Source organism: Musca autumnalis, unplaced genomic scaffold, assembly GCF_047663935.1.
Source record: "Musca autumnalis isolate F117 unplaced genomic scaffold, ASM4766393v1 scaffold_2, whole genome shotgun sequence".
In the NCBI taxonomy this organism is placed as follows: domain Eukaryota; kingdom Metazoa; phylum Arthropoda; class Insecta; order Diptera; family Muscidae; genus Musca; species Musca autumnalis.
In genome coordinates, this window is record NW_027411755.1 from 141,361,759 (window position 1) to 141,433,847 (window position 72,089).

The following is a 72,089-nucleotide window of genomic DNA, read 5'->3' on the forward strand; positions in this document are numbered from 1 at the left end:
AAAAAAGTCTATAAATTTTAGCAAACAGATGACCATGGCGCATGCACATCTCTCTCTATAGAGAAAGGTATTGGTGTTTACAAACACAAAGGAAACTATTTTATTGAGTCTTAACATTGCCTTCCCAAGTTTAGGGTTAAATATATCAAACATTTTATACGAAAAATATATGCCAATAAAAAAGTAGTTTTGTGATTTCACGCCTTAATTAAATATTACTAATCATAAAAATATATTTGAAAATATTAACAAATAGCATAATTTGTGATTTTTACAACGTTAGTGGCTCCTAAACTTTGTATATCTATATTTTAAGTTTGGAAAGTTTCTACTGAGAAAATATTCCAACATTTTGGCTTTGCCCGAAACTTTAAACTTGTTTAACTATTTAGTGTTATCTTAATTGAAAGGCTTTAACCTCTTATCACTATGTTTGATAAACTACTTAATATTCTGAGGCGTGAACGCATATGTAACAGCAATATAAATATCTAGGCACATACATATCTATCACGAAATTCGCTATAAATACAAAATTTTGTACTACATCTGCACAGTTTTTGGGAAACCATTTGAAAACTAACAATTCTTTTCGTCAAAATCTCACAAAAATGGCAAGAAAATTTGCCTTCACACTTTTCACATTTTCGCTTATAATAGCGTTGAGTTCTGCTCGCATTGTGGATGACTTCGGTTTTCACAATCCCCAAGTTTTAGCTGGTCAAACGGTGGGAACAAAGAGTACAGCTATAATAGGATCAATGGGTGAAGGCAAACCAACACCGGAAGAAGAAAAAGATCCCGAATTTTGGCGTACCATGGCAAAAGCTAAACATAAACAAAGCCAAGAATATTATCATGTTTCTGGGTGATGGCATGTCCTTGTCTACGGTGGTATCGGCACGGATTCTGAAGGGTCAACGAAAAAATCATACAGGAGAAGAAGATGCCTTAAGTTTTGAAAAATTCCCCCATATGGCATTGAGTAAAGTAAGTAAGACATTTGCCAAATTCAACATATCGAAATTAATTATACTTTCCATTTGTAGACATACTGTGCCAATGCCCAGGTGCCCGATTCCGCTTGTACCGCAACTGCATACTTGTGCGGTGTAAAGGCAAATATTGTGACCATTGGTGTAAGTGCAAATGTGGAATACAACAACTGTACTGCCAGCATGGATCCAGCAAATCACGTATCTTCCATTGCTGCCTGGGCTCAAAAGGCTGGCAAATCAACTGGTTTTATAACCACAACAACAGTAACTCATGCCAGCCCATCTGGTACGTATGCTCATGTTGCTAATCGCATGTATGAGAGTGATGCCGATGTCATGTCCTATGGACAAGATCCAACCACATGTATGGATATGGCTCAACAGCTTGTCACCCAAGAACCTGGACGTAATCTTAACGTCATTATGGGTGGTGGCATGTCTAAATTTATACCCAAAACCGTGATAGATGCTTTCGGTGAGAATGGCATTCGTGAGGATGGTAAAAATCTTCTCTCCACCTGGCAAGCTTTGCATCCAAATGGAGTTGTTGTTACAAATCGTACACAACTCTTGAATGTTAATACCACCAATGTTTCACACATAATGGGTTTATTCAACAGTAATTACATGGATCTTAATTCCATTTCTGATAAAACAAAACAACCCACATTATCGGAAATGACCGAGACGGCTTTGAAACTTTTACAACGCAATGAACAAGGTTATTTCATATTTATCGAAGGAGGTAACATCGATACTGCCCATCATGCAAATCTAGCTGCCATGTCATTAGATGAGACCTTGGAATTTGAAAAGGCCATACAGTTAGCCCGTGACATGACGGATCCCAAGGATCCCACTCATTGTAGTTACATCCGATCACGGACATGGCTTAACCATTAGTGGTTATCCCGGTCGAGGATCACCAATATTGGGCTTAAGTACACATGATGTGGGCTCAGATGGTTTAAGGTATTCCACCCTCAACTATCCCATAGGACCAAACCAATATGTCGATGAAACCGGAAATCGTTTGGATTTGGAACAAATTCCTCGTGATATTTGTAAGAGACTTGAAACAAAACATCATCATCAGTATATTAATGGTTTATCCTTTTATTATTATTCATTTTTACAGATACCGTTTATCCCAGTCAAGTTAAATCCTCCATGGGTGTTCATTCGGGCGATGATGTTGGAATATTTGCTTCGGGACCATTCGATCATTTATTCACCGGAGTATTGCAACAGAATACAATTCCCCATTTGATGGCTTATGCAGCTTGCATTGGTGATGGACCAACAATGTGTGATGATAGGGGAGTGGTTTAAATGTGCATCTTCATTTCTCGTTGCCTTATTGAATGCTGTGTAGTTAATAATATTTTAAAGTTATATTGTAAAACATACTATATGCTTTGTACGAAAAATAAACACGAGTTTATCTACTAATTCAATATTGAAAATGAGCAATTTTGTTGGTGATATAATCAAATGGGTTAAAATCTGTTCTAATACAGATTGACATTTGTAGAGTGTTGTTGTACCTACACCACAATGTGGAAAGGGTATTATAAGTTTGTTTTGCTAAAAAATTCATGTAACACCGCGAAATATTCGTCGTAGACCCCCAATGTTATATACCATTTTTCCTATCACGACAAGATAAAGCGATATAGCGATGTGTGTCCGTCCGTCTGTCATAATAAATTGTAATCAAACTCTAGGCCGCAATTATGGACCGATCTCACGAAATTTGTTATGGAGGTCGGTTTAACATCAGAATAGATCGCTATTGATTGGTGATGATCGTGACATATTTAGGGTTAAATTTTTATCTGAATTTGTATCTGCTCTGTAGATCGCAATCATAGTCCGATCAGCGTGAAATTTTAAATATGGTGTGAGCTTATGACAGAAAAGAAGCTTGCAATTTTACATGATGATCAGATTGTTTTTAGCGGATGCAAATTAGAAAACATTTTTGTATATATCTTATATCTTTATTCCTGGTAGACACATTCCGCCCACGTGAGTTATTTTTAACCTTTCGACCTTTCCATAGATGTTGATTGATGTAGATTATATTGATGTTAATGTACGAGCCTAGTACATACAGAAATTCCACAGTTTTAATTGTGTGCATAGTAACCATAACCACGCTAGAGTTCGCAGTTATAGTTTAATACTGACAAATTTTTACACGAGTTAAGAATTTTGGTCAAGGAAGATACCAACAATTTACGATAGGTTAGGTTTAAGGATGCGCAGCCACCTAGTAGTATAGGTGACTGCTTCACTCGGAGACCCTTGGTCCATTGTGTTCATCCTGTGTAGGTTATAGATGAAGATTTAAAGATGTGAGGATGTTGATGCGGTATTGTGGGATGAGTATGATGGGGTAGAGATGATGGTGAAGTATAGGAGATGATGAGTTGATGGTGCAGTGCTGATAGGATGAACATGTAACGATGAGAGGTTTGATGCCGAGGTATAGATGATATTGTGCTGGAAAAGTAGAAAAAGTCTGATTAGTATTTAATAGTTAAGGAGCTTTGCCAAGTCATGATATCTCATATCTACCTAGTATTCGGTATTTCCTTGTTTGCAACAAGGGACACCTACAAAGCAGATGTTCGACAGTCTCTATCTCCTCCGCATCTTCGCATAGTGTGCAGTAGTCAATGCCACTGTCGTCCCATTTTGTAGTTAGAGATCTCACTCCGCAGTGACCTGTTATAAGTCCAACCGCAATTTTCATCCCTGACTTATCAAGTGAGAGGAGGGACGTCGTTCTCCGACGTGAGACCACAGGACAGATAGCCTTGGGTACCCTACAACCAGGTTCGAAAAGCCATCTTTGATGTGCCCTCTCATTGAAGATCTCCCGAAGTTTGCCGATGTAGAAGCGCATCGGTGGCCAGACGGTTTCATCAACTGATAAGTCGATAGACTTAGAGCCACCTCGAGCTAGTCCATCTGCTACCTCGTTTCCCATAATGTTGCTGTGACCCGGAACCAACATATCGTGTATATCCTGCAGAGCTTTCCTGCAATCAAGAGTAGCTCTTGAATTCATGGTCCATGACTTGAAAGCCTTGAGAGCCGCTTGATTATCGACATATATAGTCGCCGGTCCTGTAAGACTGCCTTCAAGCCCTTTAACCAATTCAGCTGCTTTCCTGATAGCAAGAATCTCCGCCTGAAAAACACTACAATTATCGTTGAGCTTGAATGAGTTTTAAATTAGTGGATTCTCGCAGTAGACGCCAGCGCCAGTACCTTCTTCCATCTTGGACCCGTCAGTGAATATTGCCAGACCGTCCAGAGGACGGGAAAATGAACCCCTGACAGCAGATCCAAAGTCTCTAGACCAGTGTTAGTCCAGGAACCATCGCTTTGGTTGATACTACCTATGGATTTTGGGTCCTTAGATAGTATCTTACGGAACCTGGCAGCTTCACTAACTCCTTCTATAGACTCACTGAAACTAACGCAAGAATTTCGCTTAACTTTCTTGATTTCACTCTTTTACTTATTGAAATCGACCTTGTAGGCATCCCAATCCTTACTGAGTTTCGTCTTACGGGCTTTAATGTAGGTTGGAATTTCTTCCCCGGATAGGTGATTGGACAGGAGTCCTCATAGCTCAACAGGAGAGTTTTGGTTAGGGAATCTACAGCTCTCTCGACTTCCTCGACAGTGTGGAAAGTATTACTTCCACATCATTTTGAAGCCGTCAGAGCTTCGAATTTACCCCAATCCGCTCTCCTGGGATTTCTATATTTGTGTTACCCCGAGTATGGAGATTTAAAATAGTATCATCTTGTGATCCGAAAAGGAGAACTTTTCCGATACCTTCCAATTCTCTACATCAGAGTCGTCCATATTGGTGAGGGTTATGTCAATGACTTCCCCCCTTAATCTATTTTGAAACGTGGTAGTGTTACCCCTATTACAAATTCTTAAATTAATTTTTAAAATAAAATTGAAAATGTACTCACCTCTGGCGTTTGTGTCACTGCTTCCCCAATGGAAGTGGTGGGCATTGGCATTACATCCAAGGACGATCCAGCCCATGCTCCCTAGTTCATCCACTAGATCCTGAGTGACCTTGCCTGGTGGTTCGGGGTCTTCATAAGGCAGGTAAATCGAAGACAAAACCAGCGCTAATATCACCTCTACTGTAATTGGGCAGAAGGATTAGGTTAAGATTCTTTTTAGCAACTATACATGTCCTCACCTTGTCCCCATTCGAGGCCGAGAAAACAGAATAGTTCTTGCCCCTTAGCCCGCTCACCTTATTTTGTATAAATTTTGGATAATGAGCGGATAGTTCTTAGCGGGTGAACCTTTGTGGGGAAAATATTCAAATTCAATTTTTGGTCTATATTTTATTTCTAGTAGACATATTTCGGCAATCTGCGAAAATAAACTTGAAAACCGACATGAATATAGCGGCTATATAACTGAACTGCCTAACATATAAGTGTTTTTTTATTGTTGTGATTTTCTTGCATAGAACTATATTTACATTCCATATTACAAAATGTCGCAATCATGATAGTACATACATATGTATTTATATTAGGCAATTTTCAGTTTGTCGATGAGAGGGGGTGTTGAGAGGCAATGGGTTACCATATGCTTCACCTCTCTCTCTCCTTCAAACTGACAATTGCCGCAAGGAAAATTGTCTAATATAAATATCGACATAGAAACGTTTTCAAATCAAGACAGAAGGATTCCAAGGTTTTTAAATTATTAGCAACTAACAAAATGCCCGCTACTTCGTATGTAGAAAAGGAATAATATACAAATAATCAATATATAATATGAAAATGGTGAACACTGAACATTTTGATGTACTAATAATACCTATTTTAATTGCATCCAGAAGGCCTGCAGTTCGATTCCTAGGCCAAGCAACATATATTATCCCTCAGTAATGTTGGCAACATTTCCTGAGTATTTCAGCCATGTAAAACTTCTCTACAAGTGGTGTCTTAAGACACGCCGTTCGGACTCGGCGATAAACAGTAGGTCCCATATCGCTGAGCTAATATGAATCTTAGTGTGATCATTGATATGAGAGAAGCCTTTCTTGTCCTTTTGGGATGTTTGTGGAACAATTAATTATATATTATTTTCCAACCGAAGTTGCTCTAATTTCAGAATTTGTGATATCAACATGTAGAAAAACGTCTCGTTAACATAAAACTAATAGTACACTATTCAGTAGAAAAGGCTGATTTTCATAACAAATTTCATTTGTCAGTTCACTCTTCAATATTGTACGACCACATCTAACAGTGAACCTGACAAATAAATAATTAATCAGAATTGTACTTCTATTCTTTAGCCCATTACCAAATTTATTGCACTTTAGAACTTTTCGCACACTTATTTTATAACTCCAGTTTCATTGCTTCACCCAACACTAAATTTAGCACCAATTTACACTTCTCGTATTTCTAACACAACCTGAATAACTCAGCCCTCCGCGACCTCCATACCTTAATTCAGAATTTGTATCCATTTCAAAAACTCATATAAACACCAACACAGATCCTAATACAAAAATTCGAAATTCCAGTTATATCCCTTTATGCAACACCAAAACGGTATAAAATTTAGTACTTATAATATGCATAAGTTTCAAAAATTACACCCCTATATCCAAAACTATATCCCAACCGCGATACTCATTTACAGCTTTATATGTTCTCCCAAACGTCAACTGATATCCTTATACCGAATTTCACAATTTCAGCTCTATCTCTTGACAAAATAACAATTTGAACAAAATTCTGTGCCATTTAGTAATTTTCGTACACTTATGGTACGTATATCCACAACCACATCCATATACCCTACACACCAATGTCGACCATATACCAAATTTAGTACCATTTAATACTTTTCGTACGAAAGTACGGACTTTAATAACTATTTCTATCCTCCGCTCCAACAGTAAACTTAATTCTATTTTTCAGAATTTAAGCGCGATGCGTGCACCACATCCAAACTGTAACAAATCACTCACTCACTCACTTATCACTAAGCTCTTTTATATATAGATTACAATTATGTACGGGGTCTTGATGTTTTTGTGATACCTTTGGTAAAAAGTAATACAATAGTACCTCGAAATATTGGTATTTTTGCATTGATCGATTCAATAAAAATCTTCGAAAACTATTCTTTTAATATTTGGGCCAACGAGATTATCGAAATGATGATTTTAGACCCCAAGTATGTTTGGACGAAATCCATTTCATACAATTTTGAGTCGATTTACCCATGTTCGTCCGTCTGTGTGGCTGGCTGGTGCGCACGATAACTTTCAAAGGATCAAGCTATTTGATTAAAAATTTAGGTCTCGTAAATCTTGTCCAAACTTTAAGTTCGAAGATGGATCATATCGGTCTACCCCTTCCGTTAATTACCCCTACAAAAGTTCAAAATTGTTCGCTTAGATTATCCAGAAGGGACTAACCGAATTGGTCCAAACTTGGGATGTGGATGGACTATATCGGTCCACTCCTTTGGGAAAAGTATAGTTCAACAGCTCTTCTCGAACCGTTTTGAATTTGTTTGAAACATTATCGCCTTGCGGAGGTTACATTTTTTTTTTTTTTTTTTTGATGTCCATACTTCCATAACTCTCGAAGTGAGAAACCGGTTTGGTCTCAATTTTGTACATCGTATTATTTCTTAGAGACATGGATTGCGTCCGAATATGGACTACATCGGAACACTCCTTCGGGTGCCTCCACACAAATTTTGGAAAGGGTGCCGTTGAGGAACCGTCTCGGATTTTTTAATTTTTTTTGCATTTTTTGACTTTGTGAACCTTTGCCCAAAATTAAAAAAAACATAGAGATGTTATAAGTATTGGGTTTACTTATTTCTTTGTGTCCGAGGCTGAGTGATTATCTCCGTCTGCACAGCTGACTCATACATTTCAGAGTTGAAGTTTCTAATGTATGATTTTTTAATATATCCACTGTATCTACCTCAAACGGATACTGACATTTTGAAACCTGAAAAATTGGGTTTTTTGAAATTTTGCTCTAATCGGGACGGACAGCTGGATTGTCCTGAAAGCTTATTATTTGATTGTAGTACTCGCGATTTCGCATTTTTTAATGTATAGCATGAGGGTGTAGCCCTCACAGGATCACAGTAATCTGCGCCCAAACACGAAATTTTTGTGCGTACATTTTTCTCAAAAACCTATTTTTTTGGTTTAAAATTTACAAACGTCATTCGATTTCCGTGGAAACCCGCGTAAATTTAGTTTTTTACGTTCTGAATCTAACAAGGCACGAAGAATCTAAAAATCCAACCACTAGATCGGCGGATATGATACCCCTCAAATTTGAAAACGTGCAAAAAATTATTTTGAAAATATCGCATATTAAAACGCGTTTTGGATGTGTCAGTTCTACTTAAATAAATAGATAGATACGCGTGTTTAAACTGCGCGAAAACAGATAATTAAATAATAAATTTTTTCTAAAAATTGAGTGCGATGCTAAATCCACGGTTTTTGATGGATCGCATTGAATCGGCATAGAATGATGTATTTTTTAATGGTGATTATTGAAATCAGATGCGCATAAAATGTAAATTAACTTCGCGGAAATTATGAACATTTTACTGTATTTTGCACCCTAATATGCAGCAGATGCTACATCGTGGCCGCCAAATAGAATTTGACAAACTGTACATCAAATAAAAGGGATTGATTCGCTGTGTTGGAAAAATGGATGCGCATCATGTCATTTTCATAATTACGCGGTTTATATGCGTCTCAAATGTTGTAATATTCAATATAACATTATTTTAACGTTATGTAACAATTGGAATTCCTTGTGATTTAATATAAAGTTCTAATAATATTATCCAATAGGAAAACTATAAGCGAAAAATTTGTTACAACGGAATATCATCATTATTGCGTGAAATTTTGACGAAAATGCCGAAGAACTCAAACATTTTTTCGCCAACTTTTCCTATAAAACCATAAAAAAATAAAATTAGAGTAATATGATTTTAATTTTTTCGTAATATTTTCTTCGTATTTTTGCAAATAACATGAATACTATAGCTCCAACCTTCACAACTTAGGTTTCATTTTATTCCTCAAAATGTCTGGATGCTGTTATAATTTTTTTTATATATTTTTCGTAAGTATGAGCGCTATTGTTTCAAAAATAACAAATTTGATTTTTCGCGAATCCATTGAGGCTTTTTTGCATCATCGCAAAGGTTACGAATTCAGTTAACGATAATAGGATATAACAGCTTACTATATTAAGCCGCGATTTTTTTAGAATTTTTTCTAATTATCATAATTAAAACGGTCATATCTTTTGCGCGCAACGATCAAAGTTAGTAACGAATACAGATTTGGAATGCTGATTTTTTTTCTTAATCTATGTACCATACTGATGTAGATTTTTTTTTTTGATTTTTTTGAAATGGAAAAAACAATTTTAGAAATTTTTCCTGATATGTATGTTCTATATCTCTGGTATGTTACCACGCATTTCAATTTGTGTATGTATGACCGGACGGCTAAAATATGTCGGAATCATATACAAGAAATTCCTTCGAAAATAGTGCCCAGTGTAGTGGAGTAGGGTATCACATGGTTGACCCTGTCCGGCTATAATCCTCTCTTGCTTGTTATTTAACTTGCTTTGTTGTCTGTATATTTCAAATCTAGTATCTTGGTAAATCAAACTAAAACTTTGCACACTTTTCAGATTTGGATGACAATACACAAATATCAAAAAAATTTACTAAACAAGTAAGAACGGCGTTAACTTCAGCCGAACTTTTTATACCCTCCACCACGAACTGTATTTAAGTAAATATGAACAATTAGTAACTACTAAGCATTTTCTCCACGTTAAGTATACTACCTTGGAGAAGAATAATATCTTGAATGATGATAATCACTTTAAACTGATAATTTTCTGTGTGGAGATTTTCTACCCATTGAGATTTTAAAATACATACCAAGTTACATACAGTTCAGAAGGAAAATATAGCAATACTCTAAAGAAGAGCTCATCGTCTTTCTTTCTATACTGTACCAATTTATAGCAGTCTCGTTTCGAAAAATTTGACAAAACCCCTGAAATACATAAAATTGGGTAATACCGGTTCATGGGGGTTAGACTAAAACCTACATATATGTATATTAGGGTAAGGCGATTTGAACATCATAAGGTGCGCTTCGCGTTTCTGATTCCTGGGATTGTACTGAGCAAAAGAAAATCCTGAGCAAAAACAAGTAAGAACGGTATTAAGTTCGGCCGGGCCGAACTTTTTATACCCTCCACCACGAGTTGTATTGTAGTAAAATAGAATGAATAGTTTCCTTTCGTGTATGACGTAATACTAAATTTCAGCAATTTCGGTAAAACAATGTGAAGCACGTCGATCTATACCGACAAATTTCTGACGGAAAGTTCTTAGACTCAAAGAAGACTAAATACTCAAAGAAGACTAAATACTTGTTAGAAAGATATTATTTACCCATTAAAAGAAAAGAGGATCCGTAGAAATATAACCTTTAGAAATTAGAAATTTTCACTACGATTACCGTTGTAAAACAATAAAACGAAGTGAAGTTTTTCTAATGCTTTTGCGAAGTGCTCGAGAGTTCTTAATTATTGTCTTGTCAGCTGTTATTTGCAAAAATATCTAAAAAACGTGCATAAAAAACATAGAGTCAATATCGGGAGGCTTGATTTTCACCGCAGATATATGCTTTAGTACATGACGAAATGAAATTTTTTCATAAAATTTTTTAACCTTATTCTTCAAAAATATCATATTTTTTCCCCGAAATGAACTTCTGTGTTCGTTCCTGCTCTAGTCGAACAAATGAATATGGATGGTATATGGGAACACAAAATCCAATCAACAACCAATTCGTTAGGAAAATTGGACTAAAATCTTAAAAAATATTAAATTGGGTTGTACCCTTACATGGGGCCTATGGCAAACGTGAACGTATGCTGTCTGATTTTTTGCAAGTAACGATTTGTACTTGTTATAATGTTTTGTATCCCTGGCTAAAATCTTTCAAAATATAGACAATCCGTGCGTGCCTTTCTATGGGGGTTATATAAAGACCTATACCGACAAATTTCTGGCGAAAAGTTTTATACACCCAACGAAGACTAAATACCGAATCTTAGGCCACAACCTTCAAAATACCAATAATCAAAAGGTACCGTTCTATGGAGAATATATGAAGACGTATACCTATACCGACAAATTTCAGGTGGAAAGTTTTGTACCCCAAACGAAGACTTAACATCAAATTTCAGCCTTTTCAGTGGAATATTGATGCCACAACCTTCAGAATACCGAATGTCGGGAGGCACCGTTCTATGGGGCTATATTAAGACGGGGACCTATACCAGCAAATTTCAGAGGGAGAGTATAATATTCCAAACAAAGACTAAATACCAAATTTCAGCCATTGCAGTGGTATATTGAGGCCACAACCTCCCAGGGACGTACGCAGGATTTCATTTCGGGGGGCCCAACTTGACCAAAAATCATGAAAATTGAAAATGGTGTGTAGCGTAACGTAAAGCTTTTTTAAGGGTTTGTTGTGGATTTTATATAAAATATTGATAAGAAGTATATAAATTGAGTAGAGAAAGCTCACAATATTTAGGATACAATTTTAACTTCTTACAAAGTATAAAATATAAGTCCTCCGATATTCAGAATTGAAAATAAACCATATCGAACCACGTTCGGTATAGTCGCCATTTAAAAGTTGCGCCCCGTTTTCAGTATTTTGGACCTATATAATTTAAAAATACAGTTCCACGTTATGGTATATCACAGAATTTTAAAAGCACAGAGAATTTCCATTATTTCTGCTATCGCATGATTTTCAGTATTTCAAAGCTCTTAATCTAATTTTTAGAGTATCAGCTGTGATACAGATTTTGGGATTATTTTTTGTTGAAGAGCCTCCATGCAGAAAGTGGTTAAAATAAATCCACGTTTTAATGCAATCCACATAACTATATTCGCGAGTAGGACGAATTGAGTTATACAGGAGTTATAGTGTATAGGGGTATAGTTCGACCCGAACATACTTCTTTACCGTTAAAAAGAAGAATAAATCGAATCCGCGAGCACAGATTGGACTTCTATATCTAGCTATTGTGTCGATAACCTAAGAATAAAATATTCTTTAATGCATTAAAAACGCCAAATTTGATTTTTTACCAGAAGTGATACAGACGATCGGAGTACTGTTTGAGACTACAAAACTCATGTTTGGGCTATGCCACAGCATGGTCGAACAAATATCTCAGAAACAAATATCAGAAACCAATCGGCAAACTCTATCTAAGTCATGACAAAATAATATAAGTCACACTATATAAACACGGTGCGCCTTAACTAACTTTATATGAAAGGTACTTACACCTGAAGCTACAATGTTCATAAATGGGAAAAAAAACAAAAAATGGGACTAAAGAAAATGTTGTAACTGTAAAAATTCTCTACATGATTGGCCTTTAGTACTTTTTCCTAAGTTTTACAATTTTTGATGAAAATGGCTTACACCTGGAATTTTTTTTGCTGATTCTGAAACAGCAATGTTCATAGATGATAAAAACCCAAAAACAAGAAAAAAACGTTGGAGGAAATTTTAAATAAATCGAAGTCAAAATTCACATTTGTAGGTTTATTTGAGATTTTCAGGATTTTGCTGGGAAGCGGCAAGTCCTATCAAAATACGACTAAGGTATATGTTGTAGCAGTGAAAATCCTCTACAACATTTTCCTTAGTCCTATTTCGATAGGACATGTCTTTCCCACGCAAAATCATGAAAACCTAAAAAAACCCCAAAAAAATGTGAACTTTTACCGCGATTTATTTGAAAATCCATCCGGCGATTTCTTTAGTTTCTGATTTTGCTTATCTATATTATGTAATAATTATTCACTAATAATACCTAATAAAACCCTTGTCTATTGACCACTTGTGCCCAAAAGCGTTTTATATTTATAATAAATTTTGATTTCGGAAAAAATAAGTCAAAAAGTATACATCGCCTTTGCCGACAGGATTTGTGTGAATTTGCGACTATAAACAAGACTACAAATGTCGAAAAAAGGTCCAAAGGATCCTCGAACAGTCTTTACACTGCACTTATGTTGAATTTTGTGAGGGACGCACATGAAGATGTTGGCTACACATATTCTCTTGGAACTTGTTGTACGTTTGGAAGTATTTGAAGGAGTGGACCGATATAATCCATACTAGGTTCGATATATTTCTGGAAGAAATATTGCCATGTGCAAAGATCAAATCGAATCGATTACTGCCATTCTAGCGAATGTTGAACTTTTATAGCGGAAGTACCGATACGACTTAAATTTAATTTGTACAAAATATTACGAGATTCAAAACTTGGACCATCCTGCCAGACAACTGAGATACAGACGGACGGGCTGTCCGTCCAAACATATGTGGAGCCTAAAATTTGAATCGTATCAAAGTGTATATTATCTCATAACCCTAAAGGCTGAGGGTACAATTATACTTTGTTTATGATAGGGAAAAAATGCAAGGGGTTATGCTACATATACCAGATTTTAGCAGTTTTTGACGCACACAAAGTAATTTTTCTTCATTATTTTCTCTTCTTGTTTAGCAACAAATAACAACATTTTGGTGAAGGCAGCGAAACAAATTTCTAATTGGCTTTCAGTATATAGTCCACGAAGAACCCCTCATACATTTTGTCCAATAGACATTTTTCATGCACCTCCATTCACACAATACTGAACTCGTAATTATTTTGGATACAGGATGAGTGTAAAGTCTCGAGACCTCAATATAGCTTGAATAGGGCATAACAAATATGGAGTATATTTATTACGGAATTCGTATTTAATAGTGGAATGATGTGACATGAAGAATTAATTCAGATTTCATTGGAAGTAACTCCAAAAAAGAGGATACAAACAAAAAATTTGAAAAAACAAGTAAGAGCAGGCTATAGTCGGACAGGCCGACCATGTGATACCCTATACCACTATAGATTTGCAATATCTTTCCTCCATGGATAAAGATATAACCTGTACATTACAAATTTTACCAATTTTCACACAAAAGTTTTGGCCCATTTAACCCGCTAAATATTATCTGATATTCATGTTGGTTTGCACACGCCTTCTCCATCATAAACTTAACCTTTGTTTAAAATTTCGCGCCGATCGAACTATTATTGCGACCTACAGAGCGGCTACAAAATCGACCAAAAATTTTGTTTTTGGTCCATTTCATCCCTTTAACATTTCACGATCATCGCCAAAAACTAATCAGTTCTATTCTGGTACAACCCCGACCTTCATACTAAATTTCGTGACAATCGGTCCATAATTGCGGCCTGTAGCTTGATTACAATTTTTAATGGACGGACAGACGGACGGACGGACGGACGGACACACATAGCTAAATCGCTTTATCTCGTCGAGATATGAAGTTTGGTATACCACATGAGGGGTCTACGACGAATATTTCGCGGCGTTACATGAATTTTTGGGAAAACAAACTTATTATACCCTTTTCCACATTGTGGTATAGGGTATAAAAAGTTGTTGGAGTAGTTTCAAAGTAAATCTGTATATATTATTGGTATGCATATTTTTATATTAGTTTTTAGTTTCTTGGTTTTACATTATATTTTTCGAATGGTTTTTCCTTTTTATTTGGTTAAGCAATTCTTATGCATTTTGTAATTTTCACTGATGGGCCGGCCAAGGGGCCGGGCAACCTCCAGAATACCGAAAGTCGGGAAGTACCATTCCATGGGGGGTATATCGAAACTTAGACCGATATAGCCTATTTGCAATACCAAACATTCTAGCAGTAACTGAAAATTCTGTACCAAGTTATAAAGCTCTATCTTCAAAATTGCGAGCTGTATCTTGATTTCAACAGGCGTACTGACGGACCCACGCACATGGCTATTGCGACTTAGAATTTTATGCTGATCAAGAGTACATATACTTTATAGGGTCTATAGGGTACCATTCAATGGGGGATATAATAAAAAGTGGAGCGATATAGCCCATTTTCAATACCAAACATCCTAGGAGTAATAGAAGCTTTGATGCCAAATTATAAAGCTCTGTATCTTGATTTCAACAGACAGGCAGACGGATGTTAGAATTTTATGCTGATCTGTATATACTGTATTTGGTCTCGGACGAATATTTCGATATGTTACAAACGGAATGACAAATTTAAGGGGTGACCCTCAAGCAAAATAAATTTATCGATCGGCATATATTTTTGTGGGCTTATTTAAAACATAAAGATATAGTCCTTCATCCATCGATTTTACTCAAATGGTGGACCAACAAAATCAAAATTTAAATTTTTGGCTTAAAAAATTACTTTTTAAAAATAAAATCTATCGATGAAGGACTAGACTTCGATGCCCTTGATAAATTGTATGACAATTGGTTCATTAGTTTTCGAGCTAGAATTTCAAAATGTCATTTCGAGAAAAACACGTTTTTAGTTTCTATGTTGCATATAAAACACAATAAATTTATCCCTTCCAAAGCTCATATCTCGGGTAATTTTGTTCCAATCGACTTGACAATTTTACCACATATTCTATGCTACTTCTACTTGAAAATTTTTCGATTTTCTGAAATGTACAAGTGGGGGTCACCCCTTTATTATACCCTCCATATTATGGTGGATGATATAACAAACATAAAACAAATAAATTTTCTGATTTTAGGTATTTGAATAGCTAAATTTTTGTGACAAAGATAGCTGATTTCGTAAAAAAAATATTATTTCACTACACTCTTGGTGTTGGGCGAAACTCAACACTTCTTACTTGAATATTTTATAGATGCCAGAGATAAAAACATAGTATGAGAAATTATTTTATGTTATCACTAAAAATCAGATCATAACTTTATGCTATTTTATAACAAAAACGTGTGTTATATTTTTATTAGCATGAACATCACGTTCTAAGGTAGATTTTTTTGAGTAAAAGGCTTGATTTGGAATTAAAACTAAGATTTAGTCTACGACCATTGTTTCCATATGTTACAAACTTTTGCCCAAGGTATAGGGTACCAATTGATCGGCCCGTCCGACTATACCCAGCAAAAATTTGGATCCGTTAGCCATTATGTAACCCATTACAAAGTAACGTAAACAAAAATAACTACTTATATTACTCCTTACTAAGTTATGAGTACGGTGGCACAGAGCGTGTGTGTCTGACTACAAATCCGAGGGTTGTGTGTTGGTGGTGCACATGCAAGCGTTTAAACAACTCTTAATGTTCGTACTCGTGGCACAGTGTGTTTGGCTACAAAGCAGAAGTTCGTGTGTTCAAATCCAGCAATGATCGACATAAAATAAAACAAGTAAGCCAAGGATATAGTCGGACGGGGCCGACCATGTGATACCCTACACCTTTACCCCTGGGAATTAGCTTTTCACAAATCAAAATCGGCTACTTTGCCGATATATGTCCTCAAAGAATTAAAATATCGACCAAAAATAAAATTTGTATATTTTTCATACAAAAGTAATGGTCCATTTCACCCGCTAAATAATATCAGATTATCATTCAAAATTGTAGGCATCTTCTTTGACCTAAACTCTTACCCGGTGAAAATTTCCGTGACTATTGGGGTAAAATTGCGACCTCTAACGAGTTTATGATTACACTATATACGAATAACTAAAAATATTGGGATGTAACTCTGTTATCTGACAATGCACACCAACACAACTGGCATCAATTGAAAGGTCAAGCGTTCCATTTCCAAGGGTAGCTTACTTGTCCGGAATGTATCTTCCAGGAATAAAGATATAAGTTGTATATTAAAAATTTTCACAATTTTCACACAAAAGTTGTGGTCCGTTTAACCCTCTAAATATTATCTGATCGCCATCTCAAATTGCAAGCTTCTTCTCTGTCATATACTCTTACCTTATATAAAATTTCGCGTTGATCGGACTATTATTGCAACCTACAGAGCCGCTAGAAAATTTAATAAATATTATGTTTTTGGTCCATTTCACCCGCTAAATATTTCTCGATCATCACAAATAAGAATAGGGATCTATTCTGGCCTGAACCCGACCTCCATACAAAATTTCGACGATCGGTCCATAATTGCGGCCTGGAGCGTGTTTACAATTTATAATGGACAGACGGACGGACGGACTGACGGACGGACTGACGGACGGACACACATCTCAAAATCGCTTTATCTCGTCGAGATATGAAGATTGGTATACCATATTGGGGGTCTCCGACGAATATTTCGCGGTGTTACATGAATTTTTACCAAAACAAACTTATAATACCCTTTCCACATTGTGGTGTAGGGTATAAATAGGAAGTATGTTAAATTTGAAAACAAATTCTACCTCAACTATTCTAAAAATAGAAAGCATTTTTTTATCTTATAGCTAATTTTTCAACCTCCAGTGGCCATAGAATAACTAGTGCTACATGCCCTTGTTAAAATAATGGGTTAGTAGGTGGTGTGTAAGTAGTTACGACTGATAAAAAATACTATAAAAAATCATTATTTACTAAGGATTTTTTTGCTGGGTAGCCCTTTCAGACATGTTTGAATCTAAATTTTAGGTGCTACAAATTTCTACAGAGAAAAAGTAGGACTTTTTACAAATTGTTGTTGCATACTACTTGCCAAACACCTCATAACCCTAAATTAGGGACGTACGCAGGATTTCATTTCGGGGGGCGCCCAACTTGACCAAAAATCATGAAAATTGAAAGTGGTGTGTAGCGTTACGTAAAGCTTTATTAGGTTTTGTTGTTGATTTTATATGAAATATTTAGAATACAATTTTAAATTTTTACACAGTATAAAATATAAGTCCTCGAATATTTAGAACTGAAAATAAATCATATCGAACCACTTTCGGTATAGTCGCCATATAAAAGTTGCGCCCGTTTTCAGTATTTTGGACCTATATGATTAAAAAATATAGGTCCACGTTATGGTATATCCCAGAATTTTAAAAGTACGGAGAATTACCATTTTTTCTGCTATCGCAAGATTTTAGCTAAGTCGTGACAAAATAATATAAGTCGAAAATTTTCATGATTGTTGTTCCGGCTGCATTCTTTATTTTTGGTATAATGTTAAAGAAGAACACGGTGCGCGCCTTAACTAACTTTAATTGGAAGGTGTTTACACCTGGGAAGTTTTTGCGTATTCTGAAACTATAATGTTCATAGATGAGAAAAATCAAAAAAAAAAAAATCGCAGTAGGGATTTTCAAATAAATCGCGGTCAAAGATCACATTTTAGGGGTCTTTTAGGTTTTCACGGTTTTGCTTGGAAATTGTTAGTCCTATCGTAATAGTTGTAAAAATTGTTGCAGATTTAAAAATTCTCTACAAGATTGGCCTTTACTACTTTTTCCTAAGTTTTACCATTTTTTACAGTGTTTTATTTAACTTGCCTTGGTGTGTGTTTAGTTCAAATCTGGTAACTCATTTTTAACACGGTTGCAGTTGACCAATCGAACTAAAACTTTGCACACTTCTCAGATTTGGATGACAATACACGAATATGAACTCAAAACCAATATTGGTCCATTTTTACACTGTTTTACAGTGTTTTATCTAATTTGCTTTTCAAATCTGGAAACTCATTTTTCACATAGTTGCAGTTTACCAATCAAACTTAAAATTTGCACACTTTTTAGATTTGGATGACAATACATGAATATGAAATAAAATCTAATATTGGTCCATTCTTACAGTGTTTTTACGGTGTCTAACTTGACCCCCTTTTCAAATCTGGTAACTGATTTTTAACACGGTTGCAGTTGACCAATCGAACTAAAACTTTGCACACTTTTCAGATTTAGATGACAATACATGAATATGAAACCAAAACAAATATGGGGCCATTCTTTCCTATAGCCCCCATATAACGATACCACCCGATTTCCGGTATTTTGCTTTTCAAATCTGGTAACTCGTTTTTCACGCAGTTGCAGGTGACCAATCGTACTTAAACTTTGCACACTTTTCAGATTTGGATGACAATACATGAATATGAAATCAAAACTAATATTGGTCCATTCTTACAGTGTTTTTACGGTGTCTAACTTGACCCCCTTTTAAAATCTGGTAACTGATTTTTAGCACGGTTGCAGTTGACCAATCGAACTAACACTTTGCACATTTTTCAGATTTAGATGACAATACATGAATATGAAACCAAAACCAATATGGGTCCATTTTTTCCTATAGCCTCCATATAACGGTACCACCCGACTTCTGGTATTTTGAGGATTTTGTCTTCGTTTTTAGCCCGAATTTGCTGTAACTTGGCATTTGGATTTCTCAATGGTCCCCACTAAAAATTGTGGACGTAGGTCAAGGTTTAATATAGCCTCCATATAACGGTACCACCCAATTTCAAGCATTTTAATCTACATTTTCTGCTCAAATGGACTGTAACTCGGCATTTGGGGATCTCAGTGGTCAAAAATGTATTTACTAAAAAGTTAAAAATAAAAAATAATTTAAAAAAATTAAGTTTCAGTGTTTTATTTAGAAATGCACTTAAAACTAAAAAATAATTTGTCCCTTAGCCACAATATATATATTCTTTCTCATGATAGAATCTCTCAAATAAAACGCTTGCCGTTTAATTTTGCCACCATTCATAATTTAAATGCAAGCGTTTTATTTGAGAGATTCTATCATGAGAAAGAATATATATATTGTGGCTAAGGGACAAATTATTTTTTAGTTTTAAGTGCATTTCTAAATAAAACACTGAAACTTAATTTTTTTAAATTATTTTTTATTTTTAACTTTTTAGTAAATACATTTTTGACCACTGAGATCCCCAAATGCCGAGTTACAGTCCATTTGAGCAGAAAATGTAGATTAAAATGCTTGAAATTGGGTGGTACCGTTATATGGAGGCTATATTAAACCTTGACCTACGTCCACAATTTTTAGTGGGGACCATTGAGAAATCCAAATGCCAAGTTACAGCAAATTCGGGCTAAAAACGAAGACAAAATCCTCAAAATACCAGAAGTCGGGTGGTACCGTTATATGGAGGCTATAGGAAAAAATGGACCCATATTGGTTTTGGTTTCATATTCATGTATTGTCATCTAAATCTGAAAAATGTGCAAAGTGTTAGTTCGATTGGTCAACTGCAACCGTGCTAAAAATCAGTTACCAGATTTTAAAAGGGGGTCAAGTTAGACACCGTAAAAACACTGTAAGAATGGACCAATATTAGTTTTGATTTCATATTCATGTATTGTCATCCAAATCTGAAAAGTGTGCAAAGTTTAAGTACGATTGGTCACCTGCAACTGCGTGAAAAACGAGTTACCAGATTTGAAAAGCAAAATACCGGAAATCGGGTGGTATCGTTATATGGGGGCTATAGGAAAGAATGGCCCCATATTTGTTTTGGTTTCATATTCATGTATTGTCATCTAAATCTGAAAAGTGTGCAAAGTTTTAGTTCGATTGGTCAACTGCAACCGTGTTAAAAATCAGTTACCAGATTTGAAAAGGGGGTCAAGTTAGACACCGTAAAAACACTGTAAGAATGGACCAATATTAGATTTTATTTCATATTCATGTATTGTCATCCAAATCTAAAAAGTGTGCAAATTTTAAGTTTGATTGGTAAACTGCAACTATGTGAAAAATGAGTTTCCAGATTTGAAAAGCAAATTAGATAAAACACTGTAAAACAGTGTAAAAATGGACCAATATTGGTTTTGAGTTCATATTCGTGTATTGTCATCCAAATCTGAGAAGTGTGCAAAGTTTTAGTTCGATTGGTCAACTGCAACCGTGTTAAAAATGAGTTACCAGATTTGAACTAAACACACACCAAGGCAAGTTAAATAAAACACTGTAAAAAATGGTAAAACTTAGGAAAAAGTAGTAAAGGCCAATCTTGTAGAGAATTTTTAAATCTGCAACAATTTTTACAACTATTACGATAGGACTAACAATTTCCAAGCAAAACCGTGAAAACCTAAAAGACCCCTAAAATGTGATCTTTGACCGCGATTTATTTGAAAATCCCTACTGCGATTTTTTTTTTTTTGATTTTTCTCATCTATGAACATTATAGTTTCAGAATACGCAAAAACTTCCCAGGTGTAAACACCTTCCAATTAAAGTTAGTTAAGGCGCGCACCGTGTTCTTCTTTAACATTATACCAAAAATAAAGAATGCAGCCGGAACAACAATCATGAAAATTTTCGACTTATATTATTTTGTCACGACTTAGCTAAAATCTTGCGATAGCAGAAAAAATGGTAATTCTCCGTACTTTTAAAATTCTGGGATATACCATAACGTGGACCTATATTTTTTAATCATATAGGTCCAAAATACTGAAAACGGGCGCAACTTTTATATGGCGACTATACCGAACGTGGTTCGATATGATTTATTTTCAGTTCTAAATATTCGAGGACTTATATTTTATACTGTGTAAAAAATTAAAATTGTATTCTAAATATTTCATATAAAATCAACAACAAAACCTAATAAAGCTTTACGTAACGCTACACACCACTTTCAATTTTCATGATTTTTGGTCAAGTTGGGCGCCCCCCGAAATGAAATCCTGCGTACGTCCCTAATTTAGGGTTATGAGGTGTTTGGCAAGTAGTATGCAACAACAATTTGTAAAAAGTCCTACTTTTTCTCTGTAGAAATTTGTAGCACCTAAAATTTAGATTCAAACAAGCGTTTTATTTGAGAGATTCTATCATGAGAAAGAATATATATATTGTGGCTAAGGGACAAATTATTTTTTAGTTTTAAGTGCATTTCTAAATAAAACACTGAAACTTAATTTTTTTAAATTATTTTTTTTAGATATAGAAGTTTAAAATGGGACAATGCCAATGGAGGGATTTTTAAATAAATCGCGGTCAAAGTTCATATTTTTAGGTTCATTTTAGATTTTCCAATAAAACGTGAACTTTGACCGCGATTTATTTGAAAATGCCTCCGACGATTTCTTTTTGTATTTTTTTTTTATCTATGAACATTGTAGTTTCATAATCCGCTAAAACTTCCCAGGTGTAAGCACCTTTCATTTTAATTTATTTAAGGCCAACGTGAGAAGTTTAATTAATTTTTTTATTGTATGAGAAGATGTTTTTGTACTCGATGACACGAAACACTTTGCTGGACTCAGGTCTTGCAACTTATTGGAACTAGAATTCAAACATTTCTTAAATTTGTATTTTTTAAAGCCTAGTTTTGAAAAATAACAATCGATCCTTAAGGAACGGAAGTACCGATATGACTTAAATTTAATTTGGACAAAATATTACGAGATCCAAAACTTTGACCAAATCGGTTGATGCGTTCGAGAATTATCATGCGCTCCAGCCTGCCGGACAACTGAGGTGCAGGTGGACGGGCTGTCCGTCCAAAAGTGTATCTTATCTCGTAACCCTAAAGGCCTGGGTACATAAGCTGCCTCGCCTGGTTGCCTTGCTTTCCTGCTTCATTTCTGACATAACAAAAATAAAAGAATAAAGAAGGAAAGGGCAAGGGCAAGGCAACCAGGCGAGGCAGCTTATGTACCCAGGCCTTAAAGGCTGAAGGTACAATTATACTTTGTGGATGATAGGGAAAAAATGCAAGTGAATATGCTACGACTGCATATATACACTCCGGTTCATCTGAATAGAACCAACCAATACTTGTCTACAAATACCGTTATATCAGACGAAAGGAGAGGAATTGTAAATTATATTTTTGTGGACGTGTAGAGTATATAGTAGCCGATATTTTCAATACCTAACATGTTTCACATATGTGTCATAACGGTACTTTTTACTCCCTTTATGAAAAAATGTCAAAATATTAGCATTTTTTAATGGTTCGCCAGGATAGAACCACCCTAAGAATTTACACAAATCCTTTGTTAGATGTGGTAAACTTTACCAAAAAACTATTTATAATTATAAATAAATGCCGTGAGTGTTAATTGCTATCAAATATTGTGCAAAAATTTGTATTAGGGTCTTGAAAATTGATGAAAATCGATGCTTAGAGCTCCAAAAAATATTTTTATGAAGAAATCGGTAGAAACAATTTATAAAGACAAAATTTTATACTGATTTATGTTCAAAATTTTGTATACTACAATAAACTTATAAAAAAGTCACATTTGATAGGTTTATAAGTCCGAAACAGAGGAAATATGGTAAAGATAATTCAAAATTCTACCTTTCCAATCCAAAAATTGATATTTTATCTCAGGAAAGTAAATGAAAATCGATGGGTTCCGCCCAGTTTCGTTGGCTGTGGACATCTACAGGTCCAAAAAATAAAGCAAATTCCACCGCCGAACGCTCCATGTCACCATCAAGTCCTTGGAATTTCAAAAGGTTCTAAGACATTTGATGTGAAGAAACATCTTAGCGATAGGGGAAGGCACACGTTAATTTTTTCGAAAGGAAAGGGTTTCATTGTGATGGTTATGATGTTCACACATCTTTTACTCATAGTATAAGTACCGAAAAAATATTTCTGATCCGTTATTACACAAAAAAGAGCGCGTTTGTTTCTGTGCTTTCCATGTCATACGATATCTTCTTAATCAAAGCCCTTGATGTTGACATGCAGCGTTCGGCGGTGGGATTTTCTTTATTTTTTTGGAACTGTAGATGTCCACAACCAACGAAACTGGGTGGAACTCATCGATTTGCATTCACTTTCCTGAGATAAAATATCAATTTTTGGATTGGAAGGGTAGAATTTTGAATTATCTTTACCATATTTTCTCTGTTTCGGACTCATAAACCTATCAAATGTGACTTTTTTGTAATTTTATTGTAGTATAGACAATTTTGAACATAATTCAGTATAAGATTTTGTCTTTATAAGTTATTTCTACCGATTTCTTTATAAAAATATTTTTTGGAGCTCTAAGCATCGATTTTCATCAATTTTCAAGACCCTAATACAAATTTTTGCACAATATTTGATAGCAATTAACACTCACGGCATCTATTTATAATTATAAATAGTTTTTTGTTAAAGTTTACCACATCTAACAAAGGATTTGTGTAAATTCTTAGGGTGGTTCTATCCTGGTGAACCATTAAAAAATGCTAATATTTTGACATTTTTCATAAAGCGAGTAAAAAGTACCGTTATGACGCATATGTGAAACATGTTAGGTATTAAAAATATCGGCTACTATATACTCTACACGTCCACAAAAATATAATTTACAATTCCTCTCCTTTCGTCTGATATAACGGTATTTGTAGACAAATATTGGTTGGTTCTATTCAGATGAACCGGAGTGTATGTATATTCATTATGGAATTCGTATTTAATAATGGCATGATGTGACATGAAGACTTAATTCAGATGTCATTGGTAGTTTCTCCCAAAAAGAGTATACAAACTAAAAACTTGAAAAAAATCTTACAAAATGTCATAATGATGCATATTTTCTGTACAGAAACTTCAGAAAAATATAAGTTTTCATTTGAAATCTCCTAACATACAAAATATTTATGACAAAGAAAAAATTTAATAATTGGTAGCTTAATAAATTTTGTTCGACCAAACCATTTGCGTACGTCCCTGACCCTAATATCCAACAAGTAAGAACGGCGTAGAGTTAGGCCGGGCCGAACTTTTTGTACCCTCCACCGCCGCTGTATTGAAGTCAATATGAACAATTAGTAACTACTAAACTATTTTTCTACGTTAAGTATATATCCTTGGAGGAGAATAATATCTTCACTGATGATAATCACTTTATACTGATAATTTTCTGCGTGGAGGTTTTCTACCCTTTGAGATTCCAAAATATCAAGTTAAATCCACTTCAGAAGAAAAAATGTAGCAGCACTCTTTAAAAGGGGCAATCGTTGTTCTTTCTGTCCTGTGACTGAACAGAATACCAAATTTCAGTCATGTCGGTGGGAAGGTACCATTTTATGGGGACAATATGAAGACGTGGACCTATACCGAAATATTTCAGGTGGAAATTTGTATACCCCCAGCAAAGACTAAATACCAAATTTGGACATTTCAGTGGTATATTGGTATCTCCATAACGAAGACTAAATACCAAATTTCATACTTTCGGTGGGTTATTGAAGCAAAAGCCACCAAAATACCGAAAATCGGGAGGAACCGTTCTATGAGTGCTATATGAAGACGTGGACATATACCGACAAATTTCAGGCAGAAAGCTTTATACCCCCAACGAACACTAAATATCAAATTTCTGACTTTCGGTGAGATATTGAAGTTAAAACCTTCAAAACAATAGGGAGCGGGGTACTTCCCTATGTCATATTTAAAAAACGCCACGTCTTTATGAATTAAAATCGAATGCCGTCATAACTCAACATAGGTTTTTATGCAAAGAACGTTTTACCACGCCCACTTTTTTCAATTTAATTTTTTTCTGCAAAAACTACTGAACCGATTTTCCTGAAATTGCCAGGGAATGACAGGAATGGCTCCCGAAAAAAGGCTACATATTTTATTAATTCGAGAGGGGGCGGGGTACCTCTTTAAAAAAACTATATTTGCAAAAATAACGCATGTATAGGTTTAAAAATTTACGGATTAATCTACAATCTAGGTACTTCTTTGGGGCCTAAAGGCCCGACGACGCCTATTATTTTAAATATGTTATATTTCCAATACTACTGAACCGATTTCCATCAAATTTGCAGAAAATGTTCAATGTTTGCCATTGTTGTGTATATTTTATGAATTTCGAGCTTTCCAAAACTACTGAACCTAATTTCATGCACTTTTCAGAAAATGTTCAGGAATGACCCGTGGTCCAAAATGCTATATATTTGTAGAAGAATTTCGGGGGCCTATTGTTCTAAAATCGCTATATTTGCTAAAGTTATGAGTGCATCGGCTTGCAAATTATTTTTTGTGACAACGCCACTTCCTTGTAAACGTGGACAAAAATAGAAGGATTTGTCCTAGTACTTATGAGGGCATAGGAATGAAAAATACCAACTTTGGTGCATATCGGCTCAGATTTGGATATAGTCCTCATATATATCTTTCCCCGATTTTGCTAATACTCAGTCAATTTTAAGAGAATAGCCTTCAAGTTAAATATCTGATATTTTCTTATGCCCCTAATTTTTTTAACGATTTTGAAAAAAATCGATTCAGGTTTGGATATAGCCCCCATATATGTATATCTTTCCCAAATTTTACAATAAATCGGTCAATTTTAATTGAATATTTTTCAAAATTAAAGCCGATGTTTTCTTAGGTCGTTGATCAGTTTAATCGATTTTGACAAAAATCAGTACGGATTTTAATATATATATATCAAGGTTTTTTTAGAAAATTAACTTATGTTGAAACTGAGGTATGAGGTATTGTTACTCGGGAAGATTTGTAATATACCATGACCTGTGAAACTTGCATTTTTCGTACATACTGTTTATGAAAATGTGGTTGTGTCTCAAAGAATCGGATTTTGTCGGATGTAGTTTTTGCATAATTTTATTCGAAAGGGATGTCGGTTTCATGTAACAAATGGCCGAAGCTCCAGTTTTTAGATACACTCCATGACAGAAGCGACGTATAACATGATATTGATCCAATCAACATAACGGTAGTTTATGTATGAACATTTTATGTAAACTTTTTTGTTCGCAAAAAGGAAGACTATTGTTCATTCTTTAATTCCCAATTTCAAAGTTTTAATATTTCTATTAACTTGTTTAAATACAGTTTCTTGAACATGTTTTCCTTTTTTATATAAATTTCAATATAAGCTACATACGAACAATTTTCTATGTTTGAGCAGCTATAACTTTATAGTAACAGCATATATCGACAAAATTCTTTCACGATTGTCCTATTTGAAGTGTTCTCTATGAAATAAAATCATAAAATTGTAAAAAAGTCGAGAACATATTTTTCTATTTTTGTCCACTTGGGCACCATTGTGCAACGTCGTAATTGACGCTTCTTAAAACATCGTATGAGCAATTATTTTATGTTAGCACTAAAAATCATATCAGAACTTTATGCTATTTATTTATTTTAAAAAAACCTTTGTTATTTTTTATTAGGATGAACATCACGTTATATGACAGACAAACCCTGTTTAACTATATTTAGATAATACATGTATATAGCATGAAATTTAAACAAATATAAACGAAATGCCGAAAATCGGGAGGTACCGTTCTATGAGGGTTATATGAAGATGTGGACCTACATATATCGACAAATTTCAGTTAAAAAGTTGTATACCCCCAACGAACATTAAATACCAATCTTCAGTCTTTCGGTGCGATATTAAGGCCGCAACCTTCAAAATATCGAAAACTGTGAAAAACGGTTATATGAAGGCTACATGAAGACTTTGACACAACAAATTTTAGGTAGAAATTTTTATACGATAACCAAATACCAAACTTCAGCAATTTCGGTAGGATGGATATTGAGGATAAAAGCCTTCAAAATACCGAAAATCGGGAGGTACCATTCTATGGGGGCTATATAAAAACGTGGACCGATGTAGCCCATTTTCAATTCCAAACATCCTGGGAGTAATAAAAACTTCTATACCAAGTTATAAAGCTCTATCTTAAAATTGCGAGTGGTATCCTGATTTCATGAGACGGACGGACGGACATGGCTATTTCAAATTAGAATTTTATGCAGATCAAGAATATTTCGATGTGCTGCAAACGGAATGACAATTTTAATTATACCCTCCATATTACCATCACATCAAATGTAAAAAGTATTATAATATTTATAAACAGACATTTGGGTTGCTCTAACATATTGACTGTGCCAAAAATTTAAACTTGTTTAATTATTTAGTCTTATCTTAATTGAAAAGCTTTAACTTGTTATCACTATGTTTGTTAAACAACTATGTATTCAGAGGCGTGAACAAAAAGAAAAACACTATAAATACCAACATTTTGTATTACATCTGCACAGTTTGTGGGAAACCATTTGAAAACTGACAAATCTCTTTGCCATAATCTCGCAAAAATGGCCGGAAAATTCGCCTTTACACTTTTTACCTTTTCGCTTATAATAGCGTTGAGTTCTGCTCGTATTGTGGATGACTTCGGTTTTCACAATCCCCAAGTTCTAGCAGGTCAAACGGTGGGAACAAAGAATACAGCTATAATAGGATCAATGGGTGAGGGCAAACCTACTCCGGAAGAAGAAAAAGATCCCGAATTTTGGCGTACGTTGGCAAGAAACGAAGTTTTGAAAGCACTTGAGTCCCAAAAGCTAAATGTGAACAAAGCCAAGAATATTATCATGTTTCTGGGTGATGGCATGTCCCTGTCTACGGTGGTATCGGCTCGGATTCTGAAGGGTCAGCGAAAAAATCATACAGGAGAAGAAGATGCCTTAAGTTTTGAAAAATTCCCCCATATGGCATTGAGTAAAGTAAGTAAGACATTTGCCAAATTCAAGATACCGAAATAATATATTTTTGCCCATATTTAGACATACTGTGCCAATGCCCAGGTGCCCGATTCCGCTTGTACCGCAACTGCATACTTGTGCGGTGTAAAGGCAAATATTGTGACCATTGGTGTAAGTGCCAATGTGGAATACAACATCTGTACTGCCAGCATGGATCCAGCAAATCACGTATCTTCCATTGCTGCCTGGGCTCAAAAGGCTGGCAAATCAACTGGTTTTATAACCACAACAACGGTAACTCATGCCAGCCCATCTGGTACGTATGCTCATGTTGCTAATCGCATGTACGAGAGTGATGCCGATGTCATGTCCTATGGACAAGATCCAACCACATGTATGGATATGGCTCAACAGCTTGTCACCCAAGAACCTGGACGTAATCTCAACGTCATTATGGGTGGTGGCATGTCTAAATTTATACCCAAAACCGTGATAGATGCTTTCGGTGAGAATGGCATTCGTGAGGATGGTAAAAATCTTCTCTCCACCTGGCAAGCTTTGCATCCAAATGGAGTTGTTGTTACAAATCGTACACAACTCTTGAGTGTTAATACCACCAATGTTTCCCACATTATGGGTTTATTCAACAGTAATTACATGGATCTTAATTCTATTTCTGATAAAACAAAACAACCCTCATTATCGGAAATGACCGAGACGGCTTTGAAACTTTTAAAACGCAACGACCAGGGTTATTTCATATTTATCGAAGGAGGTAACATCGATACTGCCCATCATGCAAATTTAGCTGCCATGTCATTAGATGAGACCTTGGAATTTGAAAAGGCCATACAGTTAGCTCGTGATATGACGGATCCCAAGGATACACTCATTGTGGTTACATCCGATCACGGACATGGTTTAACAATTAGTGGTTATCCTGGTCGAGGAGCACCAATATTGGGCCTAAGTACACATGATGTTGGCTCAGATGGTTTAAGGTATTCCACCCTCAACTATCCCATAGGACCAAATCAATATGTCGATGAAACTGGTAATCGTTTGGATTTGGAACAAATTCCTCGTGATATTTGTAAGAGACTTGAAACAACATATCATAAGTTTATTAATGGTTTAGCCTTTCATTGTTATTCATTTTTCCAGATACTGTTTATCCTAGTCAAGTAAAATCCTCCATGGGTGTTCATTCGGGTGATGATGTTGGCATATTTGCTTCGGGACCATTCGATCATTTATTCACTGGAATATTGCAACAGAATACAATTCCCCATTTGATGGCTTATGCAGCTTGTATTGGTGATGGACCAACAATGTGCGATGACAGAGGAGTGGTTTAAATGTGCATCTTCACTTCTCGTAGCCTTATTAAAAACTATGTAATAAACAATTTTTCAAAATTATGTCATAGAATGTGTTATATATTTTTGTCAAATATAAATATATGGGGATTTCTGATTGAATTTGGAAACTTTTTCAGAAAGTGGTTTTTGATTTCCTTTATTTTGACAAAACATTTCAGTATATTCTGAGATTTGTTTTTTTTTTGTTTTTTGTTTTTTGACTAACGGTTCCATAGATATCGCGCCTTGAGAAATTCGTATTCTGTATAAACTATATGAAAAGAAATACTTATAACTTCTTTAATATTGGTCCAAATAAAAAACATTGTATTTTTTTATGTACTGAAGCAAACCATTAGTTATATTTTATGAATTACCTTCTTTTTATTTTATCTTCACATTTGAATTCATTGTATAGTATGTAAGTTTTTACATAGTTCATACAACTCTGTTTATCTTGATTATGTTTTAAAAATTTTAACGGTTTCTATGCAACCCTGTACATGTTTATGTTATCAGACTTTTCCATTACAACCTTGTATTTACTACTAAAATACACATATATGACAAAACGACATTTTCGCTTCTCAAAACGAGTACCTAAATAGAATAAAAGTTAATAAAATCGCTTTGAGATCAACCTTTGAAAAACCAACTAGTCAACCAGCTTTTGATAACCAAGTGGAAGATACCAACCAAAGTACAAAGTTAAATAAAAACATCATGTAAACATCAATAATCTTAATTTTAATGGTAAAATGTGAGCTGCAGCCGAGGACACAAATACAAAATTTACTGCGACGCGTACTTATCTGGTGACTGTCAGTTGGCGCATTTCAAAATCCGTCCAGACAACGCGTTACAATGGCAATCCAGGGAAGTTTTGCACTATGCGATCAGAATCCATTGACAATCATACAGTACGCAGCATTGTTGGATTGGCGTAAAAAAGAACGTCAACTCCTTACACACATGTCAACATGTAAAAGCACAAGCAGCAAAGAACCGAGCACACCAATCGTACCGACATCGTAACGAAATCGGAACAAAATTCGGACGATACGACCGATATCTGATCCGAAATCGCCACGATATCTTAACGAAAGTAGTATGAAGTGGTTGACATAATTTCGGAACGAAATATCGGAGCTACATCGGATCGATTTCGGTCTGATTTCGTACAAAAAATGAACTATTTCCTCCCGAGAAATCGGAACGAAATCTGAACGACTTTGCTTCCGAAATTGTTCAGACGTGTCGGACATCAGACATTTGGTTTGCTGGGAACACACAGCCACATTCATCTTTAAGAAAATGAGGGATGAACAACAAAAACTACATTGTGATGATGTATTTAAACAGCCACACATAAAACATCAACAACGCACAACTGTTCACCGACGCACAACAGCAACTTGGACATCCACAGGTCTTGACGCAATTTTACGCCAGATGACATTTGCCGCCATCTACACCGTTATTGTTATGTAATTAAAGTCTTAGCAGATTGAAGAACCCATAATCAGATGAAGAAGATATCACAAAACATGGCGTCCAAAATTGGAGAAGTAAGGCAAAAGATCGGTGCGTTTGGAAATCTATTCTTAGTTCGGCTTATGGAACAAGACGTTCTGTTTAGTATAAAAGCCATCTAAGTAAGTAATAATCAGATGAAGTCTGTCATAGTCGATTCAACAACCACAATTCACGATGCAGTTTTACTCCAGGGGGAGGTTTCAAAGGAAGTTTGGTATATTATGTGGACATCCAACAGTACTACTTCGACGCCATCTGCAAACAACAACCATGCATCATCGTATGAACGGGTTAATTCGTATACGAAATTGTGAGAGCGAACAACGGAATTAAAGTACTGGTATGAAGTTGGCAATATCTTCACATTTGAATTCATTGTTTAGTATGTAAGTTTGTACATAGTTCATACAACTCTGTTTATCTTGATTATGTTTCAACATTTTAACGGTTTCTATGCAACTCTGTACATATTTATGTTATCATACTTTTCCATTACAACCTTGTATTTACTACTAAAATACACATCTATGACTAAACGACTTTTTCGCTTGTCAAAACGAGTACCTTTGAGATCAACTTTTGAGAAACCAACTAGTCAACAAGCTTTTAATAAGGGTTGGACATTGTACTAGTTGAGAAACCAAGTGGAAGATACCAACCAAAGTACAAAGTAAAAAAAAAACATCAATTATCTTCGTTTTAATGGACATTGGGTATAACATTAGACGAAGAACTGCTTCAGTACTATTTAATCAAAAATAGTAAAAGAGTTTGCACAGTGGGCTTGGGTGTAATTGTCGCGATTTAATATTAAAATCAAATTTTACCAATGATTGTACTTTTCGATTTTATTGAAAACTAGCAGACCCCGGTTCGCGTTGCTGGCCCGTCGTAATGAGTTTTAATGACAACTTTTTATGGACTTTATGCTTGACAATTCAAAAATAGGTATTTTCTACTTTACTTCTTCGGCCCATTGTCAATCCGAGGGGGTTGTAATTTACCAACAGATTTTGTTTTTAGCCTTTCTTTTCTCTTACGGATTTTTTCGCCCATTGATGCTGTTTAGGATTTATTATCGTCCATATCCCCTGTCTTTATCCTAAAGCGATCTAATTATAAAATTTAAGAAAATGGTTAAGTCGAATTCTCCGTCTTATTGAGACTTATGTTTTAGTTGTTCATGGCTGATGGACCGTTTAACTTCAGCATTTAAGGCAATTTGTAAATATATCGTTTTTCTTGATCGGGGGAGCAACCGCCGTTGTCTCGAAAATTTATTTGCAAACCGATGCACTCATAAGTTTAGCAAATATAGCGAATATAATACAATAGACGCACAAATTCGCCTACAAATATATAGCATTTTGGACCACGGGGTATTCCTGAACATTTTCTGAAAATTGCATGAAATTAGGTTCAGTAGTTTTGGAAAAATAATGTATTGCAAAGAGTTGGCGTTGTCATCAGTTTTCAAGATATAAAATATTTAAAAAAGTGGGCGTGGTATTTTTGCTCCAAATATGTATCTAGGATACACACAACCCAATTGTCTCCCAAAATGTATGCTGAAACCGATATAATCATATGTTTGGCTTATACATATAGCCTTTAAAACAAAGGCGTGGGAAAGGTACGCCACCTCCTCCGAAATTCATAATCCGGACACTCGTTAATCCAGACAACGCGGTAATCCGGACACTAGAATTTTTTACATTGGAGACTCGGTAATTCGGACATCTCACATTTTTCGTACCTCGATAATCCGGACATCAATATTTTTCCTATCTTGGGCACTAGATTCTTATTTATTTCATTAACGTTTTCGTTCTTAGCAATTGCAATTGGTGTATAAATAGGAAAAATTTAAATTTTTCAAAGTTTTCTGTCCACATCTCGTCTCTCTGGCTAGCCATTGTTGACTCAGTTATACAGTAAATATGGAATTAACTATTTGAATCTGTCGAATGATTTTTTTACAATTCAACCATCGATGGCTGACTATGATGAGCAAAATTGTTGTATTGTGTTCTCGTTAGTATACAACCAATCGATTTCAATTCCACTGCCTTATTCGAATGTTATAACATTTATATAAAACAATACCTCTTTTGGATTCGACGACAAGGTAAAGTCAGTTGCTGATTTTCATAGAAATGGCTAAAATATATTCACCATAATGAATTCTGAAGTTATGTCTCAATTTGCGAGAGGCTCATGTTCCATGGACATTGAAATCAATATGTGTACAGTGGCTACGAAGTTTAGCCTTGAAAAAAAAAACTAGGAATAAATATAAGACTGGTTTTAACTCAAAGGGAAAATATCGATGTCGGATTTTTTATGCGGCACACTCCTAAAATGTTTAGTTTTGTTAAAAATTATAATTGCCAAAGGTTGAGCTCAATCGGAATATGTTAACACGTGCCACGTGGGGCCTCAAAGTTTCCATGGGCCCTTTATATAGCTAATATTAAAATTCCTCAAAGTTGAAATCATCAGCGGGGAATCGGCATCTGGAATCATATGATTATGTAATGTAATAAATAAATATGGATGTACCATATTTCAAATATACATATGTATGTATGTAATTACCAATATTAAATGCGATTTCGGCGTACAGAAATAAAGCCCCAAGAAATAACGCCCCAAACGGGAATGAAAATGGACCCCAATTTTTGGGGTGTTTTTACAATTTGAAAAATTGCCCCAATACAAAAAGGGCCCAAACTATGAAATTTGGTCCCAAAAAAATATTGCAAGTATGCCCCAAAATTTCATTGGGGCCAAAATGCATTTTTGAAATTGGGGTGCATTTGCAAAATGCATTATCACCCCAAACAACGAAAATGCAATTAGGCCCCAAAGTATGCTTCACGCCCCAAAATATTTATTCACTTAAATTTGGGGTGTAAATGAAGCCCTAAATTTGGGGTGTAATTTCAAAAAATATTTTTAAAGATATTCATTCAATAGTTTGTAATATGTAACTAATTGATGACTGTACTTTTTTACGATTGTAGCATGTTAAAGCCACCTAGATACAAGCTCTTATTTTCAAGTGTACTAGCAGGCGTCTATGAATGTGATAAAAATTAAAATTTTAAATAAAATTAAAGACGATTGCGTAGGAATCGCAAAATCTTTGGGAAGTGGATCGTCGGTATCAAGTACCGTTCGTAAGAAGAAATATTGTGATAAGTGAGTATTTCTGTACCAATTTCTATATACATATATGTATGTATATATTTTTATAGTTTTCAGCAAGAATCACAAAGTATATATTTTAACAAAATACAAAGAAGTTTGCATCACATCGTTAGCAAAAAATTTGTGTCGGCTCCAAAAACTCCCCATCAAATAGTTGAAGCATTCATGCTCGAAAAGGTGTGGACAAATTTCGGTCTGACCAAAACCAAACAAACCCGAGACAGACTTTAACTACTCCATATCTCCAAATCAAGTCAAACAGAATTAGAAAGAAATGGAAAGTAGCTGAAGAAAAATATTTTAAAAAAATAATTTAAAAAATCAAACAGAATTAGAGAAAGTGGAGAGTAGCTGAAGAAAAATATATTTAAAAAAATCGCGCGATTTTTAAATATATTTTTCTTCAGCTACTCTCAATTTTTTTTAATTCTGTTTGAATAGATTTGGAGAGAAAAAATATATTTAAAAAATCGCGCGATTTTTTAAATATATTTTTCTTCAGCTACTCTCCTAATTCTGCTTGACTTGATTTGGAGAGAAAAATATACTGAAAAAAAATCGCGCGATTTTTTTAATATATTTTTTCATTCCAAATCCATTCAAACAGATTTAGAAAAAAAGGGAGAGTAGCTGAAGAAAAATATATTTAAAAAAATCGCGCGATTTTTTAAATATATTTTTCTTCAGCTACTCTCCCTTTTTTTCTAAATCTGTTTGATTTTTTAAATATATTTTTCTTCAGCTACTCTCCATTTCTTTCTAATTCTTTTTGACTAGATTTGGAGAGAAAAAATATATGAAAAAAATCGCGCGATTTTTTAAATATATTTTTTCTCTCCAAATCTCCAAATCAAGTCAAACAGAATTAGAAAGAAATGGAGAGAAAAAATATATTAAAAAAATCGCGCGATTTTTTTTTAGTATCTTTTTTCTCTCCAAGTCAAGTCAAACAGAATTAGGAGAGTAGCTGAAGAAAAATATATTTAAAAATTCGCGCGATTTTTTCAAATATATTTTCCTTCCTTCCTCTGTAAAAAAGGAAAAATAAATGCCTTAGCATTTTTAAATAGGATGGTGTTTGAAGAAAACGCTATATGCACAAATATGCTCCCAATGGAAGATGAGGTATATAAATTAAACATTGTTAATAGGTGTATCTTTTTTACTTTCTTAATGTTGCTGAAACATTTTTTCAGCAGCTTTTCCTTTACACAACTGTCAAAATCTGCAACATTAGTAATAATTATTACCAATTATTATTACTTATCATATAATTTTTTGAATTCTATGAAATAAGTGTTTACTTTTTCTTATTATTACTAAAAATTATTGTTATTTTGAGTCCTTTAATTTTTTTCGCTTTTTTCTTAATAAAGTTTTCGAAATTGCACCCCATTTTTTTATCATATCTTAATAAAAACTTTAGAAAATGCACCCCAATTTCTTGTTTTTGTTAAACACTAAAATATATTTAGGCCCTAAACCTGTGCAAAAAGGCCCTAATGAAAAATTCAATTAGGCCCCAATATTATTTAGACCCCTATTTGATTTTCAAATTTTCGATTTACTTGTTGTGAAGACAATTTGGCCCCAACAGTTGAATGAAAAAAGGTCCCAAAAAGACGAAATTAGACCCCAAAAGTTTTGTTGTTGTTTTTCATATACCTGTTTGGGGCCTATTTTCATTTTCAATTTGGGGTGTTATTTCCTGGGGCCTTATTTCTGTACGCCGCGATTTCTTCTTTGTCCAATAAAAAAATTCCATTCACCTTTTCGATTCAATTATAAAATGTATTGTACATTTAATTTACTAAAAAGCACCGTTTCTTTAAGAAAACACGAAACACTGATTTATTCCCTCACTTTACCGTCTTTACTCCACAATGGCGTTTAAAAAACTGAAAAAAAAGAACAAGATAATTCATACCATTTTTTCTTTTCCTCTTCGCTTGCTACGTTGGTTAACAGCAACAAACCAAGAAACACACGTGTTTGACGCATACACGCCATCAAACCGCCAAAGCCCCCTTCTTCGCTTCTACGTCTTCTATTATAACATTCCGCAGCCACGAGAGCACTGTTGTTACTCTCTTTGACAAACATCCTCTCTCCACCCATAAAAAATGTGTTCTAACATAAAAAATATGTTGGTACACAAACAAATAAAATTGAGATATGTTACAAAATGTTGCAAACATATATTTGTTTGGACGCAAACAAATTATGTTTGGATCCAAACATATATTTGTCTGCAACCAGTTCCAAACAAATATTTGTTTGGATCCAAACAAACATTGAGCTTTTGCTGCAAATTTGATAGAAATCGGTTCAGTAGTATTGGAGATATAACATTTAAAAAACAGGCGTGGTCGGGTCTTTAGGCCCCAATGAAGTACTACATGCGTAATATTTGCAAATATAGCGTTTTTTAAAAATATCGCATTTTAAGAAGAATTATGTTCAAATATATTTTTATCAGTCCACATTATGCTCTGCCATAATGAATAGGAGGTTAATGATTTTTATTGAAAATCTAATTGACAATTTTTGTAGCTATGCCTTATCAACCGAGTGGAATAGCAAAATGTGACTTCATATATTTTTTTTCTCATTCTAGAGGTTCTAGTCTTAATAGAGAACTTGTTTTTACATCGAAATTGCTCAGAAGATGAGGATTTGTGGGCATAAGTAAGATTAGATTTGCAATTCTGCTCTATTTGCTGGAGACCAATGTCTGTAATTTCACATTTTCTGCCTAGATCATGAATATTTACTGCGCTTTCAGTATTTTGATATTTACTATGAAGATTTTGTCAAAATAATTATAAGAGGACCGCGGATTCAACCTCAAGATGAGACCGTCGATGAGTTTTCTGGCGCACTGTGTACGCTAGTACAGAGTTATTATTCAGCAAGGACAGTATATTCCAATTTGTCTCTCATAAATGTTGATGGAATAGCTGTGATGTTTAGTAGTTACGTATAGATATATATTTTATATATTTTAGAAGAGAATACCGTGTTGTTGCCTAAGTAGCCCTACAAATATATTACTTATCTTTCACCCAGTGTAAATCAAAACGGTATGGCAAATTTAAAATACCCCATCTTATTATGGAGTGTATAAAAATAAACAAGCAAAAACAGGGTTAACTTCGGTGGACCGAACCGAACCAGTGGACACCAGTTGTATTGGCTTGTTCGCCACCTCAAGGTTTATTCCTAGGAGAAGTGGAATATGCTGCCTAAAGAATATCAATTTCTTTTAAACAAGCCTTAATATCAATGAGCCCTCACTGTTTTCAACCCATTCTTACTTACTTACTTACTTAGGTGGCCCATTACAGAATATTTGTTCCATAGACCGAACAAAGAAAAGATCTCCAATTCTCTCTGTTTAGTGCTTCACTTTCTGCAATACCGGGCCTTGTCATCTCTTCATCCACTTGTTTGCACCATCTATTCTTTGGCCAGATAATTCTGCGTGCACCGTAATGTGGCCCGAATTTATACGCCTTTTTCGCGGGTTCATCGTCGGTCATTCTTATTATATGGCCTAGCCAACGCAATCGCTGCATCTCGATACGTTTAACTATATTGATGTCGTTGTATAGCAGATACAGCTCGTGGTTCATACCACGTCGATATTCACCGTCAACGCAGATCGGTCCGTAGATCTTTCGAAGAATTTTTCTCTCAAACACGCCAAGCACTGCCTCATCTGCTTGCGCAAGTACCCAGGCTTCGGAACCATACATCAACACGGGTAGTATAAGTATTTTGTAAAGCGTTATTTTTGTTTGACGAGTTGTGGCTTTGTTTTTGAAGTGCTTAAGTAAGCCAAAGTAGCATCTGTTGGCTAATACAATTCTTCTTTTTATTTCACAACTGATGTCGTTTGTTGTGTTTACGGCAGTGCCGAGGTATACGAAGTCTTTTACTACCTCAAAATTATAGGAACCAACTTCAACAGTTGGTCCGATCTCAATGTGCGCATTGCGCATCGACACCATCAACTTGGTCATCTCGCCGTTTACCGCCAGACCCACTTGAGCAGATTCTCCTTCGACCTTCATACAGGTATCGGTTACTTATTTTACTGATCGTCCCATGATGTCTATATCATCAGCATTAGCAAGTAACATGTGGCTATTGGTGTAGATTATGCCACTTATTTGACGTTTGCCTCTCGTATAACCTTTTCTATCAGGATGTTGAAAAGATCACACGAAAGGCTGTCTCCTTGCCTGAAACCTCTTTTGGTACAAAACTCTTCGGAGAGGTTCTTTCCTATTTTAACTGAAGATCTTATGTCAGTTAGATTAATTTTACAAATCCGAATGAGCTTTACGGGGATACCAAATTCAGACATGGCTTGGAATACCTTTGAACGTAGCGGACTGTCGAAAGCTGCTTTATAGTCGACAAAAAGGTGGTAGGTGTCGATCTGCATCTCCTGGGTCTTCTCCAGGATTTGCCGCAGGGTAAATATCTGGTCAATGGTGGACTTGCAAGGTCTAAAGGCCATCAGCTCCTGCTGCCTTATTATTTTTCTTTACCTCATCTCATCCACATCGGGCTATGTTTGTTTTCGGGAATGTTTGATCCACCAACGAAGACTAAATACCTAATTAAAGGCATTTCGGCGAAGTGACCCAAACGAACTAAAGGCATTTTCGTTGTCCATGGATCCCAACACGATAGAGTTTTGCATCAGAACGCTTGAATCTGGTCAACTTTTGTAGCACAGTGCCATTTATCGACATTTTCCGAAAAGTTTGGATCTTCTCAAGGCCAATTTTTCTCTTTGCGTTGGATCGAAAATCTCAATGGTTTGGCTATTTTATCCCAAATTTCCAAAAACGTGGATAAAAAAACTTAAAGTCAAAATCGGGAGGCTCGATTTTCACCGTAGACCTACTGTCTCAGTTCAGAAAGGTAAAATTCTGAGTCGATCTATGAATCCGCAATCACTCAAGCATTCACAAAAAATGAAGATAGTACGCTGAAATTTTGTGAAGATGCGTCTTTTATTTGCAGGCACGTCCACGTTATGGAGTATAACGTGCTCGAATTATCAGTAAATTGACATTTAAATTCATAGTGACCAAAAAACTTATCTGCCAAAAATTATGGCATAAGTCCATGTTTGGTAAGGCCCCCATATATCGGTACCTCCCGATTTTCGGTATTTTCAGGATTTTAACAACAATTTTTAACCAAACTAACTGTAATTTGGGTGACGTAGGGGATGGGAGATACCAAGGAACGGTCCTGACCGGTTTTAACATGGCAAAGCCCAGGATTAATCTTGGTCCCTCTTTCATCTCAAGTGGACACTGACCTCCCCGTGGTGTCACCTGGGGAACTGCCTTTAACACCCGTTAAAGGTAGTGAGCTAACATGTGCCGCGCGTTCACCCATAAGAACGTTAAAAACTTGGGTTTGGGCGTCGGGTTAGTAACCCTCCCCTAGAAAAAAAAACAGCCTACTATGAAAAAACGAAAGAAAAGAAAAACAAACCCCTCTAAAGTTGACGAACCCCGCAAACGTTTTAAGGACCATGATCTGCGAATCTGCACCTGGAATGTTCGCACTCTTTATAGAGAAGGTGCAGTCTTCGCATTGGCAGACGTACTTGGAAAGTACAAAGCCGATATTACTGCCATACAGGAAATACGATGGACTGGGAAAGATGTCACAACAACACCTAAAGGTGACGCACTGTATTATAGCTGCCATGACACAAAGCATGAGTTTGGTTGCGGTTTTGTAGTTGATCGGAGGTTAAAACATCTGGTCTCCAGCTTCACCCCAGTGAATGAAAGACTTGCTACAATTCGATTTAAAGCAAAATTCTTCAACATCAGCTTTATCTGCGCTCATGCCCCAACCGAAGACAAGGACGAACAGACCAAAGATATATTCTACGAGAGCTTAGAAGAAACATATGACCGTTGTCCTGCCCATGACATTAAAATTGTTCTAGGCGATTTTAATGCCAAAATTGGAAAGGAGAATATCTTTGGACAAACAGTTGGGAAATTCAGTCTACATAGTGAAACATCAGACAATGGAATGAGGCTGATAGACTTCGCAGCGGCAAAAAACATGGTAGTTAGCAGTACCAGATTTAAGCATCTCGATATTCATAAGGGCACTTGGCTGTCTCCAGACCAAAGAACAATAAATCAAATTGATCACGTTGTGATAGATGGAAGACATTCATCGAGCGTGTTGGATGTACGATCGTTCCGAGGAGCAAACATAGATTCGGACCATTACCTCGTTGCAGCAAAGGTACGTACCCGTCTAAACGTTGCAAATAAAGCACAGCATATTCCACTCAACTGACCCAATTGCTTAATGATAGCGCTTCTCGTCCCGATAACATATCAGCACAATGGCAAAATATTGCCCACTCCATGCAAACAGCCGCAAAATCAGTACTTGGATACCAGAGACCTCCACCAAAGAATCCGTGGTATGACCAGGAGTGCCGTGCTGCTACCGAAGAAAAAAATGCGGCATATAGGGCTACTTTACAATCAGTAGCAACGCGTAGCGCACGAGAGAGGTATCGGGAGAAAAGGAGAGAGGAGAAACGTCTTTTCCGCAGGAAAAAGAGAGAAATGGAAAAGAGGGAGTGTGAACAAATGGAGATGTACAGGAGACGGAACGAAGTCCGAAAATTCTACCAAAGAGTGAAGCATCAAACTGATGGCTTTGGTACAGGAATATCCTCCTGTAGAGATCAACAAGGTAATTTGGTAACTGATACAGATAGTGTGCTCAGGATATGGAAAGAACATTTTTCCAAACTGTTGGTATCCGATAGCAGTGAAGACGGCGAAGATACCACAGATCCAATCCCAGATGATGGTATTGAATGTATACCGCCCAGCCAAGATGAGGTAAGGACAGCAATAAACCGGCTGAAGAATAATAAGGCGGCAGGAGCAGATGGCCTACCAGCCGAGCTGTTCAAAACCGGAGGCGACACGCTGATAAGGTGTATGCATCAGCTAGTTAGCACCATCTGGCAGGAAGAACGCGTACCCGACGATTGGAACGTGAGCATCCTATGTCCAGTCCACAAGAAGGGTGATAAGACTGTGTGCTCCAATTATAGGGGCATAAGTCTGCTCCCTATTGCATATAAGATAGTATCTGGCATATTGTGTGAGAGACTAAAGCCTATGGTCAATGAAATTATTGGACCCTATCAGTGCGGCTTTAGACCTGGCAAATCCACCATTGACCAGATATTTACCTTGAGACAAATCCTGGAAAAGACCCAAGAAATGCAGATCGACACCTTCCATCTTTTCGTCGATTATAATGCAGCATTCGACAGCCCTATACGTTCAAAGGTGTTCCAAGCCATGTCTGATTTTGGTATTCCTGCAAAGCTCATTCGACTTTGTAGAATGACATTAACTGAGACGAGATCCTCAGTTAAAATTGGAAAGAACCTCTCCGAAGAGTTTACTACCAAAAGAGGTTTCAGGCAAGGAGACGGCCTGTCGTGTGATCTATTCAACATCCTGCTGGAAAAGGTCATACGAGACGCGAAGGTCAAAAGAAATGGAACGATATACACGAACAGCCATATGTTACTGGCCTATGCCGACGACATTGACATCATGGGTCGATCGGTAAAGGAAGTAACTGACACCTTTGCAAAAGTCGAAAGAGAATCTGCTAAAGTTGGTCTGGCAGTAAACGGCGTAAAAACCAAGCTGATGGTATCGACGCGTAATATGTCCATAAACACCGCACCATCTGTGAATGTTGGTACCTATAATTTTGAGGTAGTAAAGGACTTCGTCTACTTCGGCACCGCCATAAACACAACAAATAACATCAGTTGTGAAATACGAAGAAGAATAGTGTTGGCTAACAGATGCTACTTTGGGCTGAGTAAGCAGTTTAGGAATAAAGCCACCTCTCGTCAAACAAAAATAACACTGTACAAAACACTGATACTACCCGTGCTAATGTATGGTTCCGAAGCATGGGTACTTGCTCAAGCAGATAAGGCAGTGCTTTGTGTGTTTGAGAGAAAAATTCTTCGAAAGATCTACGGGCCAATCTGTGTTGACGGCGAATATCGGCGTCGTATGAACATCGAGCTGTATCAACTATACAATGACATCAATATAGTTGAACGAATCGAGATACAACGATTGCGATGGCTAGGCCATGTTATAAGAATGAGTGATGATGAACCCGCTAAAAGGCCGCATGGAGGTTCTCGCAGATCTGGAAGGCCAAAGCTTCGTTGGAGCGAACAAGTGAAACGAGATATCACAAAGCTACATATCCCAGATTGGGAAAATACAGCAGCAAACAGAGAGGATTGGAGATTTTTTCTTAGTTCGGCTTATGGAACAAATGTTCTGTAAAAGGCCAGCTAAGTAAGTAAGTAACTGTAATTTGATATTTGAAGTTCTCAGTGATCACGAAAGTTCTCCACCAAAAATCGTCAACATAGGTCCATGTTCTTTGTATAGCCCCCATATAACGGTTCCTTTTGACTTTCGTTGTTTTTAGGGATTTTAGCTACAATTTTAACCAAACTAGCTGTAATTTGACATTTGAGGTTCTCAGTGGCCACGAAACTTCTCCACCAACAATCCGCAACATAGGTCCATGTTTTATTTTATCTCTCATATAACAGTACCTGTCGATTTTCGGTATTTTTGGGGATTTTAGCAACAGCTGTAATTTGGCATTTGAGGTTATCTGTGGTCACGAAACTTCTCTGTGGTCACGAAACTTCTCCAGTAATTATTTTTAAACGAACTAGCTGTAATTAGACCGTCGAGGTTCTCTGTGGTCACGAAACTCCACTATTATATATCTCCACATAATTTAGGCATTTGGGGCATCCGTGGTCGAAAAACTTTAGCACCTAATTTGTGGACAGAAAAGGAAAATAATTATTCCATTTTAATTGAAAATATTTTATGGTGGAGGGTATAAAACGACTTTTTACTTGTGTATAACTTATCTTGTAGTTGTATTGTATATTCACTTATTAATAGCAATGTCAAAGTGAAGCATATGTTTAGAGGAAGATTAAAATTGTTGTTTTAGATTTAGCATTTAATTAATTACACTTCCTCTAGTTGCATATTTTAAGGCTTACTTATGAAAAATGTGAATATGACCAACACCATTAAGCACATGACACCACCATGAGTATGGTGTTACTACCAGCGGGAAGAATGCGGTATATAGGGCTAGTTTGCACTATTACACTGTCCGACAGCCAAAATTACACTTGAACCAGACTTGGATTTCTTTTGTCCAGAATTGATATTCTTTATGACAAGAGCTACAACTTTGCCTCCATGAGCAAATTAAAATTCTTCGCTGTTTAGGAGATATGCGCCTGCCAAAATGCTCACTTTTGACTTAATTTTTCAAGGATATTTTTGATGTCATTTTTATCCTGGAATACTATAATTTATAGTTATTATATAAAGCCTATACTCTCCTCTGTAATATGACACCAATACCAGCATCGTACAACGATTACAAGTATTTAAAATATTTTTTTTGAAAAATGTTGACTTTTGAAATTTGTTTCACCTCTAAAATGTCAAAACGATGAGAAAACGAAAAATTAAAAATACCATTATACTCCATTTTGCCTATACTTTCTAACGTATATAGTCCGGTTCAAGTGTAACAAAATTTTTTGAAAATTGTCGGACGGTGTTATTATACCCTCCACTTCCATACTTGAGGGTATTTAAGTTTATCATTCCGTTTTTAACTCCTCCAAATAATCATGATAGACCAGGGACGTACTCAGGTAGAATGGTTTGGTCGAACAAAAATGTTAAGATACTGTAACAAATTATTACCTTTTTCTTTCTCATAAAATTTGTTTTATGTTTGGAAATAACAAATGAAAGCATATATTTTTATGATGTTTTTGTACAGAAAACTTTCTTCATTAACAAGTTTAGCAAGAAACATTTTTGAATATTTTGTTTGGGCATTTTTTTGAGGGAAACTCCCAATGAAATCTGAATTACTTGTTCATGTCATTTCACTATCAAATACGAATTCCGTAATGAATATTTTGCATATTTGCTGCGTCATATTCGAGCTGTATAGAGATCTCGAGACTTTATACTCATGCTGTATCCAACAAAATTACGAGTTAAGTATTGCGGGAATTAAAGTGCATGTACCAAGGGTTCTTCGTGGACTATATCTCGAAAGCCAATTAGAAATTTGTTTCGCTGCCTTTGTTAGTTCTCCTACCGGGCGCGTCCCCACCGGCGGATAGGGGGAGGAGGGTGGTCGTACCACTCTGTCCAATACCTATTGCATGACAAAAAACTGACTATGGGGGTGTTCCCCTAAAACAAAAAACAAATATGGAAGGAAAAAAGAAGAAAAAGTTACGGTGTAGGGCCTAATAAACCCAGTGCCGGCGGGGACCAGTGATCTGCCTACGAGTCACACCCCGTCGATATCATGCGATCGTGAGCAATCTCCCATAGATGTGTGTGCCTTGGCATCTGTGGTCGAAGGTAATGCTACAAGCACACAACCTAGTGTAAAAACGGAGGAGGATAAAGGGGAGCACAGGGGGAGGATTAACTTGACCCAACTATCTGATGATGGTAGCGACCCTGATTCCGAATCCGATAGCTGCGGCAAAACGAACACCACCGTTGTGGAAAATCCCATGAAAGAGGAAGTCCACAAGATGCTAGAGGAAGGGAGCGAGAGCATCGCTAAGCACACGACGAAAAGAGTGCAGTGGTCTGGGGCCCAAAGGAAGAAATATAAGAGGAACCAGACTAAACAAAAGAAGGAACAACAGCTGGCTGCGTCAAAGGTTACCACAGACAGTCCCTCCACTTCTTCTGAAGCGGCGAAGAGGACAAGGTCTCCTGAGGAGCAGAACGTGCCAAAACCCAGTAAGAAGAAAAAGAGCTTCCCACCTTCAATTGCCCAGGACAAACCTCGTCAGGACAAAAGCCAAGGAGACTGCCAAAAGTATCCTTCAAATGATACTGAAGAGGCGAGTTCTGACAAAAAGAAGGTGAGCGCGACATCGGAATCTTCTGCGGTGGCCAAGGACTCAGTAAAGAAGCCTACCTCCACCCAGAAGAGGAAGATGGACGCGGAAACCGGAACGGAGCCGCCATCGACTTACGCCAAGGTAGCCAAGAGATACTACAAGGACGAGCTGTGCTACGCAGTAATCGATACTAGTAAAGGATCTGGAAGGCTACACAAAGAGAATCGATCAACGATAAAATATTGGAACACATCCTGCAAGGACGAGTCCCAATAAAAATAAACTGCTGTGAGCCAAGGGGGGACCTCCTATTGTACCACCTGGACTCACACGCAAACTCTGCAGCTCTCGGGGAGGTAGTCAGCAGTATAGCAACTCCATGGGAAGGTGGCAGACTAAAACTGGTGAGGAAAGACGAAATTCCTCATCTAACCAAAGCATCGGTGTACGTCAAGGGGTATGGCTGCAAGCTCGAGACGGAGCGCATGCTCGAGTTCTTTGTCGTACAAAGCTGGAAAGATGGGAGGTCTTCCACAGGGAGGAGAAGGAAGACGGCACTCTCCTAGTGATGGGGGTCGACGATCTCTCGCTAGCCGGGCTCGTCAAAACCAAGGGCAAGGCATTCTTCGTCTCGAACTAGGTCTTCTTCAAAATTGGAAAGGCAAGAGTTGGTGAGGAGGAGATTGCCAAACCAAACAACCAAGAGGTCAACCTACCAAAAGGCTTACAGGAGGGAGGAGCAGACGAAATTAGCGACTCCCAAGAAGCCAACCTACTGGAGGACCAATGATTGAGGTCATCCAGATCAACCTCCATCGGAGCGAAACGGCAACACTAGCCCTGATGGACAAAATAACAAAAGGTAATATACATATTGGTTTAATCCAAGAACCTTGGACCATAAAAAACAAGGTTTCTGGACTTAGCCATATAAATTATCAACTTTTTTACGCAAATACGGGATCCCGACCGAGGACCTGCATTATATGCCACAAAAACTTATGCTTTCTTTTTTCTCCAGAGTTGTCATCGTCGGACGTCACAGTATTGAAGCAGGGGAATGGTAACATATACCTAGCATCATTATACCTGCCGTTCGACTCCCCGACATTACCACCTTCGTCGGAATTGCAGCAACTGGTGAGAAGGATAAAGCAAACAGGTAAAGAAGTACTAGTAGGTAGCGATGCTATCTCTCACCACATCTCGTGGGGTAGTACTAACATTAACAAAAGGGGTCAAGCCCTTATAGATTACTTAAATACTAACGACCTGATTACACTTAACACCGGGAATGCGCCAACCTTTGTTAAAAATTAGGGAGGAAGTACTAGATATAACGATATGATCAGAAAATTTAATAAACGAGGTACACGAGTGGAGGGTCCTGGAGGAACACTCCTTCTCAGACCATAAGTATATTAGATTTAAAATAGCTAGGCCATCGCCTAACCCGATAACCTTCCGAAACAAATCCAAAACAAATTGGACAAAGTTCGGAAAACGAGTAAAAGAAAGACTTGGGCAACCAGATGAGGAATGCCTAAGTAAGGAGGACATAGAGAGAGATGTCCTAAAGTTAACTGAGGCACTAGTAAGGTCTTTCGAGGAAAGTTGTCCCCTTCGAGAGAGGAAATCCGCCTACGAAAAACCCTGGATGACAGGGGAAATTCGGAATAAAGGCAAGGAGGTCCGCAGTCTTTATAATAGGGCCAAACGTAAAAAAGCAGCTGTATTCTGGGACAACTATCAGGCAAAATTAAAGGAATACAACAAAATAACAAGAAACGCCAAACGAAACTCCTGGAAGCTTTTCTGCGAACAGGTGGATAGTGTAAATGACGTTTTCAAAGATTAAAAAGTTTCTATCTAAAACCCATACACAGACCGAGCAATTGGTCGATGGAAATGGAAAAAGGATTGAAACAACGGAACAAACTCTAGGCCTTCTGATGAAAACGCACTTCCCGCAGAATACCATGGTTAACACTGAGGCATCGACGGAATGTATTAACTCATCGGAAGAGGCACCAAAGATCGACAGCTTAATGGTCCAACAAGCCATTTTAAGCTTTTCACCATATAAAGCAGCTGGACCAGATCAGATCTTCCCGGCTTTACTACAGAGGGAAGTGGACTTTATTGCGTCCAAACTGGTCGGGATCTTCAATGCATGCTTAAAACTTGCATACACTCCTATAGCCTGGCAGGAGGCAAGGGTAGTCTTTATACCCAAACCTGGCCAGGCAAGTTATGCAACACCAAAATCTTATCGACCGATAAGTTTAACTTCATTCTTACTCAAAACAATGGAACGGACAGTCGACACCATGATAAAGAGTAAGATCCCCAACGATATGCTTAAATTCAAACAACATGCATACGTTAAAGGCAGATCAGTGGAAACCGCATTGCATGAGGTAGTACACCACATAGAAAGAACCTTCGAAATGAAAGTGTACACACTTGCTGTATGCATCGACATCGAAGGCGCTTTCAATAACGTAAGCACCGAGACACTTATCCACTCCTTAGACGAGTTTCAGGTAGACAGGGCCTTAAGGAACTGGATAAACCACATACTAAGGAATAGATGGATAAGCTGCGGGCTATACGACGTGAAAATTAGAGACAAAGTTGGACAAGGAACGCCACAGGGAGGGATACTTTCACCTCTGTTGTGGGTTACCACCATAAACAGTCTCTTGAGGACCCTAACCGAAGAAGGATTTGACCCAGTCTGCTACGCAGACGACGTTATAATACTTCTGAGGGGAAAGAATCCGAATCAACTCTGTCGAAGAGCAGAAACGGCTCTAAAAATTGCTTTTAACTGGGCCAGGCCGAGAGGTCTGAACGTCAACACGGAAAAAACAGAATTATGTCTATTCACTAAAAAAACGAAAATGGGACACTACGAGGAACCAGTTTTTCTAGATAAGACAATAAATATCTCCTGTACAGTTAAATATCTAGGAGTAATTCTGGATAGGAAACTTAAATGGAAAGACCATATACAAGAAAGGGCTAACAAGGCCCAAATATGTTGGTCAACCTGCAGAAGGGCGATAGGCTCAAAATGGGGGTTCAATCCTAGGATGATACACTGGCTATACAGAAGCGTAATTAGACCAATTCTAACGTACGCGCATGTGGTATGGTGGACAGCCATGGACAAAAAATGCAATGTGGAAATATTGCAAAAGGTCCAAAGAACATGCTGCCTAAGCATTAGCGGAGCAATGAGGACCACACCGACTAGGGCTCAAGAAACAATTTTGTTTGTACACCCAATAGATATTCAGGTAAGGTATGAGGCAGCCATCGCAGCTGTAAGGCTAAAGTCGATGAGCGAGTGGATCGAAAGGAGCCAGCAAACATACCACCAAAACATATTAAAGGTCACAACGGGTGAATCTATAAATCAGGTAGTATCGGACCGTATACCTGAAACTAGTGAAGTAGCCTTGTGTGAAGTGTAAATACCTGACAGAGACATGTGGATCGGGGGAGCTCTAGCACAGATTCCCGCTGGAAGCTGTGGGTTTACGGATGGGGCTGTGTTGGGGGGGGAGAACCGGACTGGGTCTTTATATAATGGAACCGGAAACGGAAATCTCCCTCCGTCTGCCGGATCATAACACGATCCTGCAGCGGAACTCCGGGCGATAACAGAGTGTCTGCTTTGGTTTGATACTCACACATGGCCTACCACTGTAAATATCCTTACGGATAGCAAAGCAGCCATTAGAGCTATATCAACCAAGACAGTGAAATCTAGAACTGTCTTGGAATGTATTAAATCTATAAATAATTACTCCCAACACGGTAAGGTAAACAATTTATGGGTACCAGGGCATACCGGGATTAGGGGTAATGAAATAGCAAACTCCTTGGCAAAACAAGCCAAGGAGCAACCCACGATAAGTCTAGAAAACGCTAAGCCGATGAAAGCTACGCGACTAGAACTAAAGACATGGGCAAAAAATGCACATGTATCCCTCTGGAGTAGTGAAGGGAAGGGAAAAAAACACAAAAATCCTATGGGGAAACCCAGACGAGGACAAAACAAAAGAATTACTTTTACTAAGTAAAAAAGATATTAGTAGACTGACAGGAATCCTTACAGGTCACCTAGGTCTAAAAGCGCATCTGCACAAAATAGGTTGTGCAGAAAACAGTGAATGCAGAGCATGCGGAGAGGACGACGAAACGCTGGAACATTACCTCTGCCATTGTCAAGCCTTCACAAATCTGAGAACCCAGTTACTAGGGAATGACATTATACCAGGACTCGACCAAATTAGGACAATCGAGTTCAAAAAGATCAGAGACTATGTAAATAGGACAGAGATCCTAGACTAAGTCAAAAACAGATAATCCTCCATAACCCAAAAATTAGAGCGCACAACAGGCCTACTTATGGCTTAAGTGTATGTCCACATGGGCATGTGGTGATCTAGGATCACCCCTCTTATCAACCTAACCTAACCTAACCTAAACAAATTTGTTACAAAACAATAGAAGAAAGCAATTAAGAAAAATTGAATTTTTATGCGTCAAAAACTGCTAATATCTGAATTTGCGTATCATTAACAAAGTTGTTGCTGTGATATACATATTTACATATGTAGATTGTAGATCCAAATTAAAGTCATATCGGTACCTCCGCCACAAAAGTTTAAAATGTTTCGCTTTGTAGCGTGCGCCCCACAAAGGAAGTCATCGATTAGGTCTAAACTTTGCACATCGCAATATTTCACACATAGATCAGGCTGGGATATGGACTATATTGGTCCACTCCTACGGTACGTCCCACACAAAATTTCAAATGTCCGATTTGGCCGAAACTTTGCACATCGTAAAATTATTTCTAATCGTACATCAAGTTTTAACATAAATGCAGTTGAAGGACTGTTCAAAGATCCTTTGGATATTTTTAACAAAGGTACTCCTTGTACATTTCGTGCTCCCGACGTAATAGTTAAAAAGCTCTGAATCCTACTCTCAAAATAAGGCCTTTTCTCCGCAAACGATATTTTTTTGGAAAGTTCATACGTCCAAAAAAGGCATCAAAATTCTGAAAACTACCTGAGTACCCAATATTTTATCTGTCCATAGATAAAAATCTCAATTCATATTTATGTATTTCTCTGTTGGCAAAGCCTGAATTCTAGTTCCAATAAATAGCAAGAACGGTGTCCAGCAAAGTTTTTAATGTCATCGAGTCCAAACACTTCTACTCGTATAATTTAGAATTAATAACGCTTCTTCTGTAACATTATACCGAATGTATACAATACATGAGCAACATAAATCATTGAGTTATCAGATATTTGGTCAAGACTTAGATAAAAGTCTTCCGATATCACAACTATTAGTTTCTGGGATATTTGTTCGACAATTTGTCCAAAACTCAAACATGGGTTTCTTAGTCTCAAACAGTACTGCGGGTAAGATTCCGAGTCTATGAGTCTATGGCGAAACTGTTTTATTTTTACTTTTTTTGGTTGCCACGGACCCCATCACTTCTGGTAAAATAGTAATTTGTTGGTGTCCACTCCAATCTGGACTCCAGTATTCGATTTATTATTCTCTTCGTAGGTATTTAATTCATAGAAACCGTTTAGGTTGCACTTACGATTTATAGAACACCATGCAGAATATTTGTTTGAGTTTATAGAGAGATAAACACTGAGTTAATAAGATACCTTCAAGGATTACTGTATTCAAAATTACAATAAAATATTTTTAGATAGATCATCTCATGTACAATGGAGGTACAATCTGGACTGAAGCTAGAATGTGATAAAAAATGGCTCGAAGCCTTGGTCTCAATATGTACTTTAAAGAAGAAAAAGGCGTTATGTTCGTGTCGAACTTTTTAATCCCTTGTCAACATTAAACCTCTGTATAACTCTATTCGACTTATTCATGAATAGAGTTATACATGGATTGCATTAAAACGTGAATCTATGTTGACCACTTTCTAACACCAAAAGGAATTCCAAAATCCATATTACAGCAGATATTCTTAATAGATAGGCTAAGATCTTCGAAAAACTGAAAATCTTGCGGTACCGACCTATTTTGACAATTCTTTGCAGGAATTAGAACCTAAAATTCTAAATAAGTGCGAATGCGGGTAATATTCTTTTAAAATATGGTTTTGATATTGAGAACCCAAATCTGTGTCACTGCTGTTCGAGAATTTGATTGAAAACTTCAAAACACTGAAACCCGCGGCTAATTTTTAATCAAATATCCAAGGACTAATATATACAAGTAATACAGAAAACTATGTATGTACCAAATTTCCACCTGATATTTTATATATTGTAAGCTCTCTCAATTGAATTTATATAATTTGTGCCAATATTCTAATATATAAAAGGCAATGTGTGTATGTTAGTATGTTTGTATGTTCCGAATAGACTCAAAAACGGCTGAATAGATTTTCTTGAAAATTTCAGATAATGTACTGGGAACACCGGTGGTGAAAATAGGCTATATATTTTTTTGAATGGTCGTCGCGGAAGTGAAATATCGCGGTCATCCCAAATTATTCAAAAATGTATGATTTCAGATAATATACCTAATTTTAGTAAGCGTGACTACAAAACCGCTATAACACTGGCTTCAATATGTGGGATAACGCGGTCAACGCCATAGTTTGGAATACAGTAAAATCCCGATAACATGAGATGCCACTGTATAGAAATTCCGAAAAATCGATTGGGAAATCTTATGAAATTTTGTATGTGGAGTTTTTAGGTCTGAGAATAGGTCGTAATATATTTTTTTATCCCGCTAAGTGTAGTGACCGGTGGTCCTCCCCACAATTTACGTTTAAGATACGTTTTAATATATTGTTTACAAATTGTTTGCAATGCTATGGTAATTACAGTCTTGATCCTGAATGGTCGTCGCGGAAGTGAAATATCGCGGTCATCCCAAATTTTTCAAAAATTTATTATTTCAATTAATTAGAACTGTCGTAAGTTGTTTTTATAGTAGTTACCGGTGGTCCTCCCCCACAATATTTTTAAGAAAATCTTTGATATTTTTGAACGTATTGTTTACAGATTGTTTTCCCTGAATGATCGCGGTCATCACAAAGTTTTCAGAAATGTATTATTTCAATTAATATACATAATTTTAGTAAGCGTGACACAAAAATTATATAAACACTAGCTTGAACAAGTGGGATAGCGTGGTCGTGAGCTATTTTAATACGGCTAAGTGTAGTGACCGGAGGTTCTAATTCAAAATTTTTTTTAAAAAAATCTGAAGTTCATGATATTTTTGAACGTATTGTTTACAGATTGTTTGCAATACTACTGTAATTACTGTCTTGACCCTGAATGGTCTTCGCGGAAGTGATATATCTCGAAAAGTGAAATATCGCGGTCATCACAAAATTTGCAAACATTTATTATTTCAGATAATATACATAGTTTTGTAAGCGTGCCTAAAAAACGCTATAAACGCTGAACACTAAACAATAAGTGGGATAGCGCGATCAACTCCACATTTTGGAATACAGTAAAATCACGATAACTTAAGATGTTACTAGATCGAAATTCCAGAAAGATCGATTGGAAATCAGACAAAGTTATTGATATTCAATACAATATCATCATTGGAATCAGAATACACGATCGCGGTATTCTGATTCGATTTTTGAAAATATTATAATTACGGATAAAATCTCTAAATGTGGGAAGTGAAACTTCATGAGCATTAATTTCAATCCTTGGAATAGCTAGATAAAGATACATTTTTTAAATTCAGCAAAATCTCGATAATACCAACTACAATTTATAGAAGTAATTTTTTTTGAATTATATAAATGTTGCCATACATATCCCGAAGGAACACACATTTCGCTGAGGGGCAGCATCTGGCAGGAAGAACGAGCACCCGACGATTGGAACCTGAGTATCCTGTGCCCCGTCCACAAGAAGGGAGATAAGACTGTATGCTCTAACTATAGGGGCATAAGTCTACTCCCTATTGCCTACAATATCGTGTCAGGGATATTGTGCGAACGACTAAAGCCTATGGTCAACGAGATAATTGGACCATACCAATGCGGCTTTAGACCTGGCAAGTCCACCATTGACCAGATATTTACCCTGCGGCAAATCCTGGAGAAGACCCAAGAGATGCAGATCGACACCTACCACCTTTTTGTCGATTATAAAGCAGCCTTCGACAGCCCGCTGCGTTCAATGGTATTCCAAGCCATGTCTGAATTTGGTATCCCCGCAAAGATCATCCGGCTTTGTAAAATGACTCTAACTGACACGAGGTCCTCAGTTAAAATAGGAAAGAACCTCTCCGAAGAGTTTGGTACCAAAAGAGGTTTCAGACAAGGAGACAGCCTTTCGTGTGATCTTTTCAACATCCTGCTAGAAAAGGTTATACGAGAGGCAAACGTCAAAAGAAGTGGCACAATCTACACCAATAGTCACATGTTACTTGCTTATGCTGATGATATAGACATCATGGGCCGATCAGTAAAAGAAGTAACTGATACCTTTATAAAGGTCGAAGGAGAATCTGCTAAAGTGGGTCTGGCGGTAAACGGTGATAAGACCAAGTTGATGGTGTCGACGCGCAATGCGTCCATTGAGCTCGGACCGACTGTGGAAGTTGGTTCCTATAATATTGAGGTAGTTAAAGACTTCGTCTACCTCGGCACCTCCGTAAACACAACAAACGACATCAGTTGTGAAATAAAAAGAAGAATTGTATTGGCCAACAGATGCTACTTTGGTTTAAGTAAGCAGTTTAAAAACAAAACCACATCTCGTCAAACAAAAATAACGCTCTACAAAACACTGATACTACCCGTGCTGATGTATGGCTCCGAAGCCTGGGTACTTGCGCAAGCAGACACGGCAGTGCTTGGTGCGTTTGAGAGAAAAATTCTTCGAAAGATCTACGGACCAATCTGCGTTGACGGTGAATATCGACGTCGCATGAACCACGAGCTGTATCTGCTATACAACGACATCAATATAGTTAAACGTATCGAGATGCAGCGATTGCGTTGGCTAGGCCATATCATAAGAATGAGCGATGATGAACCCGCTAAAAAGGCGTATGAATACATGCCACATGGCGGTGCACGCAGAATTGGCAGGCCAAGGAATAGATGGCGCAAACAAGTGGATGATGAGATGAAAAGGCGCGGTATTCCAGAGTGCAAAGCAACAAATAGAGAGGAATGGAGATCTCTTCTTAGTTCGGCCTATAGAACAAATGTTCTGTAATGGGCCAGCTAAGTAAGTAAGTAAGTATATCAAAACGCGAACCTATAACTGTTACATACCGAGCGCAAATAAAAAGGCGTGTCTTTCGGTCGACCCGAATATTTATGCTCTCCTCTTTAAAATATATTAAAACCAGATTTCAGCCATTTCGGTGTGATAATGATGTTAAATCCTCAAAAATAGCGAAAATCAGCCGGTACCGTTCTATGGGAGCTATATCAAAACGTGGACCTATACTGACAATTCTCTGCAGTAATAATTACGACCCCAACCGAGACAAACAATCCAATATATAGCAATGTTAATTGACGTGCACCGACCATTATATGCGGGTAACAAAGTGCTTTAAACCGTCGATTTATGGTGAAGGGTATAATAAAAGAGATTTTATATCTTAAATTTGGGGGATACCATTACATGGAATTTATGTCAAAACATTGATTTATATTATGAAGTTTCTAGAAGGATGCCTAATTATGGCTGTATCAATACTGGATAGATAACTAAAGTATACACGGAGAACCCAAACAATGGGCCAGCAACGCGGACCGGGTCAGCTAGTTTCATATAAAATCAATTGACAACATACTTTAAAAAAACTTTACGTAAGACTACATAACATATTAAATTTTCATGATTTTTAGTCAAGTTGGGCCCCCCGAAATGAAATCCTGCGTACGTCCCTGTGTAAGACCCCACGAAATATACATATATATTCCTTATCGGCGTGCAATTCTACATCGTTATAGTCCGTCCATCCCAAAGTGGGAAAAACACCGATCCACCGTGAAATATCACTATACATAATTAATAACACTGTGAACACAAATTTCGGGGAAGAAATAATTCCTTTTGGAGATGAAAGCCTTTGGTGAGTATATTAAGAACCCCGAAGGACAAAATCGATTCGTTGTCAATGAGAGCCATACCTAAAATTTTCTGAGCGACATTTTTGCAGAATATTTCGAAGCTGAAAAACGTCATCTTGTGGTACTTTTATAGCGGCTCTTAAAATGAAGGACGAAAAGGACATTGAGGAAGTGGGTTAGAAGGTCGAAGTGCTCTTCGAAAATAATCCTCATTCGATTTGACTGAAGACATGTCATCTCAAAAATAAGCTAAAGCAACAGTTAACAAAGATATAGCGCAAATTCTTCAGGGCTTACAGGGTCTCCAGCAAAATATTCATCACACCATAACACGGAAGTTCGACTCACGGAGGATCTGTCCTTCGGGGTTCTAAATATACTCACCAAGGACTTTCATCCCCAAAAGGAGTTATCTCTTCCCCAGACTTTCACCTTCATTTTGTTGCATAGTGTAATTAGAATTACTTAGAATTTTTGGAATTGGTTGTAATATGGTATTTTGTCTTGCCTGAGGCTAAAAAATCTTTTTGATATAGCAGCCATAGAACGGAACCTCCCGTTTTTTGGCATTTTTAAGGTTGTAGCTATATTATGCCACCAAAATGTCGAAAATGTTCACAGTGCCTACAAGAATTTCGTACAGAAATTTATTGGTATAGGTCCACGTTTTGATATAGCCCACATTGAATGTTACCGTCCGATTTTCGGTATGTTCAAGGTTTTGTCGCATTATCCCGACCGATGATATAAAGCTTTTTAAATAATTTTTCTTCTGAAGTGGCAGTATTTGGTGTATTGGTTTAGGGCTTGACCAGAACTCAACATGTTTCACACTATGCTTATTATCTTTATTGCATGAGTTTTAATTTACTCCTCATTACAGAATATTTGTTCCATAAGCCGAACTAAGAGAATATATCTCTGTTTGTTGCTTCGCTTTTTGGAATACGTCGTTTTTCGATCTTAGTTTCCACTTGTTTGCTACATCGAAGCCTTGGCCTGCCAGTTCTGCGTACACCGCCATGTGGCCCGTATTTATAAGCTTTTTTAGCAGGTACAGCATCGCCCATTCTTATGATAAGGCCTAGCTAACACAATCGTTGCATCTCGATACGTTAATCTATACTGATGTCGTCAAACGACGCCGATCTGAGTCAACGCAGATTGGTCCGTAGATATTTCGAAGAATTGTTCTCTCAAACACACCAAGTAGTACCTCGTCTGCTTGAGCAAGTACCCAGGCTTCGGAACAATACATCATCACGGGTAGTATCAGAGTTTTGTAAAGCGTTATTTTTGTTTCGAAGACGAGGTAGACGTAGTCTTTTACTACCTCAAAATTATAGGAAGCAACTTCAACATTTGGTCCGAGCTCTATGGGCGCATTGCGCGTCGACACCATCAAAAAGCATCCTAATATGATAAAACGAAAGAAAAGAAAAACAAACCCTGATACTTGATACAAACACAATTATATCTCCAGAAGTTTTCGAGAAAGACAAATCGATAACATGTTCGGGCGCTACCGTTATATGGGTCTATTCCAAAATGTGGACTTATGTCCACAATTTGTTGTGGAGAAGTGTCTTAACCACCAGAAATGCAAAAGTACAACTACAGCTAATTCGGTCTGTAAATTTAGCTAAAATCCTCAAAATACCCAAAATCGGAAGGACCGTAATATAGGGCTATTCCAAAACATGGACATACATATGTTGACAATTTTTGGCGGAGAAGTTTCGTAACTCCAGGGAACCTCAAATGATAAAAGCCTAAATGTACCGAAAATCGGAAGGAACCGTTATATAGGGACAATATTAAAATTTGGATCTGTGTTGACAATTTTTGTGACCACTGGGAATCTCAAATGAAATATAGTTCGGTCAAAAATATAGCTATATTCTCAAAATGGCGATCACCGGGATGTTCCGTTATATGTGGTCTATACTTAAACATTGACAATTTTTGGTGAATAAGCATTGTAAACACTTAAATGTAAAATTTCGTCTAGTACAGTTTAAGATTGTAGCTAATATCCTCAAGTCGATTTATGCATGTCTACCGTCCGTTCGCAATGTACAGGTCCCATATGTTGTCCGATTCAGCTGAAAATTTGGGAATGTCATTTTTGAGCCATAGGAAAAATGCTATTGATTTTGGTGAAAATCGCTTCAGATTTGGATACAGCTCCCATATATATTTTCGGTCGATTTCACGTATTTCCTGCACCAAACACGCTTTATACGTCCGATTTCGATGAAATTTGGAATGTGTGACTTAATTTGGTCTAGAAATAAATGTACCGAATTTTATCGAAATAAGTTCAGATTTGGATATAGCTTCCATATATATTTTTGGCCGATTTGAAATATTTGTTGCACCAAACACCTTATATCTGTCCAATTTTGAGGAAATGAAGAAATAAATGTGCCAAAGTGTATGAAAATCGGTTCAGATTTAGAGATATATTTTACATATTGAAAATGGTGTAGGGTATCATAGAGACGCCGCCGCCCGGCTTTGATCCTCTCATTACTGGTTTTAGCGATGAAGTTTTGTGACCATTGCTAATCTCAATTACGGGTAATTCGGTCAAAGTATGTAGCTAAAATTCTCAAAATACGGTAGAAGGTACCGCTATACGAGGAATGCACTAAAACATGAACCTATGTTGACAATTTTTGGTGGAGAAGTTTCATGAGTGCAAGAAACCTCAAATGTCAAACTATCGGTAGTTCAGTCAAAAAATTTAGGTCAAAATATCGGAAATCGGGACAATTGACAATTTTTTATTGAAGAAATTTTGTGATCAGTACTACTTGATTTGAGAGACATTCTGACAATTCCAAAAAAATTATTTCCTAAATTATTTAACTCCTAAAAGTTGAGGATATAAAGTCTATGTATATTGGCGAATATCGGCCCGACTTTCATTTGGTAGTTTATATTCCCATCAAACGGGAATATAAACTACCAAAACACGCCCATCAGACATTATTTTCAGAAAACTTGAACAATGATTGGTGCCCAAGTATTTTTAGTTTCGCAGTCAGAGACGAAAGCCACGAGTTAGCTTTATTAACGTTTTGTATGATAAAATATTTCCTCATTTATCTTATACAAACAATGACAACAATTTTGAAAAGTCAAAATATGGATGTTTGTGCCGAAAAGTAATAACAAACCAAAATGTTAGTAAGTCTGCAATGACACAGTTATTTTGTACAGTTTTTATCAAATTTCAGATATAAACCTAAAAATAGCGAAATCAACATTAATTGCTATGGAACGTGATATTCACATGTGCGCTATAAAATGTTTACCATGTTTCCATTTTTATAACCAGTAAATCCGTGCAATTTTACTTATTTAATGTGTTTACTTAAATAATTTCTCTGGTATAAAAATTTTTACTTTGTCATAAAAACATAAAATAAAACAATAAGGCATGGGGTGTAGCCGATGTACTAGTTGACAAAGTGGTATATGGGTTGGAAATGGTGTATAATTAGAAGAAAGTTCCCAATACTAGTTGCAATACCTATGTTTTTCGGAATTAGCAATGTAAAACTTGTATGTATGTACACTAGAGTTATGACTTTTTCACAACCTCGTGTCCTTGTATCATATTTTAAAGTGATTCCATAAGAGATTATTTTTTTAGAATTTTTGGAAGTCACTGTAAGCAAACTGTGAAACTGAAAACAAGCTTTAGAGTAACACGACAGAACCAAAAGTACATAACTTTTTATCAATACCTCTTCTATTGGTATTCAATACCCACAATTCGATGTAGGCATGCTTTATACGAATTGCAACCTGGAATGTAAGAACACATTTTCATTCGGGTAAACTGGCTCATGTCGCAAAAGAGAAGCATCCCGCTTTAATATAGAAATCCTTGGTATATATGAAGCGAGATGGACAAACTATGGCGATCACAAAACCCCCCACTGGACAAGAATTGTTATACTCTGGACTAATCGTTTTCAATGCATCCAATCACAATGGTGTCGTTCTACTATTTAGTCTTAATGCTCACCAATCTCTTATCAAATGGGATCCTATTGATGAAAAAATTATGAGGGCAACACTCCGCACTAATGTTAGATATACCACCATAATTCAGTGCTATGCGCCCACGGAAACCTCACCATGTAGCGAAAAAAATCAGTTTTATAGCAAACCCAATGGCACACTGAACAACATACCTCGAGGAAACATTAAGATCTTGCTTGGTGATTTTAACGCCAAAGTTGGTGCCAATAACGACAACCTAACAGATATCATAAGCAATCAAGGCATAGGCGAAATTAATGAAAATGGCGAGATGTTCACGAAAATGTGTAGTTCCAATAAAATGGTTATAGGCGGAACACTTTTTCCCTACAAAAGGTCCCATAAGATTACATGTGTTTCCCCAGGTGGCCGTACCGAAAATCACATTGACCATATCTGCATAAATAAAATGTGGAGACACAGTCTATTAGATACCCGGAACAAACGTATTACGGACATTGGCTCAGACCACCATCTCCTGATCGGTGAATTCCGTCTAAAAATCGTGCGCACAGATAATCGTAACATGCACGCATCGCCACGGTTAGACATTCAAAAACTAAAACATCCAAATATTCGACAACAATATCGTCAACAACTGCAATTAAACATTACAAACAAAGCACCGCATAGCAACGGTGATTCTAAGTGGAATGCGATAAAATATGCTTTTATTGATGCAGGCTCAAAAGTGCTCTGTCACAAACGCACTACACTACTACACTACCTGGGTGGTTATAGACGAACGCCGAGGGAAAAAAGCGGCGGTCAATGCAGCAAGAATTCGTGCTTCTTAGTAAGCTGCAAATCGTGAGTGTGAGACGTTAAACAAATCAGGAAAGTGAATGTGCAGATATGACAAGCGAATGTGGATCAGTTCGATTGCAACACAGGCAGAAACTGCAGCTGCAAGCGGGAACTCTAAAATGCTTTATGAATGCACCGAGCTATTGTCAGGTAGTCCAATAAATCGAAATGTTCCCATAAAAGCTAAATGTGGCACAATTCTTACGTCAGAAGAAGAACAACTCTCCCGATGGTATGCACATTTCATCGAGCTATTTCAAATCGCACCTGAAAACATAGACAACCTAACTGAATCCGTACCACACTTCGCAATCCACCAAATTAACCGCGTCGGCTCTCAATGCCCCATAATCCTTGAAATTGAATCGGCAATAAGGAGTATGAAAAATGGCAAAGCAGCTGGCATCGACAACGTCCATGTAGAGCTCTTCAAAGCAGATAATGAACTATGCGCTCGGGCTCTGCATGAATTATTCCAGGACATCTGGACGTCACAAAACGTTTCTAAATGACTGGCTACAGGGTATTGTGGTAAAAATACCGAAAAAAGGAACACTAAGCGACTGCAACAATTGGAGAGGATTCATGATTATATGCAGCTGTCTTAAAAGCTTCTGCAAAGTTATTCTAAATCGAATTGAGAAGAAAATTGACGATACTCTTAGGCGCCAACAAGTTGGATTCCGCAGTCGCAAATTCTGTATCGACCACATTGCCAGTATTCGCACAACCATGGAACAAATAAATGAAATGGAAGACTCCCTCCACCTTGTCTCCATTGACTTCCAAAAAGCATTCGACCTAATTAAGCACCAAAGTATATGGGAAGCTATGACCAGGAAAGGTGTCCCCGACAAAATTTGCAACCTAATAAAATCACAATACCACCGTTTTGAATGCAGAGTAAGACATGGCAATATATCCGTAAAATCCGGGGTAAGACAAGGATGTGTGCTGTCACCGCTCCTATTTCTTACGCAATCCGCGTCGAGCAATAATGTGGCGCCAATTAAAGATGGAACACTTGAACGTCTTGGTAGATGCTGATGACATAGTTTTAATATCCAACCGAGTACTTATGGCTTAAAGATTAACGTGAATAAGACCAAATCACTCCATTTAAACACATCTCAAAGACAACCTCTCACTTTGTATCAACAAAATATCGAATAGGTGGCGAATTTTACGTACCTAGGCAGCCAAATACCACAAGACGGAGTTGCGCGTGATGATATATCAACCCGCATCGAAAGGCCAAAGTCGCTTAGGCGGGTTTGTACAAAATCTGGAGGTCCAATCAACGAAGTACGAAGACAAAGATACGCATATTTAAAAGCAATGTTCTATCAATTCTGCTATATGGATGCGAAACTTGGCTTGTGTCTAACGAGCTCACGAATAAGCTGCAATCTTTCGTAAAAAGATCCCTACGCTTTATTATCCACATATGGTGACCAAACTTGGACCTTTATCAGAGATATTATATTAAGTTATTTGCCACAGTAATCCGTGAAAGGAAATGGAGGTGGATAGGGCACGTTCTTCGTAGCTTTTGATTGTAATCCCCAAAAAACGCGAAGAAGAGGCAGACCGAAGGGTAGCTGGAGAAGAAGCATTGAAGAAGAAATTAGCTTACAAAAAGGAAATCTATCATGGAATATTATTAAAACTTTAATTTCAAATTGAAACGATTGGAATAATTTTATATTGGCACTATGCGCCCACAATTTGACCTAAAAGCAATAAAGCAATTTCAGTTATAAAGCTCATTTTATGCTGAGCAAAAATATTTACGAGGGGAACTAGAAAAGCTTGCGGCCTAGGCAACACGCAGTGTCGCCAGGCGTCATTGCACCTTTGGAAAGTTTGACAGTTTTTAGCCTAAGCGTATTTAGGAAAGTTTGACATACTACTATGATTTGGGTTGTTTACAGTGGCTTGAAAAAATCACTTTGAAAATACAAATACACCTAAGAGCATCTGGTGCAACAATGCTTTGTTTTAGGTACTTAACGATGTCCTGAGAAAACTGCTCAAATTTGACAATTTTTCTATAAAATGTGAATGAAATTCGCAAGAATAGTCATAAAACTATTAAAAGCAACATTTCTTAGTATTGGTGAACCCATTTGGGGATAAACGAAACGAAACCATTGACGTCTAATGCCGGTTGTTCTATAAAATTTTCAAAAATATAGATATACATATGAATATTCCAATGACTTTCTGAAAAAGTCGCATATCTCGCAAACCTGCGCGAACCTGCAGCTAATAATTGGTTTGTCTATAGAAAAATATCCTACATCTCAAAAAATGTGCGATTTATTCTGCAATTCACCACAATACATTAAAAAAACCTCCAAAACTTATAAAAAAATAATTTAGTAGACTTAAAAAAACACATTTGTGGGGAACGAATAGCAACCAAACTAAATTAGATATTACAAATCTATAAACGCCAAATAATCAAAACAAATTGTCGCGAATTATAACAGTAACAAAAACTATAGTCAACTTAGATACAATTTGTTTGTATCACTATATTACTTAAGCAAAATTAGAAGCAATTTTTAAGAAAATAAATATTGTAAAACAAAAGTGCAACTTTTAAGTTGTTTCGCGGGGTAAATCGCAAAACTGTATATGAGGCATTAGTCATGGGATACATAGCAATAGAATTCAACAAGAATCTCATTAGTTTTATGTACTTTAATTTTTGAGTAAAGTTCCATTAAAGTTCCCATGTTTCGCACTGTGGGTCGTCCAAAAACGGTCGTTTTGCCAGGACTAATTAAGCCGTGCGTGAACGGATAATCAAGATCGCCATCTTATGTATGTGAGATAAAGGCATCACAGGACATTTATTCCACCTACTAACATTTGATATTGCATGAACACTTGGCGCCAAAACTGGGGATTTTCTCTTCCGATCCCGTGTTGATCGGTAAATGAAATTTCGAAAAAATACGATCGCTGTGCTTCAAAAAACGTTTATAAGATGGATCCAGGTGACGAATCTTGTAACTATGCATATGAGCCCGAAAATCGCAGCAATCGCCAGAAGATGTTGTAAAAGCCTTCAAAACCATGGCAACACTGCGTGTTGCCTAGGCTACAAACTTTTCTACCTCCCCTCGTACATATGGGGATTTCTGTGTGAAATCGGACACATTTTCAAAAATTGGTTTTTGATTTCCTTTATTTTTTCTGTAGTGCTGTTGCTCATCCCCCCGGCCAAGTTGAGGTAAAGACAGCAATAAACCGGCTGAAGAATAATAAGGCAGCAGGAGCTGATGGCCTACCAGCCGAGCTGTTTAAAACCGGAGGCGACACGCTGATAAGGTGTATTCATCAGCTAGTTAGTGTCATCTGGCAGGAAAAAAGGAGATAAGACTTTATGCTCCAACTATAGGGGCATAAGTCTGCTCCCTATCGCCTACAAGATATATATTGTGCGAACGACTAAAGCCCATGGTCAACGAAATAATTGGACCATACCAATGCGGCTTTGGACCTGGCAAGTCCGCCATTGACCAGATATTTACCCTGCGTCAAATCCTGGAGAAGACACAAGAGATGCAGATTGACACCTACCACCTTTTTGTCGATTATAAAGCAGCCTTCGACAGCCCGCTACGTTTAAAGGTATTCCAAGTCATGTCTGAATTTGGTATTCCCGCAAAACTCATTCGGCTTTGTTAAATGACTCTAACTGATACAAAATCTTCATTTAAAATAGAAAAGAACCTCTCCGAAGATTTTTGTACCAAAAGATGTTTCAGGCAAGGAGACAGCCTTTCGTGTGATCTTTTCAACATCCTGCTAGAAAAAGATATACGAGAGGCAAACGTTAAAAGAAGTGTCACAATCTACACCAATAGTCACATGTTACTTGCTTATGCTGATGATATAGACATAATGGAACGATCAGTAAAAGAAGTAAACGGCGAGAAGACCAAGCTGATGGTGTCGACGTGCAATGCGTCCATTGATATCGGACCAACTGTTGAAGTTGGCTCCTAAATTTTGAGGTAGTAAAAGACTTCGTATACCTCGGCACCGCCGTAAACACAACAAACGACATCAGTAGTGAAATAAAAAGAAGAATTGTATTGGCCAACAGATGCTACTTTGGCTTAAGTAAGCACTTTAAAAACAAAGCCACAACTCGTCAAACAAAAATAACGCTTTATAAAACACTGATACTACCCGTGCTGAAGTATGGTTCCGAAGCCTGGGTACTTGCGCAAGCAGATAAGGCAGTGCTTGGCGTGTTTGAGAGATAAATTCTTCAAAAGATCTGCGGACCAATCTGCGTTGACGGTGAATATCGACGTCGTATGAACCACGATCTGTATCTGCTATACAACGACATCAATCTAGTTAAACGTATCGGGATGCATCGATTGCGTTGGCTAGGCCATATAATAAGAATGAGCGGTAATGAACCCGCTAAAAAGGCGTATAAATTCGAGCCACTTGGCGGTGCACGCAGAATTGGCAGGCCAAAGAATAGATGGCGCAAACAAGTGGATATAGAGATGACAAGGCGCGGTACCAGAAAGCGAAGCACTAAACAGAGAGAATTGGAGATCTTTTCTTAGTTCGGTCTATGGAACAAATGTTCTGTAATGGGCCAGCTAAGTAAGTAAGATGTTGCTCATCAGCATAGCATTTTAGTATATTTTAAACTTCTTTGAAAACTATATGCAAAGAAATAATCTTGACTTATGTAATAAAAAAAAATTTACAAATGCAAAATTCCACTAATGAATATAATACTAGAGAGCCCGTTGTTGGGACAAGGTATTATATTATTATAAGAAATACTATTGTTTATAATAGTTTACATAATTATAAGTACACCAATAAAAATAAACATCTTAAAAAAACATATGTATTTTGCAGCAAACATATATTTGTGAGCGTAATTTTACTCTCGCTCACAAACTGTGTAGACTCTAACTGGTGGTTACCGAGAGTAAATTTACGCTCACGGGAGACCCATTGTCTTACTCTGATACACATTTATAAATGGTGGTGGTCTTTTTCTTGAAATGTATAGAAATACCAAAGACAAAAGCAACAGCAGACGCGTAGATACATAAAAAATTGCAAACAAAAGGAATAGTGTCACACTTTTAGAAAGAAAAACAAATAAAAACTATTAATTATAAAATATAGAAACATCGTTGAACGCTTCTCGTTAGTTGTAAAATAAAACACATTCTCCTCAAAATTGAAATCATCAACGGGAAATCGGCATTTGAAATCATATGATTATATAATGTAATAAATAGGTACATCCACACTTCAAATATATGCATGTATATTACAAATGTATTACTGTTGTTACCAATATTAAATGCGATTTCTTCCTTGTCCAATAAAATATTTCCATTCAACTTTTTGATTCAATTATAAAATTTGGATCCAAACATATTTCTAAATATATTTTTCTACGTGTGTGATTCGAATGATTACTATTTTTTTTCTTCATTTTTTTTTAAATTTGTCAATACAATTTTTCCTTTATACAACCAGTGTGAAACATTTCTTATTATACCAAAAATAAAAAATTAAATTTTTAACATAATTATTCGAATCCCACTACTAAATAGTACTTAAAATTATAACTAATCGTAGTTTAATATAAAAAATTTCACGAAAATCGAAGAGTTCAATCATTGAAACAAATTGATTTTAAATTTTTATTCGCGAAAATTACATCAAATTGCAGAGTTTTTTTTTTTTTTTTTTTTTTTTTTTTTTTTTTGAAATCTATATGTAAAGAAATACTCGTGACTTCTGCAATATTGGTCCAAGTTGTATTTATTGTTGTTTTATCAGCAATTTAATAAAGATATAGATAAAAGCAGTGAACTTGAATGCAATTTCCGCGATTTAATATTTAAAATAAATTTCTAACAATGATTATACTCTTCGATTTGCTTGAAATGTTTTTGTATTTAACTACTATCAATTACAAAAATTGTAGGTCCCATTTGGTAGTGGGATTCGAATTGATACTATTTTTTTCTTAATTTTAATTTTTTAAATACAATTTTTCCTTTATACCAGTGTGAAACATTACTTAGTTTACCAAAAAATAAAAAAAAAAATAATTTGTTTTTAACATTTGTTTTGTACTTTTATTTGGGAATTTATCTTAAGCGCCTTAAAAAATTCTTCGTTTTTAGATTCTGAAAATGGTTTAGCTGTAATTGTACCAGCTGGGCAACAAACAAACTAAACTGATGACCAAAAACTGTAGCTTGGGAATTATATGAATGGGCATCAGAACCGAATAATCTGCCAAATATAAAAGTGATATTTTCATTAGAACATGATTAAAGAGGATTTGAGTTTGAGATATTAAATGGCCAAACTTATCGCGGACAAAAAAACAACTTCATTCAGTAATACAGACGAATGCTGGTATAATCGCAGAATGAAGAAGTTTTTAAGATGATAAATGCCAAAATAAAATAACAAAAACAAATGTTGGTAAATGTAACTGTTTATTTTTAGGGAAAATAACATATTTTGCACAGTGGCATATGATAACAAGTAAGAAATGTCTATAGTCGGACGGAGCTGACCATGGGATACCCTATACCACTATCCCTGGACAATCGCTCTCCACGGAACTTCTTTTCAATGATTGTGAAAATGTAATTATCAAATATCAGAGATGTAATGTATAATACTTATGACCAAAACCAAAAAGTTATCTAGCATGACAAAGACATTTTTGTAGCAGGAAAGGAAAATTTAGTTCACACAAACTAAAATGTAATGAAACCCACTTATGTAGTACTACTACTTCCGTTGTTTAACCGCTACGTTATTGAAATTTTTACCAATTTCACACAAAAGTTTCAGTCCATTTAACCCGCTAAGTATTATCTGATCTTCACGTTGGTTTGTACGCTTCTTCTTCATCATAAACTCAAACTTTGTTTAAAATTTTGCGGGTTATTATTTTGACCTACAGAGCCGCTACAAAATTGGTTAAAATTTTGTTTTTGGTCCATTTCATCCCCTGAACATTTCACGATCATCACCAAAAACTAATCATTTCTATTCTGGCCCGAACCCAACCTCCTTAAAAAAATCGTTACAATCGGTCCATAATTGCGGCCTTAAGCTTGTTTACAATTTTTAATGGACGGACACACATCGCTAAATCGCTTTATCTAGTCGAGATATGAATATTGGCATACCAAATAAGGGGTATAGGACGAATATTTCGTGGTGTTGCATAAACTTTTGGAGAGACAATATGTAGCATGGGATAAAAATATGGTTCTCTACACAGAACCCATTATATATTAGGCAGTAGGTCCGTTATATAGCAAACACTTTATTGCAATTTACATCAGAGGAAAGGTCAGTAGTTTTTTTTTCATATAATAAAATTTTTATATTTTTCTTACAAAAGTAATGGTCCATTTCACCCGCTAAAGAATATCAGATCATCATTCAAAATTGTAGGCATCTTTTTCGACCTATACTCTTACCCGGTGCAAAATTTCGTGAGTATTGGTGTATAATTGCGGCTTCTAATGAGTTTATTATTACACTACAAACAAATAACGGAATATATTAGGCTGTAACTCTGTTATCTGATCATGCACACCAACATAATTGGCATCAATTGAAAGGTCAAGCGTTCCACTTTCAAGTATATCTCACTTGTCCGGAAAGTCACTTCCAGGAATTAAGATATAAGCTGTATATTAAAAATTTTCACAATTTTCACACAAAAGTTTTGGTCCATTTAACCCTCTAAATATTATCCGATCGCCATCTCAAATTGCAAGCTTCTCCTTTGTGATATACTCTTACCTTATTTAAAAGTACGCGTTGATCGGACTATTATTGAGACCAACAGAGCCGCTAGAAAATTGGATAAATATTATGTTTTTGGTCTATTTCAACCGCTAAATATTTCACGATCATCACCAATAAGAATAGGGATCTATTCTGATCTGAACCCGACCTCCATACAAAATTTCGTGACGATCGGTCCATAATTGCGGCCTGGAGCGTGTTTACAATTTATAATGGACAGACGGACGGACGGACAGACACACATCTCAAAATCGCTTTATCTCGTCGAGATATGAAGATTGGTATACCACACTGGGGGTCTCCGACGAATATTTCGAGGTGTTACATGAATTTTTACCAAAACAAACTTATAATACCCTTTTTCACATTGTGGTATAGGGTATACAAACCAGGACAAATTTAAAAAAAAATAGAAAAAAATAGTAAAATCTTCAATATAACGAAAATTGGGATATACCATTCTATGGGCGTGCATCAAATAATACCGAAAATCGGGCGGTACCGTTCTGTGGGGGCTATATAAAGACGTTGAACAATATATCGACCAAATTCAGGTGTAAATTGTATAACCTCAACGAAGACTATGTACGAAATTTCAGCCATTTCGGTGTTATAATGAGGCTAAACCCTTCAAATGGCGAAAATTGGGATGTACTGCTCTATGGGGTGTACATCAAAACGTGGACCGATACCGATAAATTTCTGGGAAAAAGTTTTGTATCCCGAAGGAGGACTAAATATGAAATTTCAGCCATTTTGGTAGGATAATGTAGCTAAAACCTTCAAAAATACCGAAAATTGGGAAATATCGTCCTATGGGAGCCCTATGAAAGCGTGGGCCTATACCGACAAAATTCTGGTGGTAAGTTGTATACCCTTAACGAAGACTAACTACAAAATTTCAGTCATTTCGGTGGGATATTGAGGTCACAACCTTGAAAATACCAAAAATCGGGAAGTACCGTTCTATGGGGGCTATATAAAGACGTGGTCCAATACCGACAAATTTTAGGTGGAAAATTTTATACCCCCAACGAAGACTTAATACTAAATGTCAGCCTTTTCGGTGTGAAAATGAGGCTAAAACCTTCAAATTACCGAAAATCGGGAAATATCGTCCTATGGGGGCTATATCAAAACGTGGACCTATATAAATTTTTTGTAGAAATATGTCTTAGTCTCTAGTACATACAAATACAAAGTTCCAACCGATTCTCTGGTCAAATGGGACTAGTACATTCAAAATAATATATTAAAGTGACGCTTACTATATGGGGCGTTATATGGGGGCTATACCAGAACGTGAACCTATATAAGCAAAGTTTTGAAGAAATGTTTTTTAGCATTTGGAGACACAAAATACCAAATTACAACCAATTCGGTGGTCAAATGGGACAAATATCTTAAAAAGTCCTTAAAACGACGATGCGTAACGCGTCACTTTATATTTTTATACCATCTTATGGCGGAGGGTATAAAAATCTTCAGAAATATTGGTCTTGATATGTAATTTTAAAATACCTCCGCCGAAAGTCAGCAAAATTATGAATGAAAAGTTGAAATAAAAGTTGACAACACTCTTGCTGTCGGTAGAACTTTACGACTGGTTCTTATTTGTCGTTAACTTCCCAAAAAACATCGACAATTGCCGAAATTATAAGCATTTTAATTTTACCGACAATTGTCGGTAACTCAAAAAATGAGTTAGAGAATCGCACTACATGAGATTTTTGGAGATATAACATATTTAAAAAAGTTGGCGGGTTTTAGGCCACAAATAAGTGCCTAGGGTCGGAGACATAACCACCATTATCTATCGAATTAATTTTCAAACCCCGCTTCGCCGAAATTCAACAAAATATATAGGTTATTTTCACCAGGAGACATCCCTGTACATCATCTGAATATTACATGAAAATCGGTTCAGAAGTTTTGGAGATAGATATAACATATTTAAAAATGTCATGGTCGGGGTTTTTGGTCCCAAATTCATTTTCAAACCGAGACGTTAGCAAGATTTAGAAAAAAATGGTTTTTAAAAAATAGGCTCTAGGGGAGGTACACCGGCTCCCTCCGAAATTCAACAAAACATATGTCCTATTTTCAGGTGTGACCCCTGAACATTCTCTGAAATTTTCAGGAAAATAGGTTCAACAGTTTCAGAGATATAACATATTTAAAAAAGTAGGAGTGGTAGGATCTTTAGGTCCTAAATGAGTACCTAGGGACGGAGATTCAACCACCGTTGCCTCGCAAATTTATTTTCTAAACGATACGGTCGTAAGTTTTTCAAAAATAGCGTTTTACAAAAATAGGGCCTAGGAGAGGTACCCCGCCCCCTCCGAAATTCAACACAATGTATAGTCTATTTTCACAAAAGGTCCTTCTTGTACATTCTCTGAAATTTTCAGGAGTATCGGTTGAGTAATTTTGGATATATAACATATTTAAAAAAGTGGGCGTGCTAAATTAGGGGTTTTAAAAATAGAGCATATGGGAGGTACCCCGCATAAAATATAAGGCGTTATAATGATGTCCAACTGTTTGTCCGTCCGTCTGTTTGTTGAAGTCAAGACTGATAGGGCTTTATAATTTCTATTACTCTTATGATGCTTGGTATTGAAAATGAGCTACATCGGCCACGTTTAATGCTTTTAGCCATATCATGCTAATCAAGAATGCTTGTTAAATTCTTCCAAAAGATGACTAGGCATAAAGGAGAATTTACCATTCAAGTAGTTTGGGGAATACAACAAATAAAATATGCATAGATTGCTTTACAAGTGTCTCCGTTAGGTGTTTTCATTATTGTTTTATCTTAAACCATTTCAAACACTCCTACATACTTCTTATCACTTTATTTGATAATCTTTAAAATGTACTGGAGCGAAAACGTAAAATTTACGTTAGCAGCATACAAACATAGAAACATATCTATCAAAATGTTTAGTATAAATACTGAAATTCGGATTACAGGTCTGCACAGTTTCCAAGAAAGCGCACAATTGAAAGCAAAGAAAGCATTTTTGCCAAAATTCTCCAATAATGGCAGGAAAAAACTTGCTTAAAGTTTTCATCGTTTCGCTTATTATAGCGTTGAGTTCTGCTCGTATTGTGGATGACTTTGGTTTCCACAATCCTCAAGTATTAGCTGGTCAAACGACGGAAACAAGAAGTTCATTTATAGTGGGATCGATGGGAGAAGGCAAACCTACTCCGGAAGAAGAAAAAGATCCCGAATTTTGGCGTACCTTGGCAAGGAAAGAAGTTCTGAAGTCCCTAGAGGCACAAAAGCTAAATGTTAACAAAGCCAAGAATATTATCATGTTTCTGGGTGATGGAATGTCCTTGTCTACAGTGGTAGCTGCTCGTATCCTAAAGGGTCAACGAAAAAATCATACAGGAGAAGAAGATGCCTTAAGTTTTGAAAAATTTCCCCACATGGCATTAAGTAAAGTGAGTAACTGATTTTCAAAATTTAGGTCATGCATTAAATAAATACTTTTTCCAAATTTAGACATACTGTG

At 36.5% G+C, this 72,089-nt stretch overlaps 2 protein-coding genes and 1 pseudogene across 2 annotated transcripts in view; all 3 read left to right on the top strand.

Annotated features, from left to right (window-relative positions):
- Positions 1–429: 429 nt before the first annotated feature.
- LOC141392396 (membrane-bound alkaline phosphatase-like) lies at positions 430–2,330 on the top strand (annotated as a pseudogene).
- A 25,753-nt stretch (positions 2,331–28,083) lies between these two features.
- On the top strand, positions 28,084–29,903 carry LOC141393104 (alkaline phosphatase-like). The gene is made up of 3 exons (XM_073966053.1): positions 28,084–28,547; positions 28,608–29,619; positions 29,691–29,903. The coding sequence occupies exons 1-3, from the start codon at positions 28,137–28,139 to the stop codon at positions 29,882–29,884; spliced, it is 1,617 nt and encodes a 538-aa protein (XP_073822154.1). The 5' UTR covers positions 28,084–28,136; the 3' UTR covers positions 29,885–29,903.
- Positions 29,904–59,770: 29,867 nt separating this feature from the next.
- The window catches only part of LOC141392397 (alkaline phosphatase-like), a 13,580-nt gene continuing 1,261 nt past the window's right edge, over positions 59,771–72,089 (top strand). Inside the window, exons 1-3 of the mRNA XM_073965344.1 lie at positions 59,771–60,536; positions 71,657–72,018; positions 72,080–72,089. The exon at positions 72,080–72,089 is cut by the window's right edge and continues 1,002 nt beyond it. Coding sequence (XP_073821445.1) covers positions 59,771–60,536; positions 71,657–72,018; positions 72,080–72,089 — 1,138 coding nt within the window. The remainder of the gene's footprint in view (positions 60,537–71,656; positions 72,019–72,079) is intronic.

Coding starts and splice junctions, on each gene's coding strand:
- LOC141393104 (XM_073966053.1), top strand. CDS start 28,137: ATGGCCGGAAAATTCGCCTTTACACTTTTTACCTTTTCGCTTATAATA. Junction 28,548..28,607: donor CCCATATGGCATTGAGTAAA/GTAAGTAAGACA, acceptor GCCCATATTTAG/ACATACTGTGCCAATGCCCA. Junction 29,620..29,690: donor ACAAATTCCTCGTGATATTT/GTAAGAGACTTG, acceptor TCATTTTTCCAG/ATACTGTTTATCCTAGTCAA.